This window comes from Rhamphochromis longiceps, linkage group LG7 (genome assembly GCF_057381845.1).
Source record: "Rhamphochromis longiceps isolate RC_006_pf linkage group LG7, R_longiceps_female_GT1.1, whole genome shotgun sequence".
In the NCBI taxonomy this organism is placed as follows: Eukaryota; Metazoa; Chordata; class Actinopteri; order Cichliformes; family Cichlidae; genus Rhamphochromis; species Rhamphochromis longiceps.
Genome location: NC_140563.1, coordinates 36,244 through 97,660, shown reverse-complemented (window position 1 = coordinate 97,660; position 61,417 = coordinate 36,244). Strand labels below are relative to the sequence as shown.

The following is a 61,417-nucleotide window of genomic DNA, read 5'->3' as shown; positions in this document are numbered from 1 at the left end:
CACAGAGGCACTAATCATGGCAGCACAAGAACAAGCTCTGAGCACAAGATCCATAGAGGCTGGGGTCTATCACACCAGGCAAGACCCCAGGTGCAGGCTGTGTAAAGATGCCCCAGAGACAATCCAGCACATAACAGCAGGGTGCAAGATACTAGCAGGCAAGGCATACATGGAACGCCATAACCAAGTGGCCGGCATAGTGTACAGGAACATCTGTGCCGAGTATAACCTGGAAGTCCCGAGGTCAAAATGGGAGATGCCCCCAAGGGTGGTGGAGAATGACCGAGCTAAGATCCTGTGGGACTTCCAGATACAGACGGACAAAATGGTGGTGGCTAACCAACCGGACATAGTGGTGGTAGACAAACAGAAGAAGACGGCCGTAGTGATCGATGTAGCGGTTCCGAATGACAGCAATATCAGGAAGAAGGAACACGAGAAGCTGGAGAAATACCAAGGGCTCAGAGAAGAGCTCGAGAGGATGTGGAGGGTGAAGGTAACGGTGGTCCCCGTGGTAATCGGAGCACTAGGTGCGGTGACTCCCAAGATAGGCGAGTGGCTCCAGCAGATCCCGGGAACAACATCGGAGATCTCTGTCCAGAAGAGCGCAGTCCTGGGAACAGCTAAGATACTGCGCAGGACCCTCAAGCTCCCAGGCCTCTGGTAGAGGATCCGAGCTTGAAGGATAAACCGCCCGCAGGGGCGTGCTGGGTGTTTTTTTTTTTATATATGTATGTGTGTGTGTGTGTGTGTGTGTGTGTGTGTGTGTGTGTGTGTGTGTGTGTGTGTGTGTGTGTGTGTATATATATATATATATATATATATATATATATATATATATATATATATATATATACACACACACACACACACACACACACATACACATAGTTCTTCCTCTACACACACCCCCCCCCCCCCATTTTTTGCACATGTCGAGGAGCGTGTCAGGCTACATTTCACTGTGTGTTATACTTGTATAACTATGCATGTGACAAATAAAGAACCTTGAACTTGAACTAGACATTGTATTTTATGTTGTTCATGTAAAACTGTTCCCTGTAGATCTGAAAAGTTTTTAAATGAACCGACTGTCGGGAAGATCAGCTTTTACTATTACAACGAATTTTATTCCATTTCATGATGGCCACAATCTTTAAAAAAAAAAAAAAAAAAAAAAAAAAAAAAAAGTACTTCACCTACCCCCATCATGTTTTAGTGTTTGATCTTCTCCTAATCATAATTCCAATTTTGTTTTAAATGTTTTAAATCTTTTAAACTTGGCTCATTGCTTCATGCCGATATTGAAATATTTTTACCTGAACACCCTTCACAAATCTTAAGCTCAACAACAACCTGGAAAACTGGGAAAGAAAACAAAAGCTTCCAAAAATGCTGAAATGAAGGTTTACAACAGGAAGACCAATCTAATTTAAAAAATAAATAAAAGTCAAACAGGAGGAGCATCCACTGACCTGGATATGTTAGATGTAGAGTTCCTTACATTAATTTCTTTGCTTGTCAAAAACTGAGGTACTGTCAGTTTTACAGTCATCGTGTTGAATCCAAAAGCCTCAGAGAAAAAAATGAAAAAAAAAAAAAAAAGGAAGAAAAAGCACAGAGTATGAAAAAGATAGATTTATTTAATGACAAATTAAAACAGAAGTGGAGGACTTCAGGGAGAGCAGCAACATTACTGAGACTCCACATGAGGAGAAATGGAGAGATGATTGGCTTGAACTCCCTCAATCCTTGAACAAAAAAACAAAAAACAAAAAGGGCTTGAGGGGGAAGACTTACCACACAAATGAGAGGACAGCGGGACAAATAAATGAAGAGAAAATAAAATAAAGCAACCCAACTCTGGAAGAAAAGAAACCTTCAATAGAATGACAACTTGTTTTTTTTTTTTTCTTTAAACTACAAACACTGAAGTTTAGCCACAACTTTTACAATTGCCTTTTAATGTTTGTTTTTAAAATTCAATACAAAAACCGATAATTGTCATAATCTCCATGTAATAATAACAATAGCAACATTGTAACGGTAGAAACTGTCCCTCATTCCTTGTTGGGTGATCAGTCAATCGGTGAGGCAGACACGGGCAGACAGAGAAATGAGGCCGAGCACAAACGAAAGAGACGTGAGAAAATGAGCAGGTTTTCAGCAAAGACAGTGCACACGCGCGCACACAAAAAAACAAAACAAAAAAAACCCACTAATAGTTCCAAAGAAATAGACTTGAGAAGTAATTCTTCCAACTGAAATGCAGTGTTTAGGTTTTTTCCTCCTTGTTCTAAAAAACAAAAAGGACCCCTTTGTTCCTAGGTCAATTTATTACACCTGCACACAGAGCCTGTAATGCAAAGAGCAATGTGCGTTTGGCATGTCAGAAAGCCGTTGATGTGTCCACTTTGAAAATAAAACTCCAGGGCTGACGTAGCTGAGGGCCTTCTTACATCCAACCAGTATGACAGCAAAGTTTAATAATTGATGATGACAGTCAACAATTTAATAACAAGCATCCGATGCTCAATCTTTAGCTTTGGGGGGAGGAACCGGTGTGGAGCAGAAGAAAGCAAAACGAGCTCGCGCAGCTGTAGTAATCCCGGGACCCTTTACACAGATCCAAGCTTCTTTTCCTGGACGTTACTTGGGGATTGGGGTGCTACAGCCATTCATGTCTGTGAGTGATGATCCCCAGTCACAGGCGAAGATACATTTTAGATAAAGATTTTTAGGGACTCAGGGTTCCAGTTTGAAATAGTCAATAGCAGCCACAGCCATAGCCCTGCGAGGGTGGGGAGCGTGGGAACCGTTCCAGTCCGAGTGAGGGAAAGTGTGGGGGGACTTGAGGGGTACTGAGGTGGATTACAAACAGGAAGTGCTAGCTGTCTTGCAAGCACTCCAGCACTGACCAGGAGTCCGTTTTGAACTATAGCTTGATCCTTCAAGTCAGGGACTGGAGCCCCTTCCACGTTCCGCTCGGGAAGAGCCGTAGTGTCTGAAGTGTGTGTGTGTGTGTGTGTGTGTGTGAGTGAGTGAGTGAGTGAGTGAGTGAGTGAGTGAGTGAGAGAGAGAGAGAGAGAGAGTGCGATGAGAATGAGTTGTGAGAAATCACTCTAAGACAGGGACACGTGGCCAGGAAGGGAGTTTGACAGTTTGTGTCCGCGTTTACGACGAACAGAGGGCGAGGCCCCGCGTGGGTCTCACATAATGTGTTTCCAAGTCTATAGCCGTCACTACACAGTTATGCTATTTTGTTTCATTTCCTCCACTCATCCATCCAAACATTCAGCCATCCATTTCCCCCCCCCCCCCCCCCCCAGGCCTCCATGGCTGCCTAATTAGACAGTCCAAATCCATGTCTGAAGGAGTGAGGCAGAGAGGGGTGGGGCACTGTGAGGTCTAATAAAAAAAAGAAAACAAAGAAAAAAAAATGCCCCCTAACAATATGTAACTTGTTTGTTTTTTTTTTTAAATCCTCTTCTCTTCAAAGTTTTTAGCACATGGAGATGGTGACGTTGATTCCCAGGTTGCCGTTCTCAGCAAACAGTTGTGCGATGGATGTGTCGAACACCAGGCAGTCGCTGTTCATGATAGCTGTGGCGATGCCCTCGTGGATGGAGCGTGGCGTGGCCTCCCAGGTCAGACGACGCCGGTGCCCGTTGAGCTCCAGTCGGTAGGCGAAGTTCTCGGCCTGCTTGCGAGTCCCAATGAGCTGCACGATGGCAAAGAACTGCTGGTGTCCGTCGTACTTCTCCTGCTTCTCCAGCACAAGCATGAAGTGGAAGCCGAAGCACGACTGCATCATTACCCAGTCCACCGCACCAGGCAGGTTGATATCTGTGGCCAGGAACACGATGTCCTCCCCCTGGACGGAGACACAAACAGGGTTAATCATCTTTAGTTGTCAGCCTGAAGTTAACACCCAACGCTGCTCACATAAAGATCTTTTACATCATCATGATCTCAAAATAAATACATGTTATAAAAACAAGCTGCAAAAGGAACAAGCCGTTTGTTGTTCTCATGTTAAACGCAATTTTCTGGAATAATCTGGCCAGTATTTGACAGGGAGTATGCTCTTGATACCAACCACACCGTTATGAGACCTCGACCACTGGAAAGTTCAAAGGTGTGCCAGACCGCGACTTTCGGACTCGGGAGACTGAGAAACACATTAAAGTTGACATAATGACTTATGCACTTGTCTTTTTGAAAGGGGTTGTGATTTGCACTTGTCATCCGGCTGTCTTGTTGCAGGCTGACTTTTAGCATAACAGTAAAGAACAAGCAGAGACAAGTCTCCATGCAACCCCCACCTTTTGCACAATGGACACGTCGACTCATTGTTAACATCAAACCATCTAAAATTCTCAAGACCAAGTAAGATATGAGCCACTGAGTAATCATTAGTGTTGTCTTGCAGTCCAATCTTACAGCTTTAAAAACAAATTTCTAAGACAATTACGCCAAAAGTCATCCCACGAATTAAAAGGCTAAACCACTTTCAACAAAAAAACAAAAACAAAAAAAAAACAAAAAAGAAGTACTGTAGTACTGCTGGCTGCAGTAGCATGCCAACTTTAATACGTCAGTGTTGCCAGATAAGATAACCACCATCATGGATGTTCTCGTTGTAGGGGCAAAGATCCTCCATGGTTTCAGAACAGATCATACAACTATATGTACAAGCCGCTCAGGCTTTGCATGACATCAGTGAGAGATGATTTCCTTATGTGGTGATCTCAGGCAGCTTCAGCTGTGAGCACAAAAGCTCACCTGTTGCCAGAGAAGCTCCGCCCACCTAGCAGTGGTGTAAACTACTGGAGTGTTCCTTCAATTTAAAAGTAATCATGATATTAAAATGAACAAATTCTGCAGGCTATAACAACTCATTTGTAAATTAACACACATTTACACAGTATGTTGTTTCCTTTGCTGTCCAGCAGAGGGCACACTCAAAATTCCCCATCAGCTTAGTGGGATGGAGTATGAAATGTTTTCCATGTTTCCACTTCATTTGAACAAACTCTACGCTGTTTATTCAGACTTTTATTTCTAGTTTATTTCTAAGAGTTTATTTCTAAGTCACAAACTTAATTGCAAACCCTGTACAATCCGTGTTTAAATAGCATCAATTCAGATAGTCTTCAAAGTGTCTCATCCTCACTTAGTAAAAATGGCACACACTTTTAGGAGCATGTTTTGTGGAAGAAACTGAGGAGCTGAGTAACTTCTAACCTGCAGTGTGGTGATGGACTTGTGCTGGTGCATCAGGTGAGGCATGACTGCATCCAATGATCCCTGCCACTTGCAAGAGGCGCCGGGGCAGGGGCAGGAATACGGCCGAAACTCGCAAAGCTCTTCGTGCTCGGTCTTGTCGGTATGAGGCAAGGTGACTTCGCAGCCTGATGAGGCATACTTGCAGGGGAAAAGGACAGAGTTGGCCACCTTCTCCATGGCCAGGTTCCTGATGGAACCCAGGGGACCTCGGCAGGTGGGGCAACAAGTGAGCTTAGGCCGGCAGTTGGAGCACACCTGGGGATGAAGAAAAATAAAAAAAAAATTTTTAAATTTATTTATATATACACGAGTATGTTCATGACAAGTTTACTAAAATGTTAATCTTCACAATTATGCTTCTGCAAGAAATTTTCCTAGCAACAACAACAAACAGTTCAGGTTCAGTTACAGGCTGGACTGTACACACCAGGTGTCCGGACTGGCACTGGAGGATTGGGGGGAGGACATAGTCGAAGCAGACAGGACACTCAAACAGGCTCGCCAGGTCACTGTTGGAGGCTGTGGTGCCTGAAAGGGTGGGCACACGCTGAGAAGGAGGGCACTTAGATGTTCCTGTGGGCAGCGCGGTGGCAGTCTGGCGACTCATTTCTGACAAGAGAGGAGGATGGTTATGATAAAGCCATAAGCACATCATATTTTACCATACCATTACCAAGCCTTAGTTAAAAGATAAGTATGACTAATTGTCTAGCCCTCCCTTTGTTGGCAGCTCTTACTCTACATCGGAGTCAAAACAGGTCACTGAGGTGGAAGAAACAGACAAGACAACGGACATGAAGGACAAACATCACTGTGTTGATGCTGGTTGCAGAGCATGCAATTTGTTTAAAAACATGTAAATGAAAATATACCAAAATTATAGGGGTGCAACGATACTCGTATGGATATTGAACCGTTCGATACAGTGCTTTCGGTTCGGTACGCACATGTACCAAACAATACAAAATTTTAAATTTTATCAACTTTCCTTCTGATGATGCTTTCTGTGTTGAGCGCTCAGTGGATCTGCGCTCGACAGTGCAGCCTAGGCGGAGTAGTCGAACGCAGATTCACTGAGCGCAGGGCAAGCTAGCGAGACAGAAGCTAAGCTCGTTGCAACATGGCAAACTGAACCTCCCCCACCCTCATTCAGATCTGGCGTTTGGAACTATTTTGGTTTTCATGTGACGTATAACCCTGAAGGTAAGCGCGTCATGGACTAAATCAATCAATCTTTATTTATAAAGCACTTTTCATACAAAAAATGTAGCACAAAGTTAAAAGCAGCCCACCCCACCCTCCAACTCACTCCCCACACTCTCATTAACATAAATGATGTGAATACACACACATATATCTCCCCCCCCCACACACACACACTTAAAGAGTAAAAATTGGGCTGGGTTCACATGAGCCAAGTGAGGAAACACTATAACAGGGAGCCGTCTGCACCGGGAGCCGGTCACAGACCGCAGCCTCCAGGCTGGGCACACAGCAGGAGGGAGGCAAAGAAGCCCCCCAGCCAGGCTGAGAGGACCCCCAGAGACCCAGCAGCCACGGTCGATCACAGCCCCGGTGCAGAGAGCCCCCTCCGAGGAAACACTGGAGATATGACACAATAGGATATATACAGGGTAAAATGATAAAATAAATAAGAACGGGATACAATATAAATATAAATATAAATAGAGTAAGAAGATTAAAAAAATGAATAAGAATAAAATCAATAAATATTAGGTAAAGCCTAAATTAATAATAAAATAACGGGATAGAATAAATAAGCATAAAATAAATAAACGCTAAGTAAAAGCTAAATTAAAAAGGTGGGTCTTGAGCCTGTTCTTAAAAACATGTACGTTCTCTGCGGCCCTGAGCTCCTCCGGCAGGCTGTTCCACAGACGAGGACCATACCACTGAAAAGCTGCCTCTCCGTGAGTATGTGTCCTGACTTTAGGGACAATCAAAAGGCCAGTACCAGAGGACCTCAGGGTCCGCGAGGGTTCATATGGTAAAGGTAGATCTGAGAGATAAGAAGGCCCAAGACCATTAAGACATTTAAAAACCAATAAAAGAACTTTAAAATCGATCCTGAAACACACGGGGAGCCAGTGCAGCAATTCTAAAACCGGTGTAATGTGGGCCCGCCCTCTGGTCTTCGTCAGCACACGAGCTGCCGAGTTTTGCAAAAGTTGTAAAGTTGAAATATTCTTTTTGGGAAGACCAGAGAGCAGGGCAGTAATAAAAGCATGCATCAACATCTCTGTGTTAGCCCGAGAGAGAATAGGGCGGACTCTGGCTATATTTTTTAGATGATAAAATCCAATTTTGGTTACATGTTTAATATGTGGGATAAAACCAAGCTCAGAGTCAAAAATAACACCCAGGTTTTTCACTTGTAGCGAAGGACATAGTGAAAATGCCTCTAATTTAGACAAGAGTTTCTCTCTCTGAGCCTCAGGACCGACGATTAAAACTTCGGTTTTGTCCTGGTTAAGCTGTAAAAAGTTTTCTGCCATCCAAGATCTTATATCCAAGATACAGTTAAAAAGGGCATCCATTGGTCTGGTGTCATCAGGAGACACGGAGATGTACAGCTGCGTGTCATCAGCGTAACTGTGGAAGTTCACTCCATGCCTCCTGATGACACCGTCAGCATATACAAATTAAAAAGTACAGGGCCTAGAACCGACTCTTGAGGCACACCACATGTCATTTTATGGATCTTAGAGGAGCATGTATCCATACTCACCATAAAAGTTCTGTCAGAGAGATAGGAAGTGAACCAGTTGTGTACAGCACCAGAGAGGCCCACCATGTGTTTCAGTCTGTTTAAAAGAACAGTGTGGTCTACTGTATCAAAGGCTGTGCTTAGATCCAGTAGCACCAGGACTGAGAGCTTTTGGGCGTCCCAGTTACATCTAAGATCATTTAAAACCTTTAGGAGAGCCGTCTCTGTGCTGTGGTTCACCCTAAATCCAGACTGGAATATCTCCAGGATCTGTCTATCATTTAGAAAATCATTAATCTGAGTAAAAACAAGTTTTTCTAAGATTTTACTTAAAAATGGTGAGTTGGATACAGGTCTGTAGTTATTAAAATCATTACAATCCAAATTGCTCTTCTTCAGAAGGGGTCTCACCACCGCCGTTTTAAAGGCAGCAGGGAAGACACCCAACTGAAGAGCGCAATTCATCACGTATAAAAGCTCAGCCTCAAAAAAATCCATAAAGTGTTTTAAAGAGTGAAGAAGGGATTGGATCTAAAGGACATGTGGTGGGTCTCACTGTGGAGAAAACTTTCTGAAGGTTCTCAGCATTAACCAGGACAAAGCTGTCCAGTGTCTCCTCAGGTACAATCGAGCCCTCAGATGTCTTTACAAACATATCGCGATTAGATAAAATATCAGATCTGATGGCGCTGATCTTTCCCCTGAAGTGGTCTGCAAACTGCTCACAGAGCGAGTCTGTGAGCTTCTTTTGGAGCTTTTAAAATCAGGGTTAAATAAATGATCTATGGTGGAAAAGAGGACCTTGGGATTATTTTTGTTATTACTGATTATTTTGGCGAAGTATGAGTTTCTTGAATTCCTTAATGTATTATTGTACATTTTAAGTTGCTCGCAAAATATTTGATGGTTGATAGTATTTTTAATTTTTCCTCCATCTCCTTTCTGCTGCCCTGCAATTTCTTTTGAGTGTTTTGACTTCTTCGTTTCTCCAGGGTGATACATGTTTTACGTTAATCTTTTTGGTGGTGAGTGGAGCAATGGAGTCAAGGCTTTTCTTCAGTTTGCTGTTGAAATGATTAAAAATCAAATTGCAGGGTGCAGGTAGAATCACAGGGGGGCATTCGTCTAAAACCCTGGTAAAATTTGCAGCCACTTCAGAGGTTAGATAGCGCCTCCTCACAGTTCGCACCGAGGTCTCCCGCTGAATAAAACTGGTGATGTTTAAAAAAAAAAAAAAAAGAACACACTGAGACAGCCAAGTCAACAACAGAGGACACGCTGGTGGACAGCCCATGGGTGATGACCAGGTCCAGAGTGTGTCCTCTGTTGTGAGTCGGCTGCGTGACATGCTGGGTAAAATCCAAACAGTGAAGAATGTTTAAGAATTCTTTTGATGCAGAGTCAGAAGGATTATCTATGTGCAGGTTAAAATCACCGGTTAAAATTATATTATATTTTGAATGTATGTTTGTTAAAAATTCTGAGAATTCCTTGATAAAAGCAGCGCTGTCTTTAGGTGGTCTATAAATTGTGACAGATAAAACTGGAGGGCTGCTGAAAACAATAGCATGGAATTCAAAAGTGGTAAAATGATCAAATAAAATTTGTTTGGTGGTGAGTGTGTTGTTGGCCAAAGATGCAGTCCCACCACCTCTCTTACCACTTCTAATAGAAAAAGAGAAATTAAAATTTGGTGGGGAGCCCTCAGTGAGAACAACTGGTGCATCCGAACCCGGCCATGTTTCAGTTAAAAATAAACAGTCAAGTTTATTATCTAAAATTAAATCATTAATAATAAAAGACTTGTTCAACAGAGAGCGGACATTTAAAAGTGCCATACTGATTGAGACTGGTGGATTTTTGACAATAGAGTTGAATGGATGTTGATATTTAGGTTATTAATGTTTTTGGAGTTACTGGATTTATGATAATTCTGTTGCTCTGTTTGTGATTATGACGGGTATTGTGTTGACTGTGGGAAAGAGAGGTCCGAGTCCAAAGTTTTGTGTATTACTGTTAAAAGTGGAACAAATATAGGAGCTGGGACCAGGGGAACATCAGTCAGTGGCAGACAGATCAGCAGGTAATGTCAATTTGGGGTAGTGACAGGGCGATGTGCGGGAGTGCTGTACGCCAAATGCCAAATTGGTAGACAGCAAACGGCGTCCCCAGGCGTTGAGGTGGAGCCCGTCTGCCCCAAAAAGATGCCTCCTCTCCCAGAAGGCATCAAAATTGTTAAAAAAACCCACGCCGTGGGAGACACAGGCGGAGGAAAGCCAGGTGTTGAGGCTGAGCAGCCGGCTGAAACGGCCTATCCCTCTGCCACAGGTGGGGGTGGGCCCGGAGATAAAAGCACTCACCTGCAACTGACCAAGGAGGCTGAAGAGTTGGAGGAAGTCCAACTTCAGCAGCTCAGATTGCTGTTTGGGGATGTCATTGGTGCCGATGTGGATGATGAGCCGGTTAACCTGTGGGTGGGATGCCAGAATGTTGGGAATTCTGTCCACTATGTCAACAACAGTGGCTCCCGGGAACGACAGCGTGAGCGCCCCCCTCATCCACACGTTCCTGACGATGGAATCCCCGAGGACCAGTGTGGAGAGAGGAGGTGCCACCGGGGGCTGCTGGCCATCTGAGACGCCTGCGCCGCGGCACCGGGGGTGTTCAGATGGAGATGCGCCAGCCGGACTGCGTGAGTGACTCCCAGGTAGCCGCGCCGTGGGTCCTCTTCTCCGAGGAGCCAGGGTAAAGCACAGCTCTCCGCGGTGAGTTTGCACCACAGCGTCGGGTTGCCCACCGCGGCTCCGGGGGTGTAGTGGTGGAGATGGCGCAGACCTCAGCGACACAGCGGGATGGCGAGGGCTAGCGGTCAGAGGAGGAAAGTCCACAGGATCTAGGACATTAAATTTATTCTCCAGTACTACCGCGCCGGAGGGGTGAGGGTGCGAGAGACTGATCCTCCTGCCCCCTCTGCAGCCACCACGCGTCTCAACCACGGTCCATGGCGCTGGTTGGAGTGGAGTGGAGCTGACCAGAGCCTTGGGTCTGGCCCCTAGCTGAAACCAGGAGTTCTCGTCCTTGGCAGAAGCACCAGCGACTCAAATTGAGAGCCTGTGTTGACTGTTGGCGGGATCTTGGGACACAGCAGCTGGATGGTGCACTGTGTCGGCTAGCTCAGCGCTAGTAGCGGTGGTTTGAGCTTTGCCAAGGAGGATCGTGTCAAGTTCGCATTCAGCCCCCTGGATTTGGTATAGCGTGGATATCCTTTGCTCCAGCTTGATCACTTTTTGACTCAGGTTGATGCAGCTTTCACAGCTGGATGTTGAGGTAAGTGGTGCCATTCCGGAATCTCTTACCGGCGACAGCGTCAAAAACAAAAACAGAAACTACCACTTTAACTTACGTTAGCTAAAAAGTCAGTCGTGACGCAGCAAGAGAAGAGTTTCACTAAAAGTTCACTAAAATGACAGTGAACTTGGATGCCAGTGGATCTAAAAATAAACTCCAGTTTTTGCGCATTCACGCTCAACTAAAACAGTATGTCGGATGTGCCACCAATGCTCAATTACATGAGTGGGAACTACTGCGTTAGCACAGTTTGCTCGTTAACGTGTTGGCCGTCCAGCCCCACACACGGGGCGATCCGCGGTAGCTCGTTAACAGATTTGCCGTGTTGTGGTGTTAACGTCATTTCAGATTAACGCTGACAGCACTAGTGGGAACACAACGAATATGACTGCACATAGGGCTGCTCAATTAATCGAATTTTAATCACAATTACGATCTGGGCTTTCAACGATCATTAAAAATGACTGAGCCGATTATTAGCCCCTCCCTCATTTATCCGCGATACCTTAAAGGCCGGTCCGTGAAAATATTGTCTGGCATAAACCGGTCCGTGGCGCAAAAAAGGTTGGAGACCGCTGATTAAGAGGACCAGAGGGAAGCTCAGAAAGCTAAGCAGAAGTTATTTGGAGAGGAGAGTGACTGCCGTTGGTTGAAAAGAGAGGTTTTAAAAAAAAAAAAAAAAAAAAAAAAAAACCCTTCAGTGGTGTTGCACACTATTTTATATTATTTTTTAAAGTCATTGTTAACCTTTAAAGCCGGTCAGAGCAGCACGCTCCGTGTTGTGTAACTATTTTTAAATCCCTGTAGAACCTGAACCATGTAAGCTAGCGCAATAATTTGTTTTGCATATGAAACCGGAGGAGTTGTACTTACATCTGATGCCATCAGCTTGTCCTCGGTCACGGTTTCCTTCCACATAAAGCTTTGCAAAAACTGCATAAAAAGCTCTTGCAGGAACAAAAACATAATATTCCAGAAACACGCTTTGCCGATCCGATCAGCTGTTCGTAACACTTCCCACAGTGAAACAGACGTCAGCGCGAACTATCGCATGTCCGCCATTTCCTGGCCGAAACCGGAAGTGACGTCATTTTCGCGGAAATTGTAGTTTTTTACTTGTAGGCCTTAAAAGCCTATACTGGTCATGTTTGACTTTTCTGAATAGTTTCTGGGATGCTTAGAACTCGAATTGCACTGCTGGAAATAGTTTATTTTGATGCACCTGCTGTTTTCTTTGCATCATAGGATTGTTTTTTCGTTTTTCCTGCAATATATGAAAATTGGTGTATCTCCAAAATAAAACTATGAAGACACTCAAAATAAGTTTCCTGTTATTGTAAACTATTTTTTGCAACTTTTTTGTATTTAAAGTTTTGAGGGATAAACCTCTTAAATTTCTCCAAATAGAAATATATGTAAAAAAAAAAAAAAAAAAAAAACCAAAAACGATTTTCAATTTTTTTTGTAGTTTATTGCACTTTTTTGCAATTAATGTAGTTACTATGGACTTAATGCATACATATTATTAAAATATGGGCTATAACAGTTGTATAGCAACTTGAAATGCTCCCACAAATGGCACTACATCATGTAAAAATATAATATAAGTTCTGGCGGACTTTGTTCTATAGTCCGCCAGTCCAGTGTAGGTCTTAAAGGGTTAAATAAATATCGTCAAATAATCAAGATCTCAATTTCAGTGAAAATAATCGTGATTATCATTTTTGCCATAATCGAGCAGCCCTAACTGCACATTTACTCCAACAGCATCCTAGTGCAAAGACAAGTGGAAGCAGACAAAAACAACAAGCAGGCATGCTACAAACTTTACCCGAGTCATTTAGACAGCCGTTAGCACATGAGTCTCCTTATGGGGACCTGATATGTTTAATATGCTGCTGAGAATATAGCCCAGAAGAAGCGTATAGTATAGCTTTTATTTTGGAAAGAGCCATTTCTCTGTAATAAACTCCCTTTTCCAAAGATGAGTGATTCCTCAATCAGATAGATTTTTCTTCTTTTTTTATTACTTTGTTTCAGCAACATTAAATTTAAAAACTGTACTTTTGAGGTAAAATATACATTTATAATTTTAATAAATGACAAATTAAAAAAAGCATGAACATTTTTTGTATCGAAAAAACATCGAACCGTGACACCAAAGTATCAAACCGAACCGTGAATTTTGTGTATTGCTGCACCCCTACAAAATTAAAGCATTTTTCCCCCCTTTAACACTTTCTTTTACTGTAAAGTTATCAACATGCTATATGACTGTTATATACACCACAGCATATATGTTGACTGTTGAGTCAAGCTGCGAACGTTGTTCCCAAATTAAGACGTTTACTTTACTGTTATTCAAGGTATAGTTTTTGGTTTTGCTTTAGCGCCATAGTGTACAGTTTACACATTCACACATCACCTGAAATATTCATAGACTCAACACTGGGAGGAGTCAAATCTCTGGGAGGGATAAATCAGGAAGGGCATCTGGTTCTTTTTGTGTGTGTGGTGGGCTTCATGACAAACCTAATGACTGGTAAAATATCAAAAAGGGACGTGTGACGTCTAATTGTCACAGAAGACCTGTTAAATACTTCAGCTGATGATGCCCATGCTGTTGTGTCCTAGCAGGACTGATGCAGCTAAAGTGTTAGCTCCAACTGTTCATACACAGGTCAGAGCTATAAGGAAAAACTTAAATGCCGAAGCAAGACCACAAATTGCGCAGGCATTAAGCATTTTCATCAAACAGACAGCCACAGAAATCTCCATGTTCATTTGGCTTCATGTGCTTTAGTGCAGTTCAGCTGTCTCTGTTAGCAATTTATATCAATTTGCTTCACAACTACAGCCAAATTCACAAATCTTTTCTCATGTATGCAATTTCATTTCCTGCTGTCACACAACAGAATGACAGAACAGCCCATAAACTACACAGGAGAAATTAAATGCATTCCCCAAGCTGCTTCTCTGCACCAACTGAGTCATTGTTTTTGTAGCTTTGCCTAACTCTTCATTCATACGGATCAAAGAAAAAAACTGCGCTGAAAGTTCATGTAGTGTATGTAGAAGTAAAGTCATCACTCAGACCGAGCGTCTCCGTTAGGTCTGTATCAGCAGCTGTGGGGTCTTAGACAACATACTAAATATGCTGTGCGCCTTCTAGCCATCACTCAGTCCTCTACACCAGGCAGACCTTTAATGTTAATCAATACTTTATGATATGCATGTTCATAAGAGGATTGATCTAATGTGTATAGTTTGAGAATTGAAATGCATTACTATACAATTTATATAATAAATGAATAATATTTATATGTACAGCGCGTATGAATATCAATCATCTTTTGGCAATAGATTGATTCCCGTTTGTGTCCAGTCCAGCGTTAGACGGTTCTACTTAGGGCTGTTCGATATAACAATATATATCAGATGACGATATAAAAACGTCTATCGTTTCATTTTACGCTGTCGTTTGTTTCCTGGTGTCGCAAAATAAACTGTTTACAGCAATATTTTTCATCGTTTTGGTGGTCACTGTAGTGGCTATATTAACTTATTAAAGTTCTCTTATATTTTATATAACCACACTACAGACGGACAAGCGCCTGTTTTTATGCGTTGTGCTTAGCAACAACAACAGTAACAGCATCACTTGTCCGCTTGTTTATGTTCCACATAAACCTTTCACAATAAAGCTCAAGATCCTGTTGAGACTTTTCAAAATAAACTGAATCACGTGAAAGAGCAGATTATTTACGGATGAAAAGCAAAAAAGAGCCGCCAGGTGCTAAAAAATAGACCTTAGACTCAAACGTTAGAACAGGCTTTTCCCCGCAGCACGCCGTGTAATAAATACTCAAAGAAAACGGCGCCCTTTACAACTTATGTCTAAAAATGTATCGTTTCATGTATCGGTTAAAACGCTCGACTCCAGCTACATGACGCGCAGCTGGAAACACTTCCCGCAAGACGAGCTGCCCGAGATTCACAGAATTTACAGAAAATGTTACGTTTGATTTATATCATTATCGGGACGATAGAATTCTCATATCGGGATATGAGATTTTGGTCACAGCCCTAGTTTTCTACTGACCTGAATCATGTTTGTACGGTCTGGTTGCACAAAAGTAAACAAGCTGTGTGGAAATCAAAAGGATGCTGGAATGCAAACCTCTGGCTATAGCCCGATGGTGATGTAGTTGTTTTATATGGCCACTTCATTTATCAGTGTTTATAAACAAACATCTGTGAACAGGGGTCCGTTCTTCGTACCTCGCTTACTACATCCAAGATCAAATGACACATCCAAGATCAAATCATCGCGCCAACTTTGAGCTCGCTATTCCGGTTCTCCGAACACACCTGTTGTTGACGATTAGTATAGCTGGATGAAGTAATGTGAGATCACTGGGTGGCTTAACAGGGGCTACGCATCAATAGTAGAAACATTGATCTGCAACCCTTTGATTGGTCGGCGAAAATGTCGAAGGAGCACGCTCAGTATTTTTCGGCAGCAGAGCAAGAACTCTTGATTGAAACTCCTGAAATCCCTCAGAGTTTAATTAAAACGCAAGGGAACACTGCAAAGGCTGCAAAAGCAAGGAGAGAGGGCTGGCAGAAAGTTGCTGACAAATTAAACTCGTAAGTAATTTAATAATAATAATAATAATAATAATAATAATAATAATAAATTGGATTTCTATAGCGCTTTTCAAGGCACCCAAAGCGCTTTACAATGCCACTATTCATTCACTCTCACATTCACACACTGGTGGAGGCAGCTACGGTTGTAGCCACAGCTGCCCTGGGGCAGACTGACAGAAGCGAGGCTGCCATATCGCGCCATCGGCCCCTCTGGCCAACACCAGTAGGCGGTAGGGTAAATCTATTATGTTATCATACATTATATCATATTACATTATATCCTCTTTCACATTAGAGCCACAACAGGACCCACTAGAACATGGGAACAAGTAAAAGTGAAATATAAGAATATTCTACAGAATGGTAATATTTATCACTCATATTGCTTTTAGTCTCTTGGAAAGAGACCCTGAAATAATCTGTTTGTTTATAACAGCAACCAAGAAAAGGGCAGAGCAAAAAAAGACAGGTGGTGGTCCTGCACCCCCTCGTCAACAAGTTGGTTAAGTGAATAATACCCTCACGGGAAAATCGATCTCTCTCTGAGCACACTGTCGCGCTGAGCTAAAGGATCCTGTCTATCCCGCAATATACGCTGAATTCTGAACACTCTCCTTATCAATCTTGCACCTTCCGCAATGGGTGGCTCGCGTATACGGACAGGACATGGCTGCAACAGACTTCCCAAATCCACCTTCACTTTTATAGCCGTGGTCTCTCATCTTGATTACACGAAGTAATTTACTATTACTACTCTAAAATATGAATTACATCTGAAATAATCAAATACATGGAATAGAATGATTAATAGTACATTTCCCTTTTTTTAGGAAATGACCTGTATGTATCTGTATGAAATCAATAACAGAATCAAATACTGCATTAGCTTTAGTTACATTGATAATATTTATTTATGGAAAAACAGTGGTAAAATATCGCTGTTGCTTTCGTATAGATGAAGCGGACATACCTGAGTGGCCGCGATCTAATCCTGTTTACATAAAGTGAGCCTGCTCCCAAGCAGGTTTACGCTTACGGATCTGTTGCTATGACAGCAAGTCCCAGATGAGCTTCGGAGAACAGAACGATCCAAGATCACGCGAAATCGTCAACAATCAAATCCAGCTAACTTACTTAGCGAGGTACGAAGAACGGACCCCAGAATAGGAAATCTTGTCCGGTTAGCGACACCAAAAATAAATAAATAAATAAAAAATAATAATAATAAAAATCAAGAGGAAACTCTGCTTCTTTCCTCCCGTTGCAGCTTGCATGATGATGTGCGGCTACATGCTGGGCTAATCCTCTCTCTCACAGCTAGGCCCAATCCAGCGCTTATTACACTCGCCATACACTTAATGTTTAATCTCCAGAATTACAAACACTTCATAGTTAAACAGTCTGTAGCACACAAACCGTGCCAATACCAGAGAGCTTCATTTCCTCACTGAAATCACGATAACCCACTTGGAGCAATCTCAGGAGACTCGTCATTCTACCACACTTCCTTATTTGTATGACTAATGCAAGCTTTTTGATTATATTTAGAGTGGATGGAATCTTAAGGGGTAATAAATTCATCTTTCTGTGAAAACCAAATCTTATGGTTTCTACCATGCTTTAAAAAAAGCCTACAGTGCAGGAAGAGTATTCTTCAGTATTCTGTCACTGTGGTGTAAAACACTGTCATCGCTGCAACGAGTCAGCTATGCAGATTTTCTGTCACTTTAATTAAATAACAACCAGACAGTAAAGTGGTGTGTGGCACTGATGTTTCCCATCGTGCTGTGTAGTTGCCTTGGTAACAGGTTTGTGGATAAGGATGAGATGGCCTGTGAGGCAAAGGAGAGAGGTGGCAGCCAAATGTGACTGGCAGGAAAACAATTGTGTTGAGGAAGAGGAGAATGCACGGAGGCTAATTTACGCAACTGGAAAAGGAAAAAAGAAAAAAGAAAAAAAAAGATTGCATCCATAATCCTAAACTTTGAGTTATGCTTCTCAAAACGTCATTGCTTTGTTACTCGGAAGCAGGAGGTGGATGGCATCAGCTGCCAGTGCTACAGCTGGCAGGCATGAATATGCAAAGTGCTGAGTACTTTCAATGTCATGGGTGGCTGTAGCTCAGGTGGTAGAGCAGGTCATCTACTGATCGGAAGGTTGGTGGTTCGATTCCCGGCTTCCCCTAGTCTGCATGCCAAATATCCTTGGGCAAGATACTAACCCGAAATTGCTCTCCGATGCATCCATCGGAGTATGAATGTGTGTGAATGTCAGTTGTGCTTGTGTGAATGGGTGAATGCACAAGTTGTGTAAAGCGCTTTGAGTGCTCAGAAGAGTGGAAAAGCGCTATATAAGAACTAGTCCATTTACCATTTACCAATGTGGTTTAAGAAATGATGAAATCCTTGCGTTACTCGCCAACATGAATAGCACTTTGTTCGTGTTTACTATACACTGAAAGCTGACTGATGCTGTCCACTACACGATTTTGAGTGAGCTAGTGTCAGGGATATTTTTCCCCATTGGTGGAAACACGCTTCCATCTGAATGAATCAGACATAACCATTTGAGTCAGGAAGGAGGTGGTTTTAAAAAAAAAAAAAAAAAAAAAAAAGAAGGTGGCGTGACGATAGACTGATGGGGTGACACCGCAATGAGGATGCAAGAAGAACAAGAGTGTGCAGAGGGGGGGAAGATGAAAAGAAAAAAAAAAAAAAAAAAAAAAAAAAAAAGGATGAAGAAGAATATTTCTCAGGTCACATTTTTCAGGTCAGTACAGTAATTTGGGTGGACTACATCATCTACTCCGCTCCTTTTTATAGCCCTACCTACCTACCTACAGACAGAGGCAGCACAGGGAGGGCCGGCACACAGGAATAATATGGAGAAGGGACTGTATGTGTGGGAGGTGAAGACAAGACGAGAATCGGCCAATGAGACACCACAGTGATATGTAGACAGACGAAACAGCTGGGAAATTAACACCACCAGAAAACTGCTGCCAAAGCTTAGGTGAATTGAGCAGTCATGATCAAACTTAGCACAAATTTAACAATTTCAAAAAGAGTAGAAGAAAACATACTCAGCTGCTGCTGTAGCTGAGTCAGAGGCCCTCATAGGTAGTCTTCTGAGGTCTTCCCAGGCAACTTACCTCCATTTAGCAAGTAAATTATGATGTTTGATAAAACATTTGGGTCCTTGTTTTTACAGAAGGGAAGCACTTCCTCTTTCCCTTTGATGGTGATTCAAAGAACTAGCAATAACCAGCAATTTTTGAAGACCTTTAGAAAAACCAAATAAATAAGACTGTCACTTTGAGACCATCCTCCACTAAGGCTGCCGCTGTACTGTGCTATTTTAGAGCCACATAAGTTTGAATACGCTCTCTTTGCACAAGCTCCAGCTCTCCAGAAAGTGTCACAAATTTCAGCTTTTTACACAATTTTTCTGAAAAACACGCAAACAGCACTAAAAACCCATGTTTTAGCAATAATAATTACTTCATTTCCTGCTGACAGTGGAGTCATTTGCCAGATAATAGCGTAAACCTGTAGCCACGAGTGTTGAATGTGATGCTTTTATCTACGCCATCATTACTTGTGTAAGCATCCCTCTTATGTCTAGCTTAGTAGCTGGCAGTGCTACCAGTAGGCAGCACTGCCTTACCTGCAGGCAGCACTGCCTTACCTGCTAGGGTAAATCTTGTCTGCATGCTCACATGCACACACTCATGCCATGTGCTGAGGTTAAAAAAATAAATAAATAAAAAATAAATACATAAAAACTGGATCTAATCAGACGCTCTATTAGCTAGTGCTCCCTGTGCCTGCCTGCCTGTAAACACATCTGCTGCGATGGAGATACTGCCTTAGCAGCTATTAATAGAACGTCTTTGCTAGCTAACATGCTAGCAACAGCACCAGGAACAGCGAGACCAAATTAGCTCAGGACTTTCTGCAAAGGCAAGACTGAAATATCCAGCATGTGTTAGCATCACCAGCTTAGCGCTTATGCTTGAAGACAATAGTTTCTTCATAACTGCAGAGTCATTTGTTGTAGATCTATTGAGACCTTTATAAAACTTGTTCACTTGTCAATAATTGGTGTCCACAAAAACACACCGAAATAAAACAGAGCCATATGAATGTAGTCTTAACATGATCATGACAATGTAGAATCTGTTCTGTTCAATCTGACAACTGTGCCATGCACCTCATGCGCTCATGTGAGAGTGGGGAAAGGGAAAAAAGGACAACCGTGAACTTACTACTTTGGTAAATGTGGAGGTCAGCTACCAGCTGTGTTTCTGTGAAAGGACGTCTGTGCGCTTAAGGCGTGGCTTCTGTGCTTCTGTCACACAAGAGTACACTGCAGCACCATCTTATTGAAGAAAACTGGCTGCATTACTGAACAGAACTAATGTATGGCTCAACATACTTTACTGAAATAGATCATCACTGGACCTCAACCAAGGGGCCATGAAAGGGGGAGAAGGGTTTTGTAGTCTAGCAGCTGAGAAGCAGCGCTGCCACACACACACACACACACACACACACACACTACAAGTGCAGATATTGGGCTATTTTGTGTTGATAGTGGTAATATTATAGAGATTACTATTAACAACAGCTGGAATTTTAGCACAAAATGCCACCAACAAACCAGACTAAAGGATACCGAATTATTCTCCTTTGTAGTTTCCTGGCTTGAACAATACATATGATGAAACAATAAGTAGTTTGCGGCATATAAGGCTATAACAAGCTGCAGAGCTAAATGGAGTGTGGAGGGATAAACATAGCATCACTTGTTTAGCTGACACATGAGAGGCCAAGGGGGTGCTGCTCCCAAGAAAAAGGAAAAGAAAAGACAAGCAGCAAACTTTTGTTGTTAGCAGGTGGCTTAGAAATGACTTCTGCAGCCTGAATTTACTTTATCACCCCTCCAACCACGGAAAAAAATAAATAAAAAAATAAAAATAAAAAAATATCGAAACACACTGTTGAGTAATTCAGGACGACTCTTCTCCTTTATAGCAAAATTATACATTTCCGAGAAGGGTGCAGCAAAAGGTGTGCGAAGAAGGTAAAAATCATGTGCGCAAAGAGACTGAAGAGACAGGAACAGTGAGTCAGCTAACCAGACAGAGAGAGATACTGCACTGTGTCGAGAGGGTGGACAGGAGGATGACAGAAAGAACAGACAAACAATGACTGTGCACACAGCCTGCTGTGTTCAGGAGAAGCACAAAAAGGGAAAAGCTATTCTGTTTAGAAAATAGGCGATCACACAGTAGTGTATGCACGTTTGACAAAAAGGTGAAATAAAAGTCATCTTGCATACCCCTCCATGTGTTACATTAGACAGTGTGTTAGGTGCTGTCCAAGTGAAGTAAATTAAGAGCACCAAATTCCCAAAACAGGAAACAACTCACCCCGTAGCTAGGACTACAAAAGGAATGAGGACAGATACGGTTAAAAAGCCTGCTGGAAACACTGGTATAAGCACTATAACTGTAGATGAACAGGGGGAAAACTAAAATACACACCTTCGTCCATAAGATTTCCAAATAAGGCTTTCGTCTCCTCTTGAAATGTGGGGACCTCTGGAAAAGAAAAGGGAGCAAAGTAAACAAACACAAGTTAGAAAAGCAAAGCTAGAGGGATACTGGTTCAGACCGATCCCACCGTAACAATGTTCCTACCATATAACAGGAATAATAACCATCAAGTAAAGTACACCAAATTACACACATTTATCACCAGCTAAACATGAAGCCTGGCTTTGTAATTTCTAACAATGTTAAATAACATGCTCAAGTCAGTCCGATAAGCTGGATTTCCATCATGACAGTCTAGTTTTTAAAATGGTGCCAGCTGGCTATAGGAGATCAGGAGGGGCACAGCAGATTTAGTGCACTTCCACGAACTACAACCAGCCTTTCAAGGCATTTAAGCCACTCACTGTGCTGCTAATGCACCATACATTAGCACGACTTTATATATTGAAAAAAAAAAAAAAAAAAAAAAAAATTGATTCACACTGTGCCGTCTTGCCTAGGGCTGGGCGATATGACCCAAAATTCATATCTCGATATTTTTTTAGCTGGATGGCGATATAAGATATATATATCTCGATTTTTTTTTTAAAGCCATAAGTTAAGAACAAAAAGAGAGTTCTTAGTCACACTGTGTCCCAGATGTCACACGGGCACTTTTATTTACATACAGCGTAGATGTACATGAAGAAATTACTCAAAAATAAATTATCAGCATTTATTAAATAATCATGGTCCATAAATAAAAGAAAACAATGTTGTTTTTGTGCATAACAAAAAGCTCACAATTGTGCAGTCAAAATGTAAACTAATAGACGCTGAGCATAATAACAAAGAGACAGATTTCACAGCTGCACCACGTCTCTGAACAGGTGCCATTTGTGGTCCTTATACACACACAGTACGTATCACTCCGCGAGGCTCCTCCTCGGTAGCCGTAATCCTCTGGCAATCCATCAAGCGGTGCAGCTCCGTAGCTTAGCAAAGTCATATTAAAACATTTTTTGACAGATTGCTGAGCGCTGTGTACCACATAAAATCGGTTCGCGGTCAGTAAGCACAACCAGAATTCATACATAAGGCGCACTGTCGATTTTTGAGAAAATGAAAGGATTTTAGGCCGTGCAGCCCCTCCGGGCTGCATGTCGTTAGCGCGGTTAGCTCGTTAGCGCGGTTAGCTCGCTAACACGTTGACGCTGTCCAGCCCCACGCACGGTAACTCGCTAACGGAGATTTTACGCTTTCATCTTGTCATTGCCTGCAGGTGAAGCTATGGGGGAGGCGGAGTTGTGTTCAGTGAAGGAGAGGCGAGGCCGAGTAACGTTGCGTAGAGACAAAAGTGGACGAAAGAGAGGCAAACCTGCGGCTCCACAAGTATAATTATAACGTAACATAGACTATATCGATATAAACGATATTGTCACATCTTATATCTCGTATGAAAATATATCGATATTTTTAAAAAAAACTCGATATATCGCCCAGCCCTAGTCTTGCCCTACTCCACAATGTCCCCAGTATTGTTCAGTCAGTGCCTGTGTTACAACTCTGACATGTAGCCATTGTGTCTGGGTCATAATAATGTGATCCTCTACAGAGGTGACTGCATGCGGGCTAAACTGTGCACATATGTACATTTCAAAACACAGCTGCCATCTGCCAGAGAAAATTTCATTCTGCCCTTAATATAGTGCACATTTGTCATTGTAATTCGGGGTGGGTGATATCGCCTCAAATTATCATGTCGATATGGCCAGAAATATCATGCCCATTTTACTTCAATATAGAATAATCCAGACAAAAAGCTGGTCACAACATTTTATTGATACTTTCAGCTTGCAGGCAGCACCATTTATAATTGCAACTAAATAAAAGATCATTTTCAATCCTTTTTAAATGAGTCAAATGAACACTACGGCATCACTGAGAGTTACAAACTGTCTAAATCCTTTCACCTTTAATAAAATGATCAATGTGGCCGCTTTACCAGGTGTAACAAATAGGTTTAACATCCAGGCATCCATGAAAACAGAGTTTATGAAGGTTAACAGAGTTAGAAGCAAGCAGGAAGTTGGCTTGCTAGTTTCCACCTAAACATGATATAGCATGTTCTGACTAAGGGGTTTCTGAAAAATTAAGACGTACAGCTCTGCTGTCACTTCCAACATAAATGAAGACAGAAAACTAAACAGCAGTGACGGTTGTAGGGTTACTGAAGTTGGGCTAGCTGGTATATAATAATGTGCTACGTGGTGGGTAGCTACACAGCTACAGTATATTAGCATGATATAAACACATTAGCAGTGAAGCTAACTTTTTTCCCCACTCCACCTTAATAAATGCAGTGTAGTTTGGACCCGGAAGCAGGGTTGATAAATCATCACTCAAAGATCGGATACTGAAGAGGCAATCTTTTGAAACAAGATGCCAGGAGAAGCAGTATTATATCTAGTGACGCAGCACAAAAGTAACCTAGGTGAAATTGTTTCTAGATACTTCAGGTAAAACATATTTGTTTAACAATAACTTCTGTGACTGTTGAGAATGCTCTGGAAGTTATTTTAAACTAAAATAAAGTTTGTACCTCAGATGTTGGGTCAAGCTATTCTAACCAGCTGCTTAACCACATCAGTAATTTGCATCCACTGTTTGTTATTCTTGTCATATGAAGCGCAGCTAGTGAGTACTCCTGCCACGCTGGGTGAGTCGTGTGTTTACATTTCGGTCCCAAGTCACCGGCTGCTAGCTTCTCGTCCTTTAAAGTCTGGCTGCACCTTCAGTGTATTTGTGCTGGCTAAAGGTGGAGAAACACTTGTCGTTTACACCTTTAACCTCCTAAGACCCGAACTCTTCCACGGCATGCATTTTAAATTTCTCTATGATATTTGGGCATATTGGGACCCGATGAATGTAAAAAACAAAGAATTACCTGATTTTTGTTTCTAAGAAAAATGAGAGCCACATACAGTGGGGCAAAAAAGTATTTAGTCAGCCACCGATTGTGCAAGTTCCCCCACTTAAAATGAAGACAGAGGTCAGTAATTTGCACCAGAGGTACACTTCAACTGTGAGAGACAGAATGTGGAAAAAAAAAAAAAAAAAAAAAAATCCATGAATCCACATGGTAGGATTTGTAAAGAACTTATTCGTAAATTAGGGTGGAAAATAAGTATTTGGTCACCTCAAACAAGGAAAATCTCTGGCTCTCACAGACCTGTAACGTCTTCTGTAAGAAGCTTTTCTGTCCCCCACTCGTTACCTGTATGAATGGCACCTGTTTGAACTCATCATCTGTATAAAAGACACCTGTCCACAGCCTCAAACAGTCAGACTCCAAACTCCGCCATGGCCAAGACCAAAGAGCTTTCGAAGGACACCAGGAAAAGTATTGTAGACCTGCACCAGACTGTGAAGAGTGAATCTACAATAGGCAAGCAGCTTGGTGTGAAAAAATCAACTGTGGGAGCAATCATCAGAAAATGGAAGACATACAAGACCACTGATAATCTCCCTCCATCTGGGGCTCCACGCAAGATCTCATCCCGTGGGGTCAAAATGATCATGAGAACAGTGAGCAAAGATCCCAGAACCACACGGGGGGAGCTGGTGAATGACCTGCAGAGAGCTGGGACCAAAGTAACAAAGGTCACCATCAGTAACACACTACAACGGCAGGGAATCAAATCCCGCAGTGCCAGACGTGTTCCGCTGCTGAAGCCAGTGCATGTCCAGGCCCGTCTGAAGTTTGCCAGAGAGCACATGGATGATACAGCAGAAGATTGGGAGAATGGTTTCATCTGACCACATGACAAAGTAGAACTTTTTGGTATAAACTCAACTCGTCGTGTTTGGAGGAAGAAGAATACTGAGTTGCATCCCAAGAACACCATACCTACTGTGAAGCATGGGGGTGGAAACATCATGCTATGGGGCTGTTTTTCTGCCAAGGGGACAGGACGACTGATCCGTGTTAAGGACAGAATGAATGGGGCCATATATCGTGAGATTTTGAGCCAAAACCTCCTTCCATCAGTGAGAACTTTGAAGATGAAACGAGGCTGGGTCTTCCAACATGACAATGATCCAAAACACACCGCCCGGGCAACAAAGGAGTGGCTCCGTAAGAAGCATTTGAAAGTCCTGGAGTGGCCTAGCCAGTCTCCAGACCTCAACCCCATAGAAAATCTGTGGCGGGAGTTGAAAGTCCGTGTTGCTCGGCGACAGCCCCAAAACATCACTGCTCTCGAGAAGATCTGCATGGAGGAATGGGCCAAAATACCAGCTACTGTGTGTGCAAACCTGGTAAAGACCTATAGTAAACGTTTGACCTCTGTTATTGCCAACAAAGGTTATGTTACAAAGTATTGAGTTGTATTTTTGTTATTGACCAAATACTTATTTTCCACCCTGATTCACGAATAAATTCTTTACAAATCCTACCATGTGGATTCATGGATTTTTTTTTCACATTCTGTCTCTCACAGTTGAAGTGTACCTCTGGTGCAAATTACTGACCTCTGTCATCATTTTAAGTGGGGGAACTTGCACAATCGGTGGCTGACTAAATACTTTCTTGCCCCACTGTATGAGGATATTTGTTTCAAATTTCGATAGAACAGTGGGAGTATAATGTCCTCGTAAGTGGATATCAGGTCCTTGTAGTGCAAAATTGAGTACTTTGGTCTAAATAACCCAAAATGTGATGTCCACATATGTGGACGCAGGTCCTAGGAGGTTAATCTGGACAGTTTTCTTGTACATGTTGCAAAGTACTGTGTCCTTATTGGAGGTTGTTGAAGTAGCTCTCATCTTCAGTACTAAATGGTGACTCTTGCTCTCAGATATGCCTGGGCTCATCTCATTGTGTACAACAGGGAACAAACTCATGGTTGTTAGTAAATCTAGCCACTGTTAGTTTAATGGATGAGCACACTTCGAAAGCTTTCACCATGCTAAGAAAGAACAATCAATTTAGATAGATTTGTATTTCTACTTATAAAACACTTAACAAGGAACCAAGTCTCATCAACCATTTTAGATTAGAGTGCCTAATTCATTTCTGACTTTCTCAATGGATACCAGATTGACAGGATCTGATATAACGGAAATCACCATGTGGGCATCATGAAAACAACATTTCCTTTAGGTTAATCTGCAGCCTTTTAAAGCCATTTGCTTTAGACAAAACAAACACATACCTTGGAAAAAAAACAAAACAAAACACAACTACATAGCACCTCAGGTACATGTGAAAACAGAAGGACACACAAAAAAAAAAAGGGGGGGGGGGGGGCACTAAGAGAAGCTAAGATATGCTGCACACTGAAGCCAGGAAAAGTTGAAGTATACGGAAAATAAGCACTCGGGGGAATACAAGAATGCAAAGAGATACAAGTGGGAAAAAGACACCATGAGTAGAGGGGGGGGCCAAAAACAAGCTAGGCTTCAAACATACATGCCGTTCTTTGTTCTTAAGTGGCCCACTCCAAGTTTTCATACACACTATAACAGTGTAATTCACAATGCACGCATGCGGCGCCTGCTGAAAGGCTCCTCTGTATTCACCCACAAAGAAACTATTCAGCACATTTTGTCACAACATACAGAACACACTTTCACCAGCTACGCTCGAGCAACAGAAAGGCCAATCAATTTGTCAGCTTGATGCTAACAAAGCTACAACTAGAATTTACACTACTGTACAACATCTTACCCTGCAGATACACGGACAAATGCATTGAGCTGATGATGAGGGGAGGAGAGGGGGCTTTTTGTGTGCTTTACCGTTTTAAAGTGTAATACCTTTAGTCCTGTGCACACTCCTTGTGGCTACACATGAGAAGAGTCTGAGCAAGGAGTTCCAGGGTGGAGCTTGCAGCGATACACTAGCTGGCTTCGATTTCACTTGTACCACAGACATAGAGGTAAAGCATTTATACGCTCCCTTTGCGCCATATTTCTCTGGCCTTTTCCATGGAAACCACACAGTGTTACTGCTGCCCCAAACACACGACAAAACACAGGATCATGTTTCATCCTCCTGCTCACCCATTTGAGAAGAACAAGTTCATGAGGGTTGGGGTAAGCTGAAATGAAAGAACTGTGTCCAGAGAGGCAAACTGATCCTTAATAGCTGGTAAAATGAGTTCTCAGAGGAGATGGCACAACAGAGTGGCCAAGGCTGGAAAGAGAGAGGGAAAAACGAAACAAAAAAAAGTAGGTCACCGATGTTTTCACTGCAATGCTTCGACACAAACCATCAGATTTGTTTTCTGTTAAAATTAAAACCTTGAAAATCAAGTCTGTAAGCAGTCTGTTGGTGTGTGGTCAGTCAGCCACTCCCTTGCTTCTCCCTAATCGGTCAATACAGGAACAGACAGCAAAGCAAGGCAGTTTAGCCAACTCACAGTAGAGTTTCTTCAACACTGGATAATTATCCTTTAGCAAGTTCCACCTTTGTTTCTCCTGGTGCCAAATTTTCAGGAACTGTTTGGCACTACACCACTGCAGCATCTAACAGGTACAAATGCATCCAACAACCACCTTGTGAAATTGTAGGTTTGCTGGGGGGGAGGAACATTTCCCACAGTCAAACAGGGGTGATTTTGATAGAAAAACAAATCCTGTCCAGTGTACTTGAGTTGGAAGGTAGAAAAAAATATATATAAAAGTTTGATAGGAAAAAGCTCTGCTTTTTTGGTTTCTTAAGATGATAAGACTTGCGAGAGAAGGAAACAAAGAAAGTGTCCCAAATAAAGTCACTCCCTCACTGAGCGAAGTTCTCTCCGTCCAAGAGTGTGGTTGGTGTCGCTGCTGCTGGGTGCGTTTGTGAGAAAGACAGAGAGCAAAGCTAAGCCGGCATCCAATGTCAGTCCAAACAGCAGCCTCGCTCACACCCTCCCCGCTCTCCCCTGACACTCCCTACCCAAACACATAACCCTCTCTCCTCAAACAGCTGACACTTGACAAATTTTATTTGCACCTGAAAATATACATACAGAAAGTATACAGACAGTGTATGTACACGTCTGTATACTTTCTTGCATTTTTTCCTGCCTCAAGCTCGCGTATTTCGCTCCCCTTCTTAGGTGGACATTCCTTCTCTCGCTCTCCCACTTGTGTTTCTTTCTCTCTGCCCCCTCCGTTCCACTGCCTCTGTGGTTAAGCAAGTCTCAGATTTCAGCCTCATCTGGCTGCAGGCTGTACCACCAGCTGCCCTCACTGACACCATACCTCACTTTCTCACTGCCTTTTCTCTTCATTCTGTTCTATCGACTTTCACCCTCACATTGCTTTCCACAGTGCAGCAGGTCTGTGCATAGCATTAAGCACTCAAACACTAAATCAGCAGATTCAAACAAAATGATGGTCTCTGTAGCTTAAACAAGTCAAACAAGAAACTTTTTTTAAATCCAGGTCTGTTAGTCAATTTTCTCCTCCTACAAACAGGACCATATTCTCTTTAAAAAAAACAAAAACAAAAAAAAAAAAAAACACATGTGTATAACTGAGCCAACTAAGAAGGGAAGCAAGATTTAAAAAACAAAAAAAACAAAAAAACCTAAATATTACTGTGAGCTGCAATCTGTCAGCAGGAGAGAAAGTGATAGCTAGCTTAGTGCACAGGGAAACACAGACCCGGTTCACATGCAGCACTCGAGTGCGTCTTGGTGATCTGATCCCATATGGACAGATCTAAACACAGATGTAACTGCCCCCAAACACGATGACTCACGGACTCTGCTTCTGGCCACCATCGTGGCCGACAATCCGGTTGTTCAGTCTGACGTCACTAGCCGTGTCTGGGTCTAAACTCCGCTGCAGGTCCATATATCAAACGATCACTATGGGATTACTGAGAGTTGAAAAACTGTCTAAAGTCTTTCATCTTTAATAAAATGATCAGCGTTCTGCTCTCCCAGGTGTAACAATTGAGTTTAACATCCAGGCATCCATGAAAACGGAATTTATGACATTTAACGGAGTTAGAAGTTAGCAGGGAGTTAGCTCGCTAGCTTCTATCTAAATACAATATAGCATGTCCTGACTGTGGGGTTTTGGAAACAAATTAAAACGTACAGCTCTGCTATCACTTCCAGCATAAATGAAGACAGAAAACTAAACAGCAGTGACGTTTGTAGGGTTACTGAAGTTGGGCTAGCTGGTATATAATGATGTGCTACGTGACCGCTAGCGACACAGCTATGTTAGCATAATATAAACAAGCTAACTTTTTTTCCACTCGATAAAAGTTAATGTGAGTGTTCTCGGTGGTCAGGAACAAATGTAATCGCATGGCAGGATGCTGTAAAAGGACCAAACTTCAGCCAGGAGAACAACTGAGATAATCCATCCACAATACGAGGTTAGTCATTCATATACTGCTGCATGGGCTGGGCTGTAGTTACATCGTAAGGTTTTAAAAACTGAGCTTAAATAAATGATTAGCGGTAATAAAAGCCGAGGGAGGTCAACAGTGATCACTGACTGTTTTAGGAGCTTTTTGAGATCAAATAGAAGAAAATACATAACATTAAACATGTTAACAACACAAAAGCCATATTAAACGCAGACTACTTTAGACCCGGAAGTAGGATTCGTCGCGTCATCACTGAACAACCGGATAATGCCAGCAATGACGTAGAACGACTGCTGTATAGTGTGTGCTGTGCCTGCAAGTACTGCCAAAAGTGCACGTCTATTTTTGAACTGCAAAATAAATCACAAATGATATTCGGGTTATGAAGAGATTCAAACTTTAATACCTTTTTATAAAACGAACTCTGCTTACAAGAAGACAGTATATGTGATGGATGATGCTTCTGTGTCTGAAAAGTGAAGCAGATGCACAACTTCCTTAAACCTGCGTTCTTTTTATATGTCCACCAACGGAGCAATAACTGTAATTGAAAAGAAACGTCCAGTACAAGTCTGAGAAAACAGCCCTTGCACGTGCCCTCAGTAAAGACTTTCCTGATCAATCTCTGTGCTCAGCCTCTCAAAAGTCCATTTTGAGTATGGTCACTTAAGTTTCACAAAAGAGGATTATCCAGGGTACGCTCACTGTAACAATTTGTGACAAGTCTGAACCACATGCTTCTGGTTTCACAGTCACACCTACCTCATGCCGTCCCTTTCCCAGCCTGTATGTGGACACTAAGCCCTTTCTTCTATACTCTGTGTGACAATGGCAGATAGAATTTAAGGGCACATCTTTGACAGGTCGTGCCAATTCACTTGATTTTTAAGTTACTTGCATGGTAGTAAAACAAATCGGACTGTAAAAGGAAAGGACAGCGTCATTTCATGTGGAAATGTGGGCTTGTGCTTTACTCTATCCTGTCTTACAACCCCTCACCAAGGCATGCCTTTCACATCTCCAACTCACTGATCTTGTTTCAGTTCATTGATATGCTATTGGCATGACAAAATGCAAAAATCTGCACTACTGAAGGATGTTTAAGGTGTAAATAGTTTCTCTTTCCATCCTCTCCTCTGTAGCCCCTGTGGATGTAGGGGATTACATGTTTGGGTCGCCAGTGATGAACTGCTGCCTGGTCCAGATGGCTCATTGTTGTATATATTGCCCTTGCCCCTTTTAATAACACAATTTGGGCATTGGCTACTGTCACTAGCTCTGTTTTACAGCCCACATTGTGCATGCGTGTTACAGCGGTCTCTCTTTGCGCCTGTATTTCTTCTACTGCTGCCAAGTTTCTGACTGTATTCGGTTTATATTGTCTGGCAATAATGCGAACAGATGTGGCGTAACCACTGAGAAAAGATTACAGCAGAGGCAGTACGGTAGCATGCCCCATGTCTCGCTCGTGGTTTAGTCAGTATAGTCAAAAAAAAAAGGGTGATTTTTTTTTTGGGGGGGGGGGGGGGCAGACGAGAAAATTAACACTCAAGTGTGATCAGTTCAGTGACATACTCAACAATAGGTACACTACACTGATCATCATAGAGAGGGGTGGTGAATAGAAAGGAAAATGCCTGTAGGTCCTTTAAAAATGCACTTATTTGAATTTTAGGTCTCTGAAATTGTTTACAAGATATTTGAATATGTCCTACAAGTTGCATTAATATTAGTCTTACTTCCATCTGGGTCTTGGGGAACAATATTAATCACTAATACACATTTTTCGACATCGCAAACTATCAAAAGGATGTCTGTCTAGTAGATAGCAATGTATTGTGAGGTAGCGCCATGCCCTCTTGGGTTTTAAATGCACCTTAGAACACACATGCATCAACACTACATATGAGCGGGCGGAGGGAGGTTTGGAGTCTTCACACACCCCCGTTCTCTGTTGCCTGCTGGAGCGGGGGTCTGGGAGGAAGAGTTGGCCGTCCGATTGGGGTCTGGAATGTGGGGCCTCCTTGCTGCTGCCGCCGAGTCGGGGCGGTCTGCTTCTCTCCACCCCAGGGGAAAGGGTAACACTACCTGGGTCTGGGTGCAGTTTCCCCCTCCAGGGGCAAGGGTACCTAGACCTGCTTGGGTCTAGGTATGCTTGGGGAGTGTGATTGTGTGTACAGGGTTAACATGGCTACTACTTCAACTTATAACTTTAAAAACCCATTTCTGCATACACTACTTTCATCTATGACAAGTGCAAAATCTGTGAGATCATGACACTGAAAGAACCTGGGGGGACCGTTTGTGGACATTCAGTCCCAGTTTTAAAACCTTTACACATCTGAGTAGCAAACTGCACCAGCATCCATTCTACCTACAAAACAGTCTAAAACTGGAGTTTGTGTCCAAAAAAAAAAAAAAAAAAAAAAATTCAGACAAAAATGATTGCACTGATGAACACGCACAGAGCAAAGCAGGCAGTTGGCTAATGGTTCCTTTTAGCCTTTAAACAATGTTCACATAACTTAGTTGATTGTGTGTGCAATTGTTCTAAGATGCTCTCTTGCATAGGTGAACTAACAGCAGGCTGTCACTGTGCATTCCTCGGCTCTGATTTCATAAAAAACATATTTAAAGATTTGCAAGACCCTTTCCACTTCTGTTTACAAACATTGTATTGTCTCTACTGAATGTAAAATTCTCAGAGGTAAAACATTGGCAGACCAAAAGAAAACAGAAAAATGCCACCAAATACAAATTGAGATTACCGTAATTGTCGGGCTATAAGCCGCTACTTTTTGCACAAGCTTTGAACCCTGCGGCTTTTAGTCAGGTGCGACTTTTCTATGGATTGTCCATGATTTTTGTCATATCGTAAGACGATTTGTTTTGTTTGTTCCGCTGTTGTACGGCACTACGTTGCCTGGCGGAAGGGCATGTGATCAGACACACAGTATCTGGGTTCAAGAGTGGTATGTTGGTCACGTTTTCATCCGCCAGGCAACAGTGCCATACAAGTAGCGCGAAAAACAAACTTCAAATTAACGCTACGCGTTCAGCGGGAGTCGTGGATGACGAGCGGCGATAAACTTGCGAAAAGCAAGTTATGCTCAACTCCACCGGTGGATTCTGACAGCGTGGAAAAGTGTGAAAACATCCATGATCACCAACGGATTTCGAAGGGCTGGACTGCTGCATGATGGAGAGGAGGACACCGCCACGGCCCTTCTGAGGGTGTTTGACTCTAACACTGACAACGAGGATTTCTTTGGTTTTGTAAGTGACAACGAAGGAGAGAAGCTGAGAGTGGATGACGAAGCCATCCTGAGCCTGTTCGTATCCGACACTGGAGAAGAGGACTTTGGTGGTTTTAGTGCGCAGGAAGATGGTGGTGAATGACTGACTTTTCTTCTTGTTAAAGCCGTGTCACTGCACCTGAGCCTAAAAGGTAGTCTGAATCTATTTTTCTGGTGTGTTGTAGGTTATTGTTATGTACTACATTTGTTACTCATTTATGAAGCACAGTACATGTTTCGTACTTGTAATTACCGCTACTTGTACATATACCTAAAAAGTTATGCAAATATGTACCCGTAACTTGTTTTTCAAAATATTAATAAAAGTGACGTCTCCAAACAGCCATCTCTTTCCTGACAATTCCCTTTGTGCATATTCTCTTACATATGATAAGTCAACATTGAAACACCTGCGGCTTTTAGTCAGGTGCGGCTAATGTATGTACAAAACAGGATTTTCCCCTGATTTTAGCTTGTGCGGCTAATATTCAGGTGCGCTTTGTAGTCCGGGAAATACGGTAATTACACAGTAACATTAAGAAGACCCTCTTCATTACGATGCATTATACTTCAATACAAAGGGTCAATCGTTGTTCAAAGTGCACATCCGGACCAAATGTGCGTTTGGCATTTTGAAGGAGAAAGAATATCATGTTGCAACCACACTTTCACTTCAAAAACAAACTACACAGCAAGGCACTTCCACTTCAGTCTGTGAATGCTCACTAAAGAGACGACCTTTGGCATGTTATTTCGATCTTCATCTGCAAATTAAGTGCCACCTACTTCAAAGACAGGGCCAGTCTTAATATACATATTAAAAGGACACAATGTTTAAAAAAAAAAAAAAAAACAACCACAACCTGAAGTAGAAGCACCACAAATAAACATGCAGGTGTATCTATGCATTTACTGAGGCACCATGCATGATCCTACAGCTCCTATGCTAGAACTTTAAAGCAGGCTCAATTCTCATTCAATCAAGGCAACAGGTTGCATATATGCATAAAACTGTAACCATTAATAATAATAATAATAATAATAATAATAATAATATCATCATCATCCACCAACTACAGTTTGATTTCATAGTGCTACAGAAATGGAATGGACTGATTTCAAAATCCAGACCCAGTCAACAGTTGGCTCTTTCCCATAGCAGGAAAAACAACTTGGGAACAATGCAGCCTAGCAGCTTGTTACCATGGAGAAGCCACACAGAACAGGGATATCAAGGTGGAGGCAAAACCAACCACACAGACAGACACAGACCCTATCTTGTGTGTTAGCACCTAATATAGAAATACACACAGAGATAAAACAAGCAGGGACTCCCTTTGGCATTAGTAGCAGATCTAGAATTACCTCACTGTTAGTGAGCCGATGACTCACTGCTCTCTTTCTCACATTCACACACCGCCAGTATTAGGTTGGACAAAAACAGCTGTCATGCTTATAATTTTTTCAACGCCAGCTGCTAAAGTTGTGCCAGCACAGTAGAAGATGCAAAGATCTCCTAAAAAGTTCAGTCACAGACTTGTCTTCACACACATCAACATTTATATTTAAAAAAAATAAAAATAAATCTGTTATTGTCAAATTTCACATGTAATTAGTCAACAAAAGGACAACTTGGTATACATCTCAAGTTCACCCTTGCTGTAAGACTGTCAAAGATAATATTTCTTAAAAATACATTTCTCGTCTCGTGTCATATTAGAGGTGGGCGATATAAACGATATAAATTTGGCCAACGATAGAGATTTTGACTATATCGCTCTATCGCGATAGCACATGTTGATGATGTCATCAAGCTCCGCCTGCCTGTTTTGGTCGAAAGCATCGCACCGGCTAAAACCATTATCATAAGATAAGATAAGATATCTGCAAATTCTGGCGGGCGACAGTCATAGCAAAGAGATGAAGCACTTTTGAAATATGGGGAAAGCCAAAAACTGCACTTCCTCCACTTCCGTAACATTGATTCATTAATGTTGAATTCTCTCGCAGCTGTTCTATTCCCATGTTGTTGCAGTATATAGAGATTGAAAATGTGACGTCATTCAGGGGTAAAACCGCAAAGGATTCTGGGAACTCGTGGCAAGAGGTACTAGCGCACGCAGGCTTTCAATTGAAATCAGTTACACAGCGATAAAAAGAAAACACAAAAAAAATGGCAAGAAGCTGTTGTATTATTAACTGCAATAGCCGGTCGCATGACAGCCACGGGAAGCCGAGGAGTAAAGAGATCGGTTGTTATCGGATTACGTCGTTGAAGAGAAATTTTTCGAGCCATGTTTCCGAAGTAACAAAGAGGCGACGGATGGCCTGGATTGCAGCTATTCAAAGACCAAATATAACGTCCTAGAACACTCCAGCTCACAGGTTAGTCTGCTCCAAAGCATTTCCACAAAGGTCAGTGTTTTGTAGTAGTTAATGTCATTTTTCATAACATAATTGGTGATATAGGTTACAAGCAAGTCTGGCGCTGAACAGAAATTGTCGCTCCTGTGTTTATTGTGCATAAATAGTGAATTGTCCCGACACAATATTGTGTTTCGCTTCTGTTATTACCATGGTACATTGACAAAAACATACTTTTATTCACAGGATAAAACAGTTGTTTTGTATCACTAATTGACCAGTGCGATTACAACATACAATATTATTGTCACTGCTACATTTCTGTAATGTGAACCAGAAATTATTTCCACTACTAATTAATTACCTTTGAGTAGAGCTGGGCGATAGAACGATAACGATATGTATCGCGATATAACTTTTACTCGATAGAGAAATTAAGCTATCGCGATAGACCTCGCCGCTCTTGTCCTCAAAAAAAAAAAAAAAAAAAAAAAAAAAAAAAAAAAAAAAAAAGGTCAGCCAATCCAAATTAAGTAGCGCAGAGCCGAACCAATCACAGCCACAGCGTCACGTCGCGTGACTTGTTACGTACAGCACAAGTGCCAAGCCGCACGTGTGTTTGTTTGGGAAGCAGCCAGCGCGTAATGGAGGAAATGAGTGTGCCGACTAGAAAAATCAACCGAGCGTGACCGAAGAGAAAACAGATGATGGTTCCAATGCCGGAGAGATTGTCGAACGGAAGAGCCATAGAAGTTCCGTAGTGTGAAGGTATTTCGGCTATTTCAAGTCAAAAAACAGAGTAGCGTGCACTGTAAATTGTGCCGAAAGCAAGTCTGGAAATACAATAAACTGGTGCATGCGTCACACTGTGCGCTAGGGCTGAACGATTATGGAAAATAATCTAATTGCGATTTTTTGCCCCAATATTGCGATTGCGATGCGATATGCGATTATTTTTTAAGGTCTTTGTCTTCTGTATTATTAAACAAAGACAAGCAATACATCATATAGTATGGCCAATACTATATTACATTAATTTTAAACTGTTCTTTCCTGGAAGACAGACCTCTGTTATGATGACATGAGGTGATGCATGAATTGATGACTGACATTTTTATTTAACTTCTTCAATCACAACAGTATATTTGAACATACACAATAGTTTATTTTTAGCTTACAAACATCTGAGCATAAAGTGCTGACAAGGAACCCTGGTGTAAACATTAAAATGAAAGTCAGTACAATGTGCAGATTGCAGAAATATACATAAAAAAAAAAAAAAAAAAAATCAGTGGCTTTACCACACTCAGTTTTTCGACATCTGTGAACTACTAGACAGTCATTCAATTAAAAAATAATATTAAATAAATAAAACTAATAAATAAAAAATACACACATCTTACTGATCTCTGCAGTCAGTAACATTACACATAAAGTGCAAACATAATAGCAATTGTATAAACACACACACAAACACGCCTTTAAAATTTAAAGGCGTGAAATTGGACGGTCTAGTTCTGATTAGCGTCACCGCTGTCTTGGTGGAGTTTAATAAACTCGGCCGTCTGCTTCTTGCTATCTAAAATATAACCAGACACTGGTGTAAATTCTCGACTGTCTCATACTTCTGTTTAATAAGTTTTCTGTTTGACGTTTAGTCAGCTGTGTGAAAACCAAGGAGGAACCCACCCGGGGGATTAATAAAGTTTTATTTTATCTAATCTAATAACTTTAATCTCAGCCAAACCGATTTACTCACGAACAAACAAAACACTGAAAAAAGCCCAACAATAACATTTTTAGGTTGTCTAAGTGACTTATATATTACGTTTAACCCGAGCAGCGAAACTCCGCGGTGATCTGAAAATGATGTGCCGGGAGTTGTGCCGTTCTCGGCCGCATCAGTAACCCTCGAGCTCCCGGCTAGCTGTCGAGCTGGTGGGTAGCAGACGCCTCTGAAAACGTCGAAGCACTTTTGCAAATATGGGATATCTTGATAAACCGAGCAGATATTTGATGTTTACACAACTACTTTCTTGCCTGAAAATATGTTAAAAGTTTATTTTGTGACCCTGAAAGATTAGTATGAGTAATTTTAAAACTTAGTAGCGGCCGCCATTGCTGGAAACTGGAGTTTGGCTGGGCCGCGCTATGAATTCTGGGATATGGTAGTAATTTGGACAGCCTTCGGCGCGTCGCTGTGACGTAATCGGTCTACAAATGCGGCCTCAGGAGGATGCAGCCCATGAATTTGGACATGTCCAGAGTATAATCGCAGCCTTTGCGGTTAGAAAATTGCACTTGATCATGTCGCGATATTATCGCAAATGCGATATATCGTTCAGCCCTACTGTGCGCCACGTTATTGTTTCGGTGAAATGAATTTCTACAATACTGTTACTGTTAATTCTACTCTCTGCAGTGTTTAAATGCTTACATATACACACAGTTACTGTCCCTCCACACATACGACTCTGTTCTGCTTCTATGCCCCAGCTTTGTTTACTTTTTCCCACCGAGGCTTCTAGACTTCTGATTGGCCAACATTTCGGCACGGTTAGGAACCTAGCGCCCCCTGCTGCTTTGGCATGTTCATAGCAGCGTTTTCCTTCATTTCTGCCTTTATGTGTGGACGGGATTATTTTTTAAAACGAAAACTGAAAATCTCCAATTTCAAAAATACCCGTGTACGCGTGGACGTAGCCTCAGTCTCTGACTGGAAGCGCTAATTCGTCATTCGGCTTTTGTCAGACTAAAGTAACTGTTAAAACTGTTTGAAAAGCTCAGCTATACAACAAGGAGAGATTGAGAATTTCCTTTTAGTTCTCAGTTTATTTGATATTGACAAAAGTTAGTCAGTTTTGTCTGTTCTTCTGTAAAACAAACTAAGATTTATTTTTAGAATTAATATTTTGTTTCTAAGTGGAATTGACAATTTAGTAGTCTGTTTCGTTTGTTCTATTTTGAAACTTAAACGCTTTAAGTTTCAAAATAGAACAAACGAATTTTAGGCAATATCGCCCAGCCCTAAGTCATATGACACTATGCATGCATGCACAAGCACACAGGTAGTCAGGTGACAGCAGGAGCAGCAACAGAAGTAGACAGGCAGCTCTGATGGACCAAATGAATTTTGAATTTCAAATACAAGACGAGTCAGCTAAGCTTTCAAGAAAAAGGGTGGAATGTGATGCTAATTAAACCAACTGGCCAAGAACTAACAGCAAAAAGGGTCTACTGCTGGAAAGAGAAGAGGCACATCAAATGCACACCACCGTTTGAGGTTCAAGCACAGTGTTTCCCAAAAAGACGACACCATGGGGAACCAGGGTCAGTCTTCCCAAGCACAGGAAGCATCATAACATAATACAGCTGACAACAGCATGAAAGCAAAATGAGGTCTGCACACACTTATGTTATTTGGGAAACACTGCAAGTAAAAGTACTGAGGTAAGGCAGTCAGCAGCAATTGACCTTTCAAGTATACTGAGTGCAGGAACGTGCTGGCAAACATACCTGGGAGTGTTACCCGAGGAAAGTCTGTGGGAAAGTAGAATTCGCAGTGAAGACAGGTTTAACCATCAGAACAAGCAGTATGTGCCCGTTCAACATTGCCCGTGAGCACACATACGTGGTTACGTTATCCTCAGTTCAGAAGTCAAATACAAAAGACAACTGGCAGAATTAAAAAGGTAATCATTTCTTATGTTGAGCTGAAGCTGAGGGTTGCACACAACGACAATCATCTTCATGTTTGATTACCCAACGTATTGTGGTGGAAACCTGGCACTGCCGTGTCTAAGATGAGTACAATAAAACAAAGCACCAGCATCTGAGAAATTTCTGAGCCAACAAGCAGAACCCTCGCTGGGTAAGCTAAGACAATAGGCTGCAGGTTGTTTCTTTGGTCATCAAAAAAAAATAATCCCATAGAGTTTGTAGTCCTTTTCCTCAACAAGCGTGTGTGCATGCGAGGCGGGAGGGATTGGCCGGACATCCACTTCTGTCACCGTTTTAACAATGGCTGGTTGCTGCATAGTGGTCAAATGGTTCAGACATTTCCTGCCTTTAACTCCAAGTGCTATTCCACTGAGAGCAAATACTGCATTAGAGATTTGATAAAAGAAATATTTAACAACATTTTACATTGGTCAGAATAAACAAACCCATTCCAGATGGAACCTCTTAAATACAGTCTGTAAAATGAAAGATGAAAAAGCAAGCTTTTATTTTCTTGCATTTTAATGAGCTTTGGGATTTCACAAGGATGAGTCTTTCCTATCAATGACATAAATCCTTTGATCCTGGCATCTGTCAGCTTTCATCCACATATGAAAACCACCCTGGGGGCTACAATACCAAGTGACTAAGCCTCTCTGAAAGCTATGGAAAACCCTTGGGTCAAAACAAGTTCATCTCTACTGCTGCATTACAGACAACCAACACTTAACTGTGGCAGTCAGCAGAAACCAAGAAGGATCATACATACACGTGTACATGCTGTGTTTCTTTTCCCTGCCAAATGCAGTTAGATGGACTAAAGACATGTTATAGCTGGACAAACTTTATCAACCAGTTAAAACAGCGCAGTGCATACATATGGGTGTGTAAGGTCTCTGAAAGAAAAAGGTTCTCTGATTTTGTGGTCTGCAGCAAAATGAGAAAAATTTCAGTGTGTAAAGAAGTGTTTTTAAGGTACAATGCAGAACTTGTATCTAGCATCTAAGTGCAGCCCAATAACTGGTTTTCAAGGAGAGGGGAGATTAATTATAGTGAACTGAAATCAACCACATCCTGACAGAAGATATTTAAATACAAGTTGCAATTATTAAAACCTGTATTGCAATTCCCAATTACAGTGTAACAGACTCCCACCTCCCAATCAATACCCTGTATCTCTCATGTTTATAACATGCTGAAAAGACCATATTTTTCCAACTGTAGGGCAGATCATGTACTTCCAATAATTTGCATCTCAAGATAATGAGACGCTACACCTGACCAGACCGACATCTGCCGTGTAATCTTACTGTAAAATCTCAAATACTGTTTCAAGCATGACACACAAGTCCAGCACTTCGGAGGTTGGAGGCCTGTTTAGAGAGTATTTAATTTGTCAAAAGCTGAAAGAATTAAACAGTCACATTGGGGGGGTTTTTTGGTAATACAATCCCAGAGTTTTACAACTAGTGCATCCCTTTGTCTAGGTTCATTTAATTTGTACATTTATTTACGTTTTATTTGGTCTTACTCTGTGAGGAGCTATGGGCTGCACGTCTGTATGCAAAGTGCTACATAAACAGTGGTATGGCTTTATTATTTGATTGACCTCGGCTTAGATCCATCCAGCCTGAGCAGAGGTTTTGTAAAGTAGGGCAACAACTGTGATCAATATGGAGGTTGCTTTTTTAAGCCAACTTCAGCGAAAGGTCATATTGTGATACCACTGTGCATCTGTCCACAGCCCTAATTCATAACTCATCTACAGGTGTCCACGTAAACGACTACGTGATCGCTCAACTACTGCTCATGCAATGCAAACTGCAGTGAACATGTAACGATGGCGATTAGAGCCCTTTAATAATCAATAACGACCAGGAGCTGACATTAGTCTTATAATAGACAAGTCAAACACGCCGACTCCGACTGTAACCTTTACTTGGAGTAAACATTAGTCATCACTTCCTCTACAGCCGTTATGCCAGCAACAGTGCTACACAAAACAATGCCACGACGAGTTTCTGTTGACCTGGTCTAACCTACTTTGAAAGCAAAATGGCCTTGCCTTTGCAAGGCAGACAACGGCGTATCCTAGCAAACAGTTTCCACTGCAGGCACACAAGGCCTCGTCTTGCCGTAAAGCAGTATCCCACAGCTTACTAGCTAGCTGAGTCGGTGAGTTTGTTAGCTTAGCTGGTGTGTGAACATGCTAAGAAACGGTACCCTTCCATTTCCCCCCACTCACACCAGTTAGTAAACGTTAACAACAACGTTTAGTCGCTACGCGTGTCAACCCGTTAACCACTGCAGGCAAGAGGCGTTTAAAAGATCAGCAAACAAGCCGGACAGTAGGCTAGCTAACCGCCAGTATTATTAGCACTGCGCTAACGAAGGAAGCTAGCGTCTGCTCTGCTAGTCAACGGGGCTGTTGTTTTCACCGACACACACTCCACTCGAAAATCTGATGTTTCACTGTCTGCGGCACACCCGCTTACCTCGAAAGAATTATCCTTCAGTTCACCACGGAGAAACAGGTGAATGTGTGGCACCGGGACAGACACAGGATCCCTCTCTGTCGTCGTTTGCTCGATGTACACATTGGCTCAGCTCCTGGAACAGAGACGAGACGGCAGGCGTTAAGTACCAGCCGCTCAGAGCGCGCACAGTTAAGTTTGCCACGGGAGCGCGCCTTGCACGAATTGCAGGTTGCTCGAAATGGTTCAATTTTATAATAATAACAATAATGCGAAAATAAATATACGCATATATGATTGCATCCCACACAATTTACTGCATATCCTTTGAAGCTGTTTCACATTATGAAAATATTCTCACCGTTTACAAAGAATATTAACGCATGCTCACACTTGTACTATCGCCTTAAAATCAAGGCTCGTCTAGCAGGTTCTCACCTTAGTTTCACTTCATTATACTATTCGCCTGCATCTTGTATCTGTACTGGATTTGATCTCTTGCCTCTCCGCTATAATGTAAGTGAAGGAAACTGCACATATGCTTAAACCAACAAGTCCCACAGATAATCCTTAGAAATTGGACATTTAAATCAGCAGTTTTAATGAAAAAAATAGCAAAGGGTTTTAAAAAGAGACTTTGGACAGGTATAGCGAAGATTGAGGTCAGTCTTGATGCTGGACACATGTAACTGGCTGGGATTAAGATTTAGAGGTCGTGTTGTTTCTTTCATAGCAATCTGGACATAAGGGAAGCCATCACCACGCCCCCCCCCCCCCCTCACACACACACACACACACACACACAGCCATCTACCATCAGGAGGGATGAGGGGTAGGAGGGGGAGCTAAATAGTAATGTGAGGTGGGGGTGGGAGGAGCTGCTGCGCAGGCTGGGATTACAGAGAAGGATTGGTTATGCAAGTGTGTTGTCCCAGTAGGCAAGCTGCAGCAGGAGCAAACAGTAGGCTGAGAGACACTCAGACAGCAAGAATAGTAAGAGAAACAGCAGACCTTTGTAAATATAATCCTGCTGTCCTCCCGTAAACAGTGGCTATAAGCCTTCTACTGTAACCGGACAGAGTGCAACACATTTTCTTTGTAAATACATGAAGTACACCATCATTGCATGCACACCAGAAACAACTTCTCACATTTAGGGTATCACATGTGCATTTAAATATAACAGCTTACTTTGGACACATATACATCACATGCGCACTTCTTCTCTAAACAAAAAACACAAAAGAGTATCGCTGCTTTTTTGGGTCAGTTACTGTAGAAACAGAACTCAAGAGAAAATACAGAGTACTGGAGAAATATAAAGAGGGTATGACATTTTTATAAGGACACAATAAAAGACAGTGGGATGTCAAATGTCTGAATTCGGTCAATTATGAGGATGTCCCTTTTTTCATCATTTAGCTAGGAAAAAAACAATCTACCAATTGTGAATGCACTGGAGGCACTCATTAAGCCCATTTCTTTATATTAATTAGAGGAATAGAGCAAGCAAATAAAAAGGAATGGAACTACAGAGAGCACCAAGGAGAATGTGGGAGAGGGGCTGGGGAAGGAAGACAAGAGGAAGTGGAGCAATCCAAACCCATGAGAATGTTAAGCTGTGCTGGTATGCTAGAGGAATTTGAATTTCTTGGCCGGACATAACAACATGCACAGTTTTTTTTTTTCCTTTAGCAAAGTGAGAAAGAGAAAAGGGTGGAGGGAAGACGCCAAAAAGAAATGTGGAAGGAAGAGATAGTTTGAAGAGGAGAGGCAGAAAATAGAGTTTAAGAGAAAGGGAGGAAGGAAGTTGTGAGACAAGGATAATGGATGTAATGCAAATGGGAGAAGAGTATGGAGAAAGAGGATGGGAATGGAGGGGTATGTGGGAACGGGGGGAGTGTTAAAAGAAACGAAGGAGGAAATGGGTGAGTGAGAGCTGGCAGAATCATCAGCACATTCCAGACATAATGTTGTTTGGCAGTAGATTGTTATGCTGAAATCAAAGCAAGTTAGTAGCTGTGCATTGGCCAAGATCCTCTCCGAAAAACTTGTTTGCTGCTGTCTGGAAGCCTGGTCAAGTGGAAAACCTTGACCGGGCTGTATGGGCAGAAATCTGTGCCATCAGAAACTGAATTTGAATAAGTTCAATTTGAATTTGAATTGCTCAGATTGAATCTGAATTGTAACTTGAATAAATGCTTTTGAAAACTGAATTTGAATTAGTCTAATTTGAAATTGAATTTATGATTTGAAAGTGATCATCACTAAATTGAAATTGAATTTTATATTTTGAAAATGAATTGTATTGCTTTGAAACTGCATTTTATCCTTTAAAAATTCAGCTCTCGAATAATTTCAGTTTCAGGTCTACAATTCAATTTCAGTTCCAAAATTCAGTTTTTTGGAACTTACATCCGGTTCCGGTTCAAGCGCAGATTAATAGAACTACGTTTTACTAGCGGACCGAAAGTGTTACTGACGGGAATCTACAGTGTCTTGAGCTGAATTAAGACTTCAGAAGTCATTCGTCATGTCGAATGACCAGCGGATAAACTCTCAGGTTGGTAATAAATGTATTACATGTATAAGAACAAGCGTCATGTTAACAAATGATAGCCGTACAGTAACTGTTATGCTTATTGTAGCTGTTAGCTAAAAACGCTAATTTAGCGTAGTTTGCCCTGAATTCAGCTTTGACAACAAATATGATCGACTGTTTCTAGTAGAATTCCAGAGTTGTCATCTTGTACCCTCTCAGAGTACCCCCTCTGTATGCTTGCAGAGACCCCTACAGTAGGGAAACATTTAGCTTTATTTATGTCTTACACAGCATCCCAACTCTTTAGCTAACTTAATAACTTTAGCTAAAGTGAATAGTTAGTCTAATTCATTAGTGCAGCATTACTGGGTCACCTCTGTTTGAAGTGATACAACTATCACTGTGTTTAACTACCATAATAATTCTTAGGGTACTGAGTGCATGCTTAATTAGATTTTTTTTTTTAAAACATACTGCTCCATTACTATGTTTGACAGGCTGAAGTTGTCGGGTCACCTCCTAAATCGACCATCTTTTACAGGTGTTTTGTGCCAGAAATGGAGTGTCCACTGAAGACTGAAGATACTGAATCTCTACGCCTTGCCATTGATCCCTCTTGTGCCTTCATCTAGACAAGAGACATTAACTTAACCACTCTCATATGCTCTGTACCTACATCACCTTCCCTGACAGTCGTAGCTTGGCTCATCTGAGGGTGAAATTATAAGAATGTGTTATTTTGCAAAGTGCTCTCTCGGGTTCCTAAATAAAATATGGCATTGAGGTCATTTCTTTTGAATTAATCCCTTCTTCTGAAATATAAGAACCTCTCCTGGTTTTAATGGCACTTTGGATTTCTTTACTTTCTGTTCCACTTCCAAACCCAAATGGATGCTGACAAGCTGCCACAGTAACATGGAAGAGGGAAAGACGTTGGAAAGGACTACTACAAATAAACCTAATGCCTAACAATGAAAAGTGTAAAATAAGAACAATAATAATAATAAAGATAAAAGATGAAGTAACAAGTTTTTAGTTTTTTTGTTTATTCCAAATGATCATCCAGATGTCTGTGACGTGATGACAAACACCATAATGGAAGGCCTTAGTTATCACATGCTTAAACTCATATATTTTTGCATATGCTGAACAGGCAATCAGACATGCTGTAACTGTGTGGTAGAAAACAGCATGAACACCATACGGCAGGGGTCTCAAACTCCAGTCCTCGAGGGCATGGAAAAGTTGCATGACACTTTGACCCTTGAGGACTGGAGTTTGAGACCCCTGTCATATGGAATATGACAGGTGTGGTTGAACTGCATGAAGACTCTGAAGTTTCTCTTCTCTTCTGGCAGGACAGGAATGTGGCCTTGTCCTTTGAGCCACTGTAAGGATGTACTTAGAGTAGAACTGGACTGTCACCGGCCTCAGGCTCTTCACCCTTTTCAAAGACAAAGCAGTCATTTAGATAAAATATTAGGTATTGTTTACCTGTAAATGCACAAAGAGAATTTAGAAATGTAATTATTGTCAAGAGTGAACAAGCACTGATAGTGTAATCTACAGCTGTGGCCAAACGTTTAGAGAATGAGAAGTGTTGTTTGCTTATTTACAAAGTTTGCTGTTTCAGTGATAGTTGTATATCATATTATATCACTTCAAACAGAGGTGACCCAGTAATGCTGCACTAATGAATTAGACTAACTATTCATGTTAGCTAAAGTTATTAAGTTAGCTAAAGAGTTGGGATCCTGTGTAAGACATAAATAAAGCTCAAATACAAAGGTTTGGGCACCGTTTTGCATGTTTCCCTACTGTAGGGGTCTCTGCAAGCATACAGAGGGGGTACTCTGAGAGGGTCCAACATGACATGATATAGCAAAGTTGATGGTGGTTGTGGGTGTGTGTCTGTGTGAGTGAAAGACAGAGAGGGAGAGCGAGACACAGATTTTGTGATATATATTAGCTATATAATGTAAGCTTTGGTAAATGGCCTGTATTTGTATAGCGCTTTACTAGTCCCTAAGGACCCCAAAGCGCTTTACACATCCAGTCATGCACACATTCACACACTGGTGATGGCAAGCTACATGTAGCCACAGCTGCCCTGGGGTGCACTGACAGAAGCGAGGCTGCTGAACACTGGCGCCACCAGGCCCTCTGACCACCACCCGTTGCCTACTGGTGAAGTGTTGCCCAAGGACACAACGACCGAGACTGTCCAAGCCGGGGCTCGAACTGGCAACCTTCCGATTACAAGGCGAACTCCCAAGTCTTGAGCCACGATTGCCCAACATTTGTAAGCACGGTGTGAGCACTCAGGTCGCATCAGAGCATCGGGTCGTATAATGTGGGAACATGCATCGTGACCTACAAACTTTAACCCCTGCGATTCAGTCGTACACTTTGAGCAAGAGCTGAATAACACAATTGAAAAAGATCACACAGTGTATACCCAAATTTAGAAAGGAAAGAAATACTCAATTAAAACTAACTTCTAGAGTGTAGAATTTGTTGTGTTTCAATTGCTAAAAATTCACTGGGGGATAAAAATATTTGTTGTTTCCTGTAATCTAGAGTTCCTAGGGTCAAAATCATCATGGATTACTGGGAAATTGCTGGGCAACAGCCAAATATTTTACATGAAAAGACCTCTTGTGGCTACAAGAGTCACCCCTCATCCCAAATTAGATTGGCGGGCTTGTGGGGAATTGTCTTGTTGCTATTTTTGGGGGCTAAAACATACTTTTGTGAACCATCCACTTCACAGTGAGTTTGAGTTGTTGCCTTCCGGCTGCCGTTTTAGAGTACCTCCGAGGAGGACTAAAAGACTCCAGGTCTCTTTTATCCCTACTGCGTCTTGTCTCCTTAATTGCAAATAATTGTCCTTGAATTTTCTATCATTATTATTGTTATTATTGTTTTATAGTATTGTTCTGTTTGTTCTTATCCTCCTGCTGCTAAACTAATTTCCCCTTGTGGGACAATAAAGAAAGTGAATTGAATTGAATTGAATTTTATAGTAGAAACACCGGCATTTTCCACCGCAGTCAAGGAATAATTTCTGGGCAGGCTGTCATTGCTGGCAAGTAACCTGAAACGCAAGCCCCATGCATTTGCATAATGACAACAAGGTTGCAAGAAGTATGTGTGTTGCTTATGTAATGTGGCACCTGGCCTGTGTTCCACGACTCTTACTTGTGTCTGTGGGAAGTGGGCCAGACTAATTAACAAATAAAATAAGAGACACACTGATAATATGCATCTACAAGAAGCAGCGTTGACTTTCAGTAAGTAACCTGGCCTGATCCATCCATCTCATCTTATAAATCTCATCTCAGCATGTGTGTATTGTATTCGCTCTTCTATGTGTGTATATAAGGCCAGGACATTATTTTGGGTAAACAATGAAATCACATGCCTGGGGTTTTTACCCAAGACCACGTGTCTGCTCAGCTGGGACCAGGTTGAAGCCATAAACATTTGCATGAAACCAAAGTGATGGAACAAAATGTTCTGTACATGGTAAATTTAACCTTTAACCCAATATGCAAGTACGATCTTTAACGTTTGCAAGGCTTCCCCCTTTCAGCCCTGGTTCATCAGAGCAGGGTGGAGCTCCTACTCTACAGATGTTTAAAAAAAAGGTTGAAGGGTTCCCTGCCTGAACAGGTGCAAAAAACCTAACAGGAGAAATATTGAAATATTTTGAAATATCAAAATGTGTTTTGGTATTAATCTGCACTCTGCTTATACTTTTACACTGTTTTAACTGTACCGAAGGAAAAGATTGGTCTGTCTCAAACAGTTTATAACCTCATCTTTCTTTTTCAAAAATCTCAGAGTTAACTTCCTTGGTTACCCAAGTGTCGTGTACACGAATATATTTTTTAATCAAATGTCGGTCCTGTTTTTGTAATAAATAAAGTTCAGAGTATATACTTTGATATAAAAACATTGATTATCTAGTGCTGGAAAACATTGTGTACTGGTTCATGTGGGTTAATATTTGACGTAAATTAATATCCACCTAAAGATTGTTGCACCTCCTATGGTAATGTCATCTTCTACAGGATAAAGTGCTCCAACCGACTGTATGAACTGCTAAGCATCCATGGGTTCCACTAGAAAGTGTCCCCACCATGCAAACCACCCAAAGGATCCTGGTGCCAGACACCAGAGGACACCCTAAGATGTCCTGTGTTCATGCCCCGGTCTGTCAGATCTACTTTGGTGACTTGAGGTGGAAGCTATGCAAAATGAGGCATTTGTTTTTAAAATTTGTGTGTGATTAGCATAATTACATACAGCCTGGGCTTGGGCAAAAATAAAAACAAACTACACCCTGTATACTATGGAACGCCAGGACTGCCATAATGAATTAATTAAATACACCATTAAATAATTAATTAAATGTGGCAATAATTAATTAAAATCGGAAATAATTAATTACATAAATATTTACGACACATGAAATTAATTAATTATTGACATATTTAATTAATTAATGACACATTTAATTAATTATTTATTTATTTCACATTTTAATTAATTATTGCCACATTTAAATAATTATTTAATGGTGTATTTAATTAATTCATTTTGGCACAGTTGACTCCTTCAGGTCTCACCATGAAATAATTTTATCTGTCAACCTCACCCATCAAACTCAGGGGGCGGGGTTAACGCTGATCGAGTCAAAACCATTGCTTTGGCCTGGTGGCCATTGTTTTTAGCACACAACAACCGGCATGTGGAAACTAACAGAACTGAACTTTGAAAAACCCTGTTTGTGTGTCACCAAATACCGTTTTAATATTTTTTTAGCTGAGAATGTAGTGGTTTAATCTTCATGTGTCTGGTCGGTTTGTCACGATACAGCCTCTTTGCAAAAGTGCTTCGATGATTTCGGAGATGTCTGCCCAGTCTTACGGCAAAGCATGGGATAGACCCGCTCGCCTCGCAAGCAATCGAGCTGTTATTACCACCAACAAAGCGCAGGCCCCGGTACACAGCTGTAATAACCCCCGCTGGCTTCTTTTACTGAGGTTATATTTATCAGGGTTTTATTTCCTGATGTTCTTATGTGTCCTACGTGTTTCCGTCGCCAATTCTGAATTATAACTAACATTAAAAACATGTTTAAGGAGGAGAGAGAGCAAATAAATTCCATTAACAGCTGATCTTTGGGTTTTTGTTCAGTAATCAGCGTGACCTGTGTATAAACGCATAAAAGAAATAACGTTGGTGTTTCCGTCATGTAGTAATTGCTGGCTTTAACTGTACAAAGGTTGTTCGACACTGTGAAACACATACAGACTTCATGATGTTCGGCTAATATTTTTTTTTTTTTTTTGAAAATATTTTTATTGGCAGGTAGCTCCATGCCCTCTTGGGTTTTAATTGCACCTTAGAACACACATGCATCAACACTACAATGAGCGGGTGGAGGGAGGTTTGGAGTCTTCTCTCACCCCCATTCTCTGCGGCCTGCTGGAGCGGGGGGGCTAGGAGGAGTTGGCCGTCCGACTGTGGTCTGGAGTGTGGGGCCTCCCTGTTGCTACGGAGTCGGGGCGGTCTGCCTCCCCCCACCGCAGGGAAAAGGGTAACACCACCTGGGTCTGGGTGCAGTTCCCCCCTCCAGGGGCAAGGGTACCTAGACCCGGTTCGTAGAGTATGCTTGGGGAGTGTGATCGTGTGTACAGCGTCTCTTTATGTCTGTCTCCACGTTGGTTGAGTGTGGAGTAAGTGCATATGAGAGCATGAGGGTGGGAATGGATGTTTGTGTCTGTGTGTGCCTGTATGTCTGTGTCTATATGTCAGGTTGGGTATCAGACGCCACCTCTCTGGGGACATCTCAGGCCCTCCAAGGTTTGGAGGCCTATCTCCACCCACCACCACTTCCCCTGCCAGTGGCGGACTCCCTCAGGTATCGGTGCGTTGGTGGTTCTTTGTGTCTGGGGATGGGCGTCCGGGTACACACCGGCTCACTCCTTGGCGGCCGCTTATCGGGGCCTGGAGCCTGGGGCTCGCTCGGGCCACTTCGGAGGTGGGGTGCCCCCGGCCTCTCGGCCTGGGGCTCGGTCACTCAGGCACAGCTGGCTGCTGGCGGAGCTCAAGGGCGCGTCACTGCAACTCCCCCTGGCTTCTGCTCCGCGGCTGCTGAGTGAGCCCTCATCTGGGACTCTCCTCAGCTCTTACTGGGACAGTGGCGCGGCTGCCCCTCTGTTGGTCTTCCTTGGTCTCTTGTGTTCTGGGGGCCTCTGGATGTCTGGAGTTTTGATCTCCTCCATACCTGCTTCATACCCTGGAGGACGGGGCTGTGGCTCCCCACACTCCCTAGCAGATCGTTACATGGAGAAACCTTTGGAATACAAGCATGCTGATCCACACAGGTATGCACACAGGTGTACACACAGATATTCACAGACGCGGACTACAGCTTTCTTGGCTGCTGCCTCAAAGCACATTGTGCGCTGTCTATCTTGCGTGCTGCACAATATCGTTTATTATTTAGTATCTACTGATATCTACTGCTAGCTAGTTTATTGTGATGGTGCTGTTTTTTTTTATTATGTTGCTCTTTGTTGTTTGCTTTCTCTTCTGTTTTTTTTCTCCATACAGGTGATCCAGGTGTTTTGTTTGGTTTTTTTTTTGGTTTTTTTTCTTTCTTCCCCCCCTTCTCACCGTCTCTTCTCCCCTTTGGTTTTCTTTCTCTCCCTCTCTTTCTTTCATTCTTTCTCCCTGTCCTATCCTCCAGTCATGTCTGTCCCATTTGTAGCAACTGAAAATAAAATAAATTCATAATTATAATAAAGGTCAATCAAATGGACCAATATGGCAAGGCCATGATGATCCGCTTGGTAAAATAAATCCGCTTGGCATCTTTCTTGGCCTTAAGACAACAATTCTGATGGCTAAAGATCCAAACGGGACACAAAAAGAAAAAAAAGAATATATTTTTATTGAAAAAAGAAAACAACAGTACTTGCAGTTACCGAAATACAATCAACCTTTCTTCATTTTCCTAAGTAAACAAACATACACACATATATATATATATATATATATATATATATATATATATATACATATATACACACACACATATATATACACACACACATACATGTATATATACATATACATGTATATATACATGTATATATACATATATATATATATATACATGTATATGTATATATACATGTATATGTATATATACATATACATATATATATACATATACACATATATATGTATATACACATATATATGTATATACACATATATATGTATATACACATATATATATACATATATATGTATATACACATATATATGTATATACACATATATATATACATATATATGCATATACATATATATATACATATATATGCATATACATATATATATATATATACATATATATGTATATACATATATATATATATATATACACACACACACACATATATAAAAACACCCAGCACGCCCCTGCGGGCGGTTTATCCTTCAAGCTCGGGTCCTCTACCAGAGGCCTGGGAGCTTGAGGGTCCTGCGCAGTATCTTAGCTGTTCCCAGGACTGCGCTCTTCTGGACAGAGATCTCCGATGTTATTCCCGGGATCTGCTGGAGCCACTCGCCTAGCTTGGGGGTCACCACACCTAGTGCTCCGATTACCACGGGGACCACCGTTACCTTCACCCTCCACATCCTCTCGAGCTCTTCTCTGAGCCCTTGGTATTTCTTCAGCTTCTCGTGTTCCTTCTTCCTGATATTGCTGTCATTCGGAACCGCTACATCGATCACTACGGCCATCTTCTTCTGTTTGTCTACCACCACTATGTCCGGTTGGTTAGCCACCACCATTTTGTCCGTCTGTATCTGGAAGTCCCACAGGATCTTAGCTCGGTCATTCTCCACCACCCTTGGGGGCATCTCCCATTTTGACCTCGGGACTTCCAGGTTATACTCGGCACAGATGTTCCTGTACACTATGCCGGCCACTTGGTTATGGCGTTCCATGTATGCCTTGCCTGCTAGCATCTTGCACCCTGCTGTTATGTGCTGGATTGTCTCTGGGGCATCTTTACACAGCCTGCACCTGGGGTCTTGCCTGGTGTGATAGACCCCAGCCTCTATGGATCTTGTGCTCAGAGCTTGTTCTTGTGCTGCCATGATTAGTGCCTCTGTGCTGTCTTTCAGTCCAGCTTTGTCCAGCCACTGGTAGGATTTGTGGATATCAGCCACCTCCTCTATCTGCCGGTGGTACATACCGTGCAGGGCCCTGTCCTTCCATGATGGTTCCTCGTCTCCCTCCTCTTTCTTGGGTTTCTGCTGCCTGAGGTATTCACTGAGCACTCGGTCAGTTGGGGCCATCTTCCCAATGTATTCTTGGATGTTCGTTGTCTCATCCTGGACTGTGGTGCTGACACTCACCAGTCCCCGGCCCCCTTCCTTCCGCTTAGCGTACAGCCTCAGGGTGCTGGACTTGGGGTGAAACCCTCCATGCATGGTAAGGAGCTTTCTTGTCTTTATGTCAGTGGCTTCTATCTCCTCCTTTGGCCAGCCTATTACCCCAGCAGGGTACCTGATCACGGGCAGGGCGTACGTGTTGATGGCCCGGATCTTGTTCTTACCATTCAGCTGACTCCTCGGGACTTGCCTGACCCTCTGCAGGTACTTGGTGGTTGCAGCTTTTCTAGCGGCCTCTTCATGGTTCCCATTCGCCTGCGGGATCCCCAAGTACTTGTAACTGTCCTCTATGTCTGCAATGTTGCCTTCTGGTAGTTCAATCCCCTCAGTTCTGACTACCTTCCCTCTCTTTGTTACCATCCAACTACACTTCTCCAGTCCGAACGACATTCCAATGTCATTGCTGTATAGCCTGGTAGTGTGGATCAGTGAATCGATGTCTCGTTCACTCTTGGCATACAGGTTGATGTCATCCATGTAGAGGAGGTGGCTGACAACTGCTCCATTCCGTAGTCGGTATCCGTAGCCAGTCTTGTTAATGATCTCACTGAGGGGGTTCAGGCCTATGCAGAACAGCAGTGGGGACAGAGCATCTCCTTGGTAGATCCCGCACTTGATGGTGACTTGTGCTATGGGCTTGGAGTTGGCCTCTAGTATTGTACGCCACATCCCCATTGAGTTCCTGATGAAGGCTCTTAGGGTCCCATTGATCTTGTACAATTCTAGGCATTCCAGTATCCAGCTGTGGGGCATTGAGTCATAGGCCTTCTTGTAATCAATCCAGGCAGTGCACAGGTTGGTCAGTCTGGTCTTGCAGTCTCGGCTGATTGTTCTGTCTACCAGTAGCTGGTGTTTTGCGCCTCTGGTATTCTTGCCAATTCCTTTCTGTCCCGCTCATGTATTGACCCATGTGCCTGTTCATCTTAGCCGATATGATGCCTGACAGGAGCTTCCATGTAGTACTGAGGCAGGTTATTGGTCGGTAGTTGGAGGGGACCGGTCCCTTCTTGGGGTCCTTGGGGATCAGGACCGTCCGGCCTTCAGTTAGCCATTCCGGGTGTCTCTCGTTAACTAGCAGCTGGTTCATTTGTGCTGCCAGACGCTCGTGGAGTGCAGTCAGCTTCTTCAGCCAGTAGGCGTGAACTATGTCGGGCCCTGGTGCTGTCCAACTCTTCATACTGGAGACCCTTTCTTGGATATCTGCCACTGTGATGGTTACTGGACCCTGTTCAGGGAGGTCGCTGTGGTCTGCCCTCAGATCCTCTAGCCACTGAGCATTGCCGTTATGGGTTGCATCCTTCTCCCATATGCTCTTCCAGTATTGCTCCGTCTCCAGCCTTGGTGGTGCTGTATATATATATATATATATATATATATATATATACACATACATACAGTGGGGCAAAAAAGTATTTAGTCAGCCACCGATTCTGCAAGTTCCCCCACTTAAAATGATGACAGAGGTCAGTAATTTGCACCAGAGGTACACTTCAACTGTGAGAGACAGAATGTGAAAAAAAAATCCATGAATTCACATGGTAGGATTTGTAAAGAATTTATACGTAAATTAGGGTGGAAAATAAGTATAGGGTTAGGGGTTAGGAGAAGGTAAGATGGGGTAGGGGAATTGATTCCTCCTACGAGGGTAGAAGGAAGGTGCATGGGCCATCCCACGGGAGAACCCCCGATCCCTGTCTGGGTTCTCAAGGAAGAGACGTTGGCGTCGTCTTCCGTAGCGGACTACTTGCCACTCGTCCGCCATGACGAGTGGTTTTTAATTTACTATTTTAAATATAAATGAAATAAAACAAAATTGTTTTTAAACAACTAAAAGAGAGCCCAAAGGCTTCAAAATCCCTTAAAATAAAACACCGTAAATTCGGTTCCAAACAACTAAAAGAGAGCCCAAAGGCTTAAAAATCCCTGAAACTAAAATACCGTAAATTCGGTCCCAAACAACGAAAAGAGAGCCCGAAGGCTTAAAAATCCCTTAAAAGAAAACCGTGTATTCGGTTGTTTAGTATAAACAAAAATAAAAAATTCTGCAAACAACTAAAAGAGAGCACAGGGGCTTGAAAATCCCTAAAAACAAAAAACCGTGTTTTCCGGTTGAAAAAAATCAAACGTGCCTCAGGCAACGTTTCGACCTTAAAAGGTCTTCCTCAGGCCTGTGAGGCATGAAAGAAAATAAAACCAACAAAAATCCAAGCGCTCAAAACAATGGCTGGCTGCTGGAGATGTGCACTGTTTGGCTGTCGAAAGCAGAATGAGCTCTCTCTCCTGCCTGCGCTCCTTTTATACCCTCTGGTCTGTAGTGCGTTTTAAACCATTCTTTTTAAATGTTTTTCCAGTTTCCCTGTGTCCTTTTAAAATTAGGGCTTGACATTATACTACAATGAATTATACAACATGAACTGAAATTATACACTATTTAAACTTATTTATTTATTTATTTATTAGTGTGAGTACTTACTTAATATTTGAGTGTATAATTTTATATTTATACTTTGACGTTACAATAATGAATTTACTGTCATTAGTTCAACCCCTTTACATAAGATTAAAATATTTAAATATTCCAACCTGAAATTAGGGTTGGACATAAAGCCAATTGGGGTTATTAGGGGAAAGGGGAAAGGTTAGGGAGAGGAAAAGTGTTCCGGTCCCCGAAGGGACGCTGAGGTGCACGGTCCTTCCCCTGGGCCCTCCTGCTACTCCACTGCCTGTTACGGCCACCAGGCGCTAGACGCCGTCCCCGGTACCGTACAGGGATCCAATCCTGGTCCTCATCCAGGCAGACCATTTTGTGTTGTCGTATTGTGTTGTTAGTTTTGTTTTGTCTGTGATGAAGCCTTTGTTATCTAATAATAAAGTTTTGTGTGGATGATGCAGCCTTTGGTATTATAGTTTAATAAAATTGTTTGTTTGTTATTTATGAATGTAGGTATAAATGATAACGTATCTAATTTGTAGTGCAAAAAAGGAAAATGAAAAAAGAAAAAACTGTTTTTTTAATGTAAAATAAAATAAAATAAAAAAATTAATAAATTCAAAATAGGCCCAATGGTAGTGTGCCCGGGGCAACGTTTCGACCCCACAGGGTCTTCTTCAGGCCAGGGCACACGCGGTACAAACAGAAAAAGTGGCTGCTGTGAATAATCTGGAGATGTTGCTCCTTTGGCTGTCAGGGAAAGAATGAGGGTGTTCTGCACTCCTCTCCTTATATAGCCTCTGACGAACTAAACTAAAAATGCAGTTTTCAATGAACTGACGTTTTAAAGTTATGCAGCCTTGCCTACAATAATGAAAAAATAGAGAAAATAGAAAATATGTATATAGTCAAATAATACAAAATTGTTTTTAACGTTTTTTAATCCTTTTTAACCACACTGAATGTTTTAGATAAAACTGTGTTTTAAATTGTTTTTAGTATTTTATGAAATGATTTTAAATATTTTTTTGGTATTTTTTTGATGGTTTTTTAATTTTTTTGTTGCTTATTCATTTTTGGTGCTTTTATTTATAATTTTTAAACATGGATTTTGCATGTTTTAAAGCTAAAACAATGCTTAGGGTTAGGGTGTTGAAAAAAGATCGGGGAACCAGCAATCGCCGGTTCCCTGAGATGCACTCTCCACCGTGGGACAGGATAGTGGTACCCCTGCCCCAGTTCAAAAAATTGCCCATCTTGGGTTTATGCGCATCTACTGAGCTCTTCGCGACGTTTCGGCGTTTTTTCGCCTTCTTCAGGCCGAGCTCAGTGTGTCTGGTGTTGTGTGCCGTCTTGGCTTTTATACTGTTGCTTTGCTCCTCCCACTTCTTGGGTTCTCTCTTTTTCTTTTTACGTACTTTCTTTCTGTGTTTCCTTTTTTCTTTGTTTCTCTTTGTCTTTCACTTCTTTTTCTCTATTTGTTTTCCCTTTCTTGGGTTCTCTCTTTTTCTTTTTACGTGACTTGCTTGTCTTTTCACTTTGCTTTCTTTCTGTGTTTCCTTTTGTCTTTATTTCTCTTTCACTTCTTTTTTTCTCTATTTGTTTTCCCTTTCTTGGGTTCTCTCTTTTTCTTTTTACGTGACTTACTTGTCTTTTCACTTTTCTTTCTTTCATATCTTTGTTTGTCCCACTGTTGTTCTCTTTGTTTACACTTGTTTTTCTCTTTGTTTTCTTTCAACACTTTGTTTATATTTGTTTCTTAATGGCACCCCCTGTCTTTTTTGACATCCCGTCCTTTGTTCACTCTATTTCTGTTTATGGCACCCCCTTCCTTTAAATCCTTTCCGTTATTTGGTGTACGTTATTCTTTGTTCTTCTCTTATTTTCTGGCTTTGTTTCTTTCTACGTGACTTTCTTGTCTTTGTTTTACACTTCTTTGGTTTTTAAAGGTTTCCCTCTGGTTAGGAGAAGGTAAGATGGGGGCTCGATTGCCGAAGGCAATCGGGTCCCAATGCACAGGCCATTCCTGCTCCCGGCTCAAGGAACCATGTCTCAAACTTGGTGCCCTGAAAAAGGGATTATGTTAGTATCCTGGACATGAGGTTTACATTGTGATCAGCCCCAGATGGGGGAGGGGGAGAGGGGGGGAAAGAGCGAGGGAGAGCGAGAGGTAAGAGAGAGAGAGAGAGTGAGAGAGGGGGAGAGAGAGAGAGAGAGAGGGAGGGAGGGAGGGAGAGAGGGTGGAGTTTGGAGTTGAGGGTCATTCCAATATAGGGTTAAAAATGGTTAAGGGAAATCAAGTTGGGAGTCCGGTCCCCGAAGGGGGCCGGGCTCCAAATGCACTGTCCATACCTGCTCCCATCCCGGGCGTCAAGGTCCCCCACAGCATGCCCCAAGAGGCTGTGATCGTCCAACGGACCGGTGATGATGTCCCTATCCCGTTTCCAAGAATTACCCGTAATTAGGTTATTATTGTAATTTTGTTTTGTGTTTTAATAATGTACTTATGTGTCCTCTCACTTCTTGGGTTCTCTCTTTTTCTTTTTACGTGCTTTCTTTCTGTGTTTCCTTTTTTCTTTGTTTCTCTTTGTCTTTCACTTCTTTTTCTCTATTTGTTTTCCCTTTCTTGGGTTCTCTCTTTTTCTTTTTACGTGACTTGCTTGTCTTTTCACTTTGCTTTCTTTCTGTGTTTCCTTTTGTCTTTATTTCTCTTTCACTTCTTTTTTTCTCTATTTGTTTTCCCTTTCTTGGGTTCTCTCTTTTTCTTTTTACGTGACTTACTTGTCTTTTTACTTTGCTTTCTTTCATATCTTTGTTTGTCCCACTGTTGTTCTCTTTGTTTACACTTGTTTTTCTCTTTTTCTTTCAACACTTTGTTTATATTTGTCTCTTAATGGCACCCCCTGTCCTTTTTGACATCCCGTCCTTTGTTCACTCTATTTGTATTTATGGCACCCCCTTCCTTTAAATCCTTTCCGTTATTTGGTGTACGTTATTCTTTGTTCTTCTCTGATCATTTGGGCCGTCGCGACGTTTCGGCCGGTTATAGGCCTTCCTCAGGCTGGCCCAACATGTCTGTATGTGTTTTTTGTGTGCCTCCCTTGGCTTTTATAGTGTGCTGTCTCCTCCCACTCTTGGGTTTTCCGTTTCATTATTTTTCTGTTTAATATTCTTAATGTTTTGTCCTGTCTTTTCTTTAGCTTTCTTTGTTTCCTTTGTCCTTGTTCCGTCTTCCCCTGTGATTTTTTGTGTGTGATGTCCAATTGTTTTATGTCCTCCAAGTCCTCCTTATATTAGGGGGAGGGTAAGGTGGGGGCCCGATTGCCAAAGGCAATCGGGTCCCAATGCGCAGGCCATCCTTGCTCCCGGCTCAAGGAACCATGTCCCCGACTTGGTGCCCTGAGAAGGGATTGTTTTAGCATCCTGAGCATGAGGCTTCCAGATGGGGAGGGAGGGGAGGATGGAGGGAGGGAGAGCGAGAGAAAAGGGTAAGGGAGAGAGGGGAGGGGGGGGGGGAAGGGTTTTTGGGGTCAAGGGTCAAACCAATATAGGGTTCAAAGTGGTTAGGGTCAGGATTGAATTCAGGGCTGGGCATCAAAGATAAGGTTAAATCCAGCGCGGGTTTAGAGCCGGTTAAGGTTAGGATAAAAGTTCATGGTCAGGGTGCTTCAGCAAATATATACAGAGACAGGTGGAATGATGGTAACAGCAATGATGATGATGAATATGACAAGCATGGCAACAAGCATAGCAACAACAAGACACTAATAAACGACAATTATGTACATTGTGTGGACTTTATGTCCCTTTAAAAACTTTTTTCATTTAACCCCTTAGGGTGTACAGTGTCTAATTTGGCAATCCAGCCTCTTTCAGCCTTCCTCCTCTGCTGAGCTGTCCATCTGGGGTTTGCCTGTATCACTGTTGCTCTGACCGATTTCCAGCCATGTGACAGGAAGTGTTTCACCAAATGTGTGTGTGTGTTCTTTTTCCTTAACACATTGTACCTGTGCTGGGTGAATCTGGTCAGAAGTGTGTTGCCTGTCTCACCAACATATTGGATGCCACATTCGCTGCAAGTAATCACATAAATACAGTTCCTGGAGCGTGGAGTACCGTTACATTGTGAGTGGAATACATTTCCGTTTGAGAAGCTGCGCAACCATGTTTGGTGCTTAAAAAATTGCCCCTGGTCTCTGAGTTTGGGCTCAGAGAGAGGTGAAAGTTTTGCCTTAATGAGGAAATCCCTCAGGTTTTTATTCCTCCTAAAGGCCGCTATCACCTTATGATCACCCAGTAATTGGGTTAGGGTTAGGGTTAGGTATTAGGAACGTGAGCTTTTGTTATTCCGTCATTACAGTTTAGGTGCACTGGCAACAGAGGTTCATAGTATTCCACCCATTTATTCCTGTATTCCCTGTACTTGAGGCCTCTATTCTCCATCGGTTCTCTGGTAGGTCTTACCGTATACCTTATTTCATTATATTTGTAAAAAATAACAAACACATTTAAATATATATACATTTGTATATATACACTAATATGATATCAGTCTACCTAATGGTATTTACAGTTGACTCATGTCTTGTATTTAAATACTATTTTCCCACAGTTAAGAAAAAATGCAAGAAAAAGTCAAGCTCCAATTGGAGTTCACACCTTCCAGACCTAGATGCCTCTCCTTGGAGGAAATATAGCGGTCAAGGTAAGTATTACAGGTAAGTACAAATAAGAAAAAACACTAGAAAAAATCAAGCTCCAATTGGAGTTCACACTTTCCAGACCTAGATGCCTCTCCTTGGAGGAAATATAGCGGTCAAGGTAAGTATTACAGGTAAGTTTTAATATTTTTTTTTTTTTTTTTTTTTTTTTTTGTGGGAAATGAGACCAACTGTGATAAGTGACTATAATATCATAACATGGTAAGACCCATACAGGTTATCCTAAAATTATAATTTAAATAAAGTAAATGCTTAAACACTCCTGGCAACATTTCTGCAGTAAAACTATCTTTATTATCACATTCAAGAACAGAGAATAGCAAATTAACATTTATTGATGTCATCTGAAGTTTAGCCCAAAAGGAGCTTTGATGTTTAGTTTTCTGATCCACAGGTCCTCGTGTCTCCTCCTCTGTCCCTCCGTCCATGATGCACAGGATTGCAGTCCCAGAATACCCAGGGAGTTTGGTGAGTGGATTTGAAAGTGTTTGACTAAAGAAATATTCAACCTGTTTATCCTAATGCTATACAAGTGTTGTTTCAGTCTGTCCAACAGCGTTTGACCCGTTTCCCCAACATATATTAACGAACACTGTCCACAAATAATACCATAAACTATATTTCTACTATTAGGTGTAAAGTTGTCCAGAATTGGAGCTTCAGCACCACCATGTGGGTTGAACAGGTATCGCCCTGCATTTAAAAAATGCTGGTCTGAGTAAACCAAGCCTATCATCTGATTTTGGAGTTGGTATGTAGATTAAGCCCCGTTCTAATAGGCACACTTGCTTTTCCGTGGGGCAAAATAATTCAGACAGATTCAATACATTGCAAGTCGAATTCCATGATAGATCAGTAGACGATGTCCCTCCCTGCCTAGGGTGGCAAGCTACTGAAAATCCAAATTAATTTGTTTACACCAGTTTGCCAGTATGTTTTGGGCCGTTTCTGGTGTCCAGTGGATATTATCCCCCACAGTATTAAATTGATCACCCGGGAGTGGGTTCAGTACCCGGAATCGTTTGAACGCAAAGTTGTTGATACTGGTTAGATTCTGTTGTTGTTCTTTTGGAAGCAGAGGTGAGAAATTAATTAAGGGAAAGAAAACGTCGGCGTTTGGAAAAACAGATTGTGCCCGTTTGTAGAGCATTCTTAATTGTTTGTTAGAAGTTTTATCTGCATCTTGGTCTTTGTTATTGATTCCAATGGACAAAACTACTAATTTGACATCTGGGTGAATTGGTGTCTTTTCCAGAATCTGGAGAAAGTGATAGAATGAAGCCCCTGGGTAACTGTCAATTTGTATATTATCATTATTGTAAGCTGGTACACGATTTAGATTGGAGTCCCCTAGGAACCAAACTGGTCGGGTCCCACGAAATGCCCAATCTATGATCTTTCTGCCCTTTCGGGCTTTATGATACGTCGGGCGATACTGATTATTATTTTCG

At 42.0% G+C, this 61,417-nt stretch overlaps 1 protein-coding gene across 2 annotated transcripts; it reads right to left on the bottom strand.

Moving 5' to 3' along the window:
- Nucleotides 1-1,623: 1,623 nt before the first annotated feature.
- siah1 (siah E3 ubiquitin protein ligase 1) lies at nucleotides 1,624-41,959 on the bottom strand. Of its 2 annotated transcripts, none has more exons than XM_085411509.1 (5): nucleotides 41,810-41,959; nucleotides 21,567-21,623; nucleotides 5,717-5,898; nucleotides 5,248-5,544; nucleotides 1,624-3,874 (listed from the first exon to the last, which is right to left on the bottom strand). In XM_085411509.1, the coding sequence occupies exons 2-5, from the start codon at nucleotides 21,574-21,576 to the stop codon at nucleotides 3,503-3,505; spliced, it is 861 nt and encodes a 286-aa protein (XP_085267635.1). In that variant the 5' UTR covers nucleotides 21,577-21,623; nucleotides 41,810-41,959; the 3' UTR covers nucleotides 1,624-3,502. The 2 variants fall into 2 exon arrangements, with proteins under 2 accessions (XP_085267635.1, XP_085267634.1); XM_085411508.1 differs by lacking the exon at nucleotides 41,810-41,959 and adding an exon at nucleotides 27,378-28,433.
- Between the last annotated feature and the right edge of the window lie 19,458 nt (nucleotides 41,960-61,417).

Excerpts from the sequence above, each read along its gene's own strand:
- siah1 (XM_085411508.1), bottom strand. The coding sequence starts at position 27,495 with ATGTCTGTGGTACAAGTGAAATCGAAGCCAGCTAGTGTATCGCTGCAA. Across the intron at positions 5,545-5,716 it reads AGTGCCAGTCCGGACACCTG|GTGTGCTCCAACTGCCGGCC; the intron begins GTGTGTACAGTC and ends CTTCATCCCCAG. Across the intron at positions 3,875-5,247 it reads AGTCCATCACCACACTGCAG|GGGGAGGACATCGTGTTCCT; the intron begins GTTAGAAGTTAC and ends GTCTCCGTCCAG.